Genomic DNA, 72,089 nt, shown 5'->3' on the forward strand with positions numbered 1-72,089 from the left:
AGTTAAATCCATCATCATATTTGATAAAAAATAAAAATTCATCTTCCTTATACTTAACTTTGACACTTCTGATACATCTGAATAATTAAATCATCAGTTCTTCTCAGATAAAAAGTTACATTTTAGCACCTTATTAATAAAGAATTATTGGTTCTATGTTAATGGGATAGTACGTATGCTAAAATAAAGAAGCCAATGGCGAGTTCAAGCTCTTGTATGGCAGTGTTTGAGAAAAATGCCAAGAGCACTGATAAAGAAGAGCAATGGCCACTGAAAAGTTACAAGCGTTACCAACGTAAACACGTTGCTAATGCTGCAACACACCATGCCTCAGGGAAAGTCTTAACCCTGCTTATTGGGGATGATATTTAAAACATACAGGAATGTAGATAGAAATAAGTGTTCTCTTTCAAATAAGTAATTTTATTCTTCTTACTTGAATTAAGTGAACTGAGAGAAGAATGTTGTGTTCTCAAAGGCCTCATTTTTACTAGGAATCATAGAATCATAGAATCATTTTGGTTGGAAGAGATCTTTAAGATCATCAAATCCAACCAAAAATCTAACACTGCCAAGTCTAACACTACTTAATATCTCCAGGGATGGTGACTCAACCACTTTCCTGGACAGCCTGTTCCAGAGCTTGACAACCCTTTCAGTGAAGAAATTTTTCCTCATATCCAATCTAAACCTCCCCTGGTGCAACTTGAGGCCTTTTCCTCTTGTCCTATCACTTGTTGCCTGGAAGAAGAGACTGACCCCCACCTCACTACAACCTCCTTTCAATGAGCCCTGCTAACTCCTATACAAAGATACTTTTCTCCCTTTGAGACAAATGTACCCCGTTTGTTACCAGCAGGCCTGGTGTCATGTAGACTGAACCAGAATGAAAAAAAAACCAAATTCTGCCAGTGACACCAGGCTCAGAGCCAGGTATTGATCTGCTGGTTCTTCCTGTTTCTTCCCTCATCATTGCCTGCAACAGAAGGGATGTAGGAGAATGCTACTGGTGCTCCTGATCCCTTAACTAGTCTTTCCAAAGCCCTAAAGTCCTCTTGATTGCCCTCATCGACTTTTTGTTGCAACTTCAAGGAAAAAGAGAGATTCATTACCCGAATTTGCTAACACGTTGCAACTAATTTGAGATGAATTTATGAAGAGAAAGGCTGTTCATCCATCTCCATGCAAGTTAGAAGACTGACATGTTCAGTGTGAAAATCACTGGCTACCTTGTCTCCTCTGAGGTTTTTGCTTTGTTTTAGCTAATGTAAAGTAAAACCACTTCTTCTCCCCTAATATTAACATAATGAAAGTAACTTATTTTCATTGTGAAGAAATATTTTATTAACTTCATTCTGGACTGACGAAACACTTCTTTTCAGATGGAGTGTGAAAAGAAATGTGTGATTTGTTCTAGAATTTGTAGGTTTCTCTTCACAGAAGCAGGTCTAGCATATATATAGTTGGCACTCTTTCCTCTAGAGGAAAAAAAACCAAACCACATTTCTTTAGAAACTTTCTGTTTAATTAAAAAAAAACAACAAACAGGCAGAAAGATAGAAAAACAGAAAGTCAGTTAATGAAAAGAATAGAGAAAGAAAAAAAAAGCTTCAAAGTACAACAATCTGATGTATTTGAAAACTCATTAGCAAGAACAAAGTTTAAAAAACTGTATCTAGGGAAATATCACCCCCTGTATATGTGCTATTAGTCCATTCAAATGCAATGTGAAAAGATCTGAAAATCTTAGAAGAAAACTTATGATCTTACTCCAGATGGTGAATGAAGCATAGTCATGTCTATTCCACTTACTAAAAATCCACTTAAAGTGAAAAATATAGCCACGCAGCAAAAGCTTTCATAAATATATAAAGAGATTTTCACCTATAAAGTATATTCTGAAATTGATTCTTACAAAATCCCTTGAAGGGAATTCATATGTAGAAAATCAACAGAGGAATTTTTTTATTGTGATTATTTTTTTATACCTGTGACAGAGTGGGATGGTCAAGAGAGGACTAGGACTCTTAGTCATCTGTTCTTGACACTTGACCTGTGGATAAAAGTGGTCTGCAGAGGTCAAGCATGTTCACAAGACAGAGTTAACATCTCTGTTGACGACTCTCCTGACTCGGACTTCTTCTTAGATCACTACACTGGAATGGTTGTTTTCTCTAGCTATTTTTAATGTGGATTCCCTTTTCAAAATCAAAAAAGATTTAACTTCTTGTTTATCATTATTCCCTTTCTTGACATTCTTCAGAAGAGATTTGTATCTTTTTCAGTAAATTGCATTATAAGCTTCAGTGGGTTTTGTAGAGATTTGTAAAGAATTTGTAAAATGTCTTCTCGAAAACTAAGCCGAGGTTGTGGTGTTAAGTTTCAGACTAATCCTGAAATCACTAAACTCTGTTTTATCAGATCAAAATGCAGTCAGTTTTTAAACACTTTGGGGAAAGGCCCTACACCAGTACAGATGGCAAAGCATTCAACTAGCTCTGGAGTCTATAAAAATAATTCCTTTTTATTACTCAGCTGTTTCACGAGTAATATGAAAATAGATCTGTTTCTTGATGATTATATTAAGGATAATTGGGAGAAAGTAATAGGGCATCTTCTCATTATTGTCTATGAATTGATGTTCCTCAATTATATCCTTTTTATGTGAATGTCCTGTACTTTTTTTTTCTTTTTTTTTTTTTTAAGGGACCAATTTTCTCTTCCAAGAGTCTTTTCCGAAGGAAATTAGCACATATCACGCTTTTAGACAAAGTACTGTAGCGTAATTCGTCTCTGCACTGTCCTTTCCTAGCAACCCAAAGTAGGAAATACATGCAGCCAAAGTGTAAAGCTAAACAGCTAGCAGGTTTCTATATTTACAAGAATCAAAGCAGTTAAATGACTCAGCTGCCTCCTAATGTGGGTTATATTTGAATTTGGGGAGGGTGGAGGGAAGAATGGGACATTATTGCTTTAACAAGGTTTACTGCTAAACTGAACATATGTTGCTCATAATGTCACTTTCTAAATCAATGAAATTATCATTATAGAACATGTCGACAAATTAGACATGTAAAGTGCAGGCTGTATGTGGGAGAGATGTAATTTGGCTCTATAAAAAGAAATTAAACAATAAAATATCAATGACAGATGTAGTTAGCTAAAGGTTTTGAGGTTTAAATACCAATTTGTGAAAAAAAATTATGCAGACCCAATCAGGATATGAGATAAAAATACCAGCCTTCATGCAACAAGATGATTAAGTATTTGGACCAGATGTTCAGAGACCTTAGATGTGCCCTTTATTTAACTGGCAAGCATGCTGGCAAGCCCTTAAATTTGTAAAATCCAAGTAACGAAGGTTAGCATAGATGGAAGTAATAAAACAATCAAATATCAAGAGTCATTCATGTCTGTGCACAATAGATCATGCTGCGGTTCTGAACTCCACGTTTTCGTACACCAGCAGAGGTTTTAAAGGAGTAGGCTTTTTGCATTATTTTTTAAGAAACTTACTGAAGTATTTTTTTTCTGTTCCAACTTTCAGTTCTCAAAGCAAATGCAGGAATTGAATGCATGTGATATGTTTTAGATCCTTTTCCCACAGGTTTGCAGATTTTATAGCTCTCGAGTCTCAGCTAAAACTCCGTGTCATAATTCCTGGGTTATAGCTTTGTCTCACAGCTGCTATATGGCTGTGGGTAAGGTGTTTAAGACTAAACAATAAAACGTCTGTACATTCAAAGAAGAATGTCTTGCAGGTTAAGAGATGACTGCTGTTTCAGACTCTTCTATCGACTTTGCAGGGTGATCAATCTCTTTGTGCCTCATCTTTTCCTATTCACAAGCAGCAGGGTGACATAATCTAATCTTTTAGCTCATTTTCTCTCTAGGGCATAGGCTCATTCTTAACCACACTGGAGTTGCTGTGCGCAACCGTGTTGTGGCAAACCAAAGCTGTGATCTGTAACGACATATCTTGAGGTCCTGGCTGGGCCATGCTACAGCTCCTGTCTGACCCAAGCACCAAACACTCATTCCTTTGCAAACCAGAGCAGCAAATGTGAGGAGGGGGGTTCACATATTTGGATCTTACCAAAGTATGAAATGGGGATGTATCCCGAGCTCAGCAGTAGTAGATCCTTACCTTTGATGTAGCCACTCTGCTTGGACAGTGTCTAGCAGAGACGGCCCTGATGTTGTTTAAGCCTTCAAGACATTGCCATAATATAATCAGCAGCAATTCTGAGGTCATAAATAAAAGATAACATTCATGAGGTTTTCAGGGAGATGACATAGTGTGCATAAAACATCTGAATACCACAGACACAGCAGATGAAAAGGGATTGAGCTGTAAAGAAGAAATCACTCCTTGATGGGCTGATGTAGTTTGGCGGCAGAAGGTGGGTTTCATCTGATCGATGTAGGCATCTACAGTGTAGAGAAAGCATCTCCACTGTTCACCCCAACTCTTTACCACCCTTATAGATGCAGAAAAAGATGCTTCTCAGACATAAATTTAACCCTTCTGAAAATAAATCTTTAAAAGAGATTCATTTTAGCTACAGCCTAAAAATGTCTGTTCCTCACCATTAACTCTGGAGAGAGTCTATGGTGACTACCTCAGATGTTGACATCTCCTGGATAAATACGAAAAGGTAAACTAAATGTGTGCCAACTGCAGTGACCATCGATTGGTAGCTTTTCAGCCCGCCTTGGTACTGTAACTCCACCTTAGATAGCATTACAGCCAGTTAGAATGTTAAAGAAAATAAATGCATGAAAAATACTGACATGAAAAGTTTCCCGTTTCTTATAAGAAGCTTGATTTGATATTCCCCACAACTTAGGAAAATGAATCCAGCCATATGAGTAGAAGAATATGCTCTTGTGTACTCTGTTGCTCTTGTGTAACGTTCTTTGAAATATGGGTTTCAGCACTTCTGTTACCATGGTGTCACTTGCAAAACACTTGTAAGCCTGCTAGGGACATCAGAACCTGCTTAATTAACATCTACAAAAGGCTTTCAGTATCTCTGGGTGAAAGATACTCAGGGTTAGTTTCTTTGGCCTTCTCTCGTGACAAGCAGTACCTTCAAAAGATGAGCAAAGGCACGTGAAAATTGTTGTTTGCCAGGAGACAGATAAACTAGTGCCGAAAAATGAGGTTTTGTAAATTCATTTTGACCATTCTTTTCTCCCCACTGCCCTTTAAAGGGCAGATCCCAGTTCTGTTCAAATAACTGCTCTCAGTGCACTGACTACTCTAAGTGTAAACTCTTACTCACTCTGGGCAAGCAGGGAACATAGCTTTCGTTATTCAAAAGCACTTAAATGAAGTGAAATACCTTCTTTTAAGCGATTGTCTAAGCGTAGAAGAGAGACAGGATCTGTAGGTAGAAGTAATATCTTTTCTGAGACAAACTGAAGTGAAAAGAAACAGACAAGTTTTAATGGGCTTTTGTCCTGCAAAGATTGGGTTTTTTCCAACACTATCTGTTATTCTAATAAAAGATATTACCTCTCCCTATAAACTTTGCTTCTCATCTCTTAATGTTTCTTATACTGATACTTCTTTCTATTCCTGTTTTTGAAGCCATATGGATTTAGAAAGAGTCCATACCCATCTTCTGCAGTTTCCAAGTGCTTAAAACACTCTGCCTGTAGAATTTATACTGTATATGGAGTGCTCTCAAACAGCTGCCCTTACATAACAGTGCTTGATTGAATGTCTTGTTTTCCACGTGCAAGTCCAACAGGCTGGAAATGAGGACTGCTGAGAAATACCTGCATTCTGAAAATCATTAGTCTTTTTTCCTTTCCCTAATTAGTTTCTTCATACTGCTAGAGAGTTGCACTAGACGTACCAAGTTGACTGAATCTGGATCGCGCTCCCATGTAACCTGGGTTTGCGCAGGGGTCCGTTTAGATCTCCTGCTTGCTGCTAGTGGGACTATTTGTGAGCTTGACATAACATTATTCCCAGAATCACGTTGGAGTTATATTTAATTGCTTTTGCTCTTCTCTGAACCTGATTAGAAGGATGTTCACTTTGTCTCTAAGATGCCTTAAAAAGGAGAAAGCTTCTGGGTATTCATACTGAACTTTCCAATCACTCCTTTTATCTGCACAAACTGCAAATTATTTACAGTTCTCTGGACGAAGGCAAAATTACCTCGTCTGCTGAACTGATCAAAAATAACATCCCTCCTGTGTTAGCCAGCTTGGACTACTTTTTGTAACTGCTAATTGGGGTTAGTTCCCCTGTGCCCTTTCCCAAACTGTCAGGGTACTGCTTCAACAAACTGAGACGAAACACTTCTCTAAGAGCTATGACCCCTGTTTTGACCAATCTCCTAGGCCTAGCAGGGAAACTCCCTCAAAATTGAGAGTCTGATAGTCCTGATTTAGAGAAAAAATAAGCAGAGAGATTATCTGTTGGAGGGACAACATGATAGACATAAGCAATCCAGGAGGTTTCTGAAGTGCATTGACGATAACTTCCTTCTACAAGTGATAGAGAAGCCAATGAGGAGAGGTGTTCTGCTGGACCTCATATGCAGCAACGAGGGACTTGTTGGGGATGTGAATGTCAAAGGCAGCCTTGGCTGCAGTGGCCACAAGATGGTGGAGTTCAGGATCCTGAGGGCAGGAAGAAGGGTGAAAAGCAAATTCACAATCCTAGACTTCAGGGGAGCAGATTTTGGCATCTTCAAAGATGTGCTCAGAAACGTTGCATGAGATAAGGCCCTGGAGGGAAAGAGAGCCCAAGAAAGTTGGTTAATATTCAAGGATCACCTCTTTCAAGCTCAAGAGAGTTCCATTCCAACAAACACAAAGTCAGGCAAAAATGCCAGGGAGCCTGCATGGATGAGCAAGGAGCTCCTGGCCAAACTCAAACACAAAAAGGAGGCATATGGAGGGTGGAAAGCAACCCGCTCTCGGTGGCCTGCTTGAGCAGGGTGATTGGACTAGGTGACCTCCAGAGATCTCTTCCAACATCAACCATTCTGTGATTTTGTGATTATATCATATCTGCCATCATGTCTTGAAAGACATCCAATTAGAGACAAAACATATTTTTCAAGCTATATAAGATATCAAGACATCACATCCGGCTCACTGAAACACTAAATGCTGGAGTCTGGGTGGTGTTCCGGCATTGTATCATCTCTTGTTTTCATCTCAGGGCACTGGCTGTTGGGCACTGGCTGCTGGAGACCAAGTTGACCATTAGTTGGAGCCAGAATGTTTTTAACATCTGGTCAAAGAAGTCCAGCAACTAGCACCAATTTCTAACTGCATTTCCCTGGCATTTCTTCACTGTCAGAGAATGAGTTCTGTAGACATAAATGGCACAAATGACAGAATGCAAACTTCATCTCATTTCACTGAGGGTATATGAGAGTGTTTGAGAAGGACTACAGCATCCAAGTGTTCATTAATCTAGTTTCTGCAGCTATAAGACATGCTTTTTAGAACAATTCCTGGTGGATTTTAATTAAAGCAGTTAAAACTTTTTGAAAACGTCTTTCAATGGAAAGCTATTTTCAGTTAAAAAGAATGTCCCTATTTGGTAAAATTTGCAGGTCTGGGCTGAGGGGAAGAAAATATGACAACAAATTTTTAGGTTTGCAGTCATAATCCGGAAAAAAAATTGAAAACTTTAAAAAAAAAAATATTAATACTTACTAAATAATCATTTCTGTGATTCTTTTTCCCTCAAGGTAAAAGAAAATATTTTCTGACTAGCTCTTTTTATACTACACATTTTGCATAACAGGTTGTATCAGCTCTTCCTCCCATAAGCAATATAAGCAAATGTAAATTGTTGGCACAAATCCAGACAGCTGGCCTCAGTGGGACATCTTCCTTGGTCATGCCTTTGAATCTAAACACTGCAGACAAAAGGCGGCAGTGAATAAGTCACCCTTTTCACACTAGGCTCCAATTACATCTGTTGCTTTTTTAGGAAGGGCATTTGAATTTTGCAGACAGTCCTTGGGCAGCTGTTGAGTTTGTAGCCATATCTGAGCCTGAATTCTCACGAATTGGAAGTACTTAAGCTCCACTATGATTCCCATATCCCACAACCATGGGAACCCTGAGAAAACTTAGACTGATTGATTATATTCTCTGAGTAACCTAACTTCTGTAAGGGATGTGAATCTGGAAAGCCAAAATAAGCTTACTTCAGACAGAGGTTCACTGGAGATTTCTCTATGGTGTTTAAGAATATGACTATGCCCAAAGAAAATCAAGAAATTGTATGCTTCCTCTCATCGGACATTAATAAAATTAATTTTCCTTCAGAGCAATATAATGAAATGTTTCTCAAAGAAAACTTATTTTACATGTATTTTTATTTCTTATTTTGAATAAAGTATCTTCTGCATATTCTGCTGACTATATTTATAAATGCTACACAATTTTGAAATCTGAAATTAGAAGGTTTTCAAGCACAAAAATGCAAAATCTGATAATAGCTTCCTGGCCCATTTTTCTCTCCTTCAGCTTTAGTCCCATGAAACCAGAATGTTAGGAGATATTAATTCCCTGTTATTTATTGGTTATCTAAGGACTTCATCCTTCTTGTGATATCTTAATATATTAAGTGTTTTCTATGGAAGTGATTAAGTTATTACAGGAAGAAGATTGTGATACTGCCTGAGCGGTTCCAAAGCATGTGATCTCCAAGGAAACAGAGATCCTGTTACCAGTCAGTCTCTTTCCTACAGAAGTTATCAATGGTACAAGATGCTGTGAGACGTGCCGTTGACTTCAGCAGGACTATTCCTAACGTGTGAAGTTCAGTATGTGAAATATGCCTAATTGGGTTATTTTTAAAATAAATTAAACTGTACACAAATTTACGTCAATGACATGCTCCCCAGGCTTTTGAACTTCTCTCGTACTCTTTTGAGTGGATTATCGGTATGAGAAAAATAAAACCTTACATCAGAAGTTCAGCCTTTGGTGCAAAAAAACCCCTATGGACTCTGAATGTGATCTGTCCAGGCATTGCAGGGATCCGTCGGCTTTAGTTACCCTCACAATTCGGGTCTATCTTTATCCCAAAGAAACATCAGAGCCTCTCCAGAGGTGTAAGACAGTTAACATATTTCAGCAAATATTTTTACTACAATGAGGAGGAAAATGCAAAATAAATTGTGAGTTTTACAACTCTGGGTATTACCAGCCTTCCTAGTTAAATAGAATCATAGAATCATAGAATGGTTTCAGTTGGAAGGGACCTTAAAGATCATCTAGTTCCAACCCCCCTGCCATGGGCAGGGACACCTTCCACTAGACCAGGTTGCTTAAAGCCTCATCCAACCTGGCCTTGAACACTTCCAGGGATGGGGCACCCACAACTTCTCTGGACAACCTGCTCCATTGTTTAATCACCCTCATTGTAAAAAATTTCTTCCTTATATCTAATCTAAATCTCCCCTCTTTCAGTTTAAAGCCATTGTCCCTTGTCCTATCACTACACACCCTTGTAAAAAGTCCCTCTCCAGCTTTCCTGTAGGTCTCCTTTAGGTACTGAAAGGCTGCTGTAAGATCTCTCCAGAGCTTTTTCTTCTCCAGGCTGAACAGCTGTAACTGTCTCAGCCTGTCTTCATAGGAGAGGTGCTCCAGCCCTTGGATCATTCTTGTGGCCCTCCTCTGGACTCGCTCCATACGTTAAGTATGTGAGTTGTTGGCCGTGTTTCCACTGGAGTACACACAAGCTTCATTGTTGCTGTATCAGGGCGGCTCATCCCTTCACAGAGGAGGTCTGGGACAGCACAAGGATGTGCAGGCAGGTCCTGAAAGGCTAAAGCATTGTTACAAACATAGGACAGCCTTGCAAATTTATTGGAAGGAGCTGGGGGGGCATGAATTTCCAGTGCTTTGCTGAACTGGGATCTGTATAAGCTTGTTTCCAGATGGTTTTTTTCTTAGTTTCTTTCACACACTACTTTATATTGGTTTCACAAAATCCTGGTGTATTAGATGTATTGCAAATGATGTCTTAAATATCACTGATGGCTCCCTGAAGTATATTTTCTGTTAAAATGTTCAGTCTGATTTAAATGACCAAAGCTACAGAGCTCCCACCAGCTCCCTGAGGAAGCTCTTGAGACTGTAGCAGATCTCACCTTCCAGTCAGCAAGACTCTCTTATTTAATTTTGCTTGCCTGTTACCTGCAGACACTTCTTGCACCCTAAGCATGCCATTTGCACTTTCACTATGATGTGTTAGAGCTTAGGATACAAATTATTTAACTTTCTGTTGGTTATGTCTAGCTTTTTTTTCAGAAAAGATGTGGGTAAGAAAACATATAGCAGAAAACTGTTGGCCATTCTATAGTTAAGCCTAAGAGGTTATTCTCTGAGTCTTCTACCTTACTCTATTTTTACTGTATCATGTTTTAATTGTCTTAATGAGGATAGCTAGAGAGAAGGACTAATCCCATCAATTGCACTCTCTAAATCCCAGTCCCTTTGTTCAGGTCGAACTGGAAGTCTTCTTTAGAGAGTGCTTTTGATGACCTTTTCATGAACTGTAACAAAGAGTAGAAGATTTTAATTTTGGAAAGTTGAATTGGAAATGGAAAAAAAAATCTAAATGCTGCTGTTGCTTGGTTTTTTTAAGGTAATTCATCCGGCACTGAGATTTTAAAAGCAGACTGGGAGCAACTCTATTTTCTATAAGTTTATAAAGGTATTCAATGAAGGTAGCTTTACATTAAAATGGGCCTGTTTTTTTCTGGAACAAAAATGCAAGCCATACATCTCTTCTATGATATCTCAAGTGAAGCCGGTCAGATACTGTAGACTTTGGATAGATTGGCACTAAAATGTAAGAAAGAGAATATGAAAAATAGGACTGTGGGTCTCAAGAAGCCTGGGTGTGGATTTCTAGGCTGTCTTAATATTGCACAGGGCATTTGCAGGGACAACTATGTGTGCAATAAGATTCTAATTGTCCCTGCAAGTGCAACACATCTTCCTTATGTGCAGTTTAGTTACCTAAGATAATGTTCAAGTTTGTCTCAAGCCACATTAAGATAAGGAACAAGGGATGGTCTTGTTTGACTGAAGACAATCTCCATCCAAAGATCTGCCATCAGCATAAAGTGGAATTCATCCAATATTGAATTTATACATTTTTCTCCTACCTCTGATCTGTCTTTCCTACGTCAGTTGTAAACTTCAACGAAAGGGCTCTATTTTAATGTGTGTGTCTGGCATGAGGGATTTCTCATCTTGGACAGCACTTTTGGATGCTAACATAATGCAGTCATGACTCACCTTCAAATGCAAAATGTTCTGCTCAAGAAATCACAGTTGATTATGACTTGTACTGTACCGATCCAGGATGAGTCTTGTGTCTCACTAAGTAGAGTTCAGAGAAAGATGAAAAACCTCACTGGCAGAGGAAGAAACAGCATTTCAGGGAGAATATAAGGCTATATGCTCCTCCTGTACAGTGCCAACAATACAATGATGCCAACAGCATTTTTTCTTTAGCATCTCTCAGCCCTAAGAGCTAATCCTGTAGGAGGTTAACACCTCCTCTAATGTCCTTCAGTCTCATTGATTTTAATGGTGCTCAGTGCTTTGAAAGATAAGGTAAGACATTTGAATAAAATGTAGATAGTCCTCTGAAAACAGGGTAAATATAATAATTGAACGTGACAATCAGTCATGATAAATTTAAATGGAAGTAAATTTTTCCTGTTACGTTCAGCTTTCATTCATTCAGCCGATATTTCCACTTCAAGTCTTTGTACCTTTAATTATTTCAGATATGAAACAGTTGATGTTTCAAGAACATGCGCTTCAGCAGAACATACAATCAGAATAACTTTCATGAACTAAAACCAATTTCACTTGTGTGGAACTGAAATGCAAATAGGCAGCGGTAGCATTAGTCAGAAGGTTTATCTATGCATGTCAGTTGCTTCATAGCCCCTGTGAGGAAGTGAAAGAGCATGGCATTGTCACCTGCCTGTCTCTTCATCCATCACTAGTTAGGCTAGAATTGGTTAAGGTGTCATATATGCTGACTGATGTAGAGGGATGCTGTTCAACATTGGTTGCTATGGGTCCTGGAGTCACTAAATCCGTTTTTGTTCCTATTCAGACTATTATTCCAATACAATAATCTAATATGTATGTGATTAGTGCTTATAGGAAAATCAGGTTGTTGTTTTTTGACGCAGAGACAACATTGTTTGTTTGCTCCAGCTTCTCATAGCATCTAAATGTGATCCATTTTTTGATGTGATGCAATTTTTAAAAATTTTTTTTCTGTTTTCTTTGTTTCTGAAATTTGAGGTGGAGAGCATATGTACATTTTTAGAAAGTAAAGAGCAGGAAGGCTTATTTATTTTGTTTCTGTTGAGCCATTTTTACCATTCCTATTGCATGCTCTTGATTAAGATCAGCATTTTCAAGTATCATTGAAATCAATACATACTTATACAGAACATAGTGCATGTATTAAAAAATCAGAGCAAATGTTGCTATGCTAGCCACTGTAAAGGCGATATCAACATCAGGAATAGCAAAGATTTCTTATTAAAGAGCTGCATTCCATCACAAGCGCTTTACCACCTCACTTTCACACTATAACTTGCCCTGTGCAACAATCATATTTCAATACTCTTCACAATCACCACACTCAAATGATAAAAGTTCATTTGACTTGCCATAGAGTGACATGGAACCAAAGGGACAGGCAAAAACCCACCGACACAAGAAACTATTTGGTATTCTTTCCATATTGAGAACATTTTCAATATTGTTACTGTTTGTATTGTTTTCATTACTATCTCCACACGTTCTGCGGGGCATTACAGCTGATAATTTCATTGCATGTATAACACAGGATCTGAAGTATTGCAGGTAAGAGTTATATCACATCAAACAATTCTGAGTCTATTTCTTACAGGCAGCATTTTAAATTTATAGTTCCATTACTTCCAACTGGGTTTGCAGATTGAGTACTGGTTTATGAAGTATTAATTCTTGTTTTATTTTAAAAAATACTGCTTTCTTGGTTTAAAAAAAATCAATATATACAATAGCAAACATTTTCCCACTGGGTTACAAGCAATTAGAACCCACCAAGAGAAAAGTCATCTGTCAATTGCAAACATTGTACCTAAAAACAAATCCTCAGTGCCGTCTGACTTAGCCAATGTTTAAGCAAACAAATATATTCAAATATTCAAAGATATAGTTGATGTAGTAACACTTTTTGCTTAGCTTAATTCAAAAATCATTGCAGTGTAATAAACAGAACACCCCCTAAAACAGAGATTAAAACAAGCGATGATAGAACTGCATATAAATGACAAAATAACCACAGGTATATGAATCTTTATTGCTGAAAGAGACCACATTTCACAGTAAACAAAAGAGGTGGAAGTGGGGTGATAGAAAAAATAACCATTTAAATAAAAAACAACAGGATGTTATCTATCTGTGCATGGTCACAGTGTTTGGCAATACTCACCTCATGCACCAGACCAACAATGCCTCATCCTTATGGACATATATTATATTATAAATATATATTATATATAGACATAATATTATAGATTCATAGATTCATAGATTTCTAGGTTGGAAAAGACCTTAGAGATCATCGAGTCCAACCGTCCCTAATCCCCATTAAACCATATCCCTAAGCAGTTCATCCACCCTATTCTTAAACACATCTGGGGATGGGGACTCAACCACCTCCCTGGGCAGCCTATTCCAGTGGCTGACAACCCTTTCAGAGAAGAAATACTTCCTAACATCCAACCTGAATCTCCCCTGACTAAGCTTATGCCCATTTCCTCTTGTTCTATCACCCAACACTAATGTAAAGAGCCCTTCCCCTACCTTCCCACCATCTTTTCTCAAGTATTTGTAGGCTGTAATCAGGTCTCCCCTCAGCCTCCTCTTCTCCAGGCTAAACAGCCCCAACTCCCTCAGCCGCTCCTCATAAGTTTTATTTTCCAGCCCCTTGACCAGTTTAGTCGCCCTTCTTTGGACTCGCTCCAGGAGCTCAATATCTCTCTTAAAGCGAGGGGCCCAAAACTGGACACAATATTCCAGGTGCGGCCTCACCAGTGCCGAGTACAGGGGGAGGATCACTTCCCTGCTCCTGCTGGTCACACTATTCTTGATACACGCCAGTATCCCATTGGCCTTTTTGGCCACCTGGGCACACTGCTGGCTCATATCAAGCCGGTAGTCAACCAACACCCCCAGGTCCTTCTCCGCCAGGCAGCTCTCCAGCCACTCTTCCCCGAGCCTATAGCGATGCTTGGGGTTTTTATACCCCAAGTGAAGGACTCTGCACTTGGCCTTATTAAAGCTCATGCCATTGGCCTCAGCCCAACGATCCAGTCTGTTCAAATCCCTCTGAAGGGCCTCCCTACCCTCGAGCAGATCGACACAGCCTCCCAGCTTGGTGTCGTCCGCAAATTTACTGAGGGTACATTCAATCCCCTCATCCAGGTCATTGATAAAGATGTTAAACAGAACTGGACCCAGCACTGAGCCCTGGGGAACCCCACTGGTGACCGGCCTCCAGCCGGATTTAGCCCCATTTACCACCACTCTTTGGGCCCGGCCGTCCAGCCAGTTTTTAACCCAAAGGAGGGTGTGCCTATCCAGGCCAGCAGTTATCAGTTTCTCAACCAGAACACTATGAGAAACTGTATCAAAGGCTTTACTGAGGTCAAGGAAAACTACATCCACAGCCCTTCCCTCGTCAGCCAGGCGGGTCACCCTGTCATAGAAGGTGATCAGGTTTGATTGGCAAGACCTGCCTTTCATAAACCCATTTGACTGGGCCTGATCACCCGGTTAACCTGTATGTGCTCATTAATAGCACTCAAGATAACCTGTTCCATGACTTTGCCTGTCACTGAGGTCAGACTGACAGGCCTGTAGTTCCCCGGATCCTCCTTCCGCCCTTTTTTGTAAATGGGGGTAACATGCGCCAGCCTCCAGTCCAGCGGAACTTCCCCAGTTATGTATTTGGCTGAATATTATTGATCATAAGACTTAAATACAAATCATAACATTTACTTTTCATTGTTTTTTGAGTCTATAGGGCATGCTTGAGTCACATTTTCATGCTTTTCTTCAAGGTCTTATGGACCTGAAAATTCATAGTTTTAATAAAAGATGAGTTTTTTTCTGTTTGTATATGACTCACATTAAATCACAGGACTTGATAATATTGCTGTAAATTTATAGGCATGTATAAAAAAGATTAGAAGACTCTGAATTTGTTGGTTTTGAACACATCTTTGACTTTCAAGGTACACATCTTTATTTAGGGATTTCTACAATAAGCTTTAACTCTGTTTCTTTTTTTTTTCTTTTTTTTTTTTCTTTTCTTTTTTTTTTTCATCAAACTGTAAAGCTCAAGGATCCTAGTCTCTGAATTGGTGTTAAGTGTCCAGCACTAAAGACTGTACTGAACGATCAGCAGCAAACCTGCCTCCCATAATTTGTATGCGATGCTGCAGCTCGTTCAGCAACACCAACAAGAGGTTACATTGCCCACTGCTTGGTTTAATTGGAGTTAAGTAGATCTATTATGTCGGTGTGCCCCATACACTAGCTGTTTATTTTGATTAATGCATGCATTCCTGTGAGTGAATGTGTGTGAGAGAGAAAAACTTCCACAAGAAATAAGTGAACAGTAAGAAGATGTTATATAGGCTGATTTTCCCAAGAGTTACGTGTATTTTTAATTCTTCCCCTGGCTGGGGTATCCAATTTCAGACTCTTTGACAAATTTCCTGCTCAGGATGAGAAGTACTCAGCAATTATTATATTCCACAAGTTGGGACCCTAATAATTTAGACACTCAAAATCACCAGCATTGCTTAAATTTTATTACTTCTAATTTGTGACAAAAATCATAGTGAGTAAACTATGAGTGGGGATCTTGCCAAAAAGGATGTAGAGACTTGAAATGGGAAGTTTAAAAGAATGAGATTTTAAATAAAGCAGGAAAAAAAGCAGCTGGGAAGAAACTTCTTAAATTTGCTCATAAGCAAAAGGATATACAGCCTGCAAGGGTGTTGTGATGGGGGAAAGAACAAAGGTTAAGGCATTAACTAGAGAAAGGAGAAGACAGACTGGCAGATAATAATGTAGTTTCAAGGCTGTCGTCTTCCTGGACTGTAGGCAAAAAAATCCAGCTTTAGTCTGATAGGCTCACAGGAGAGGAGATGACTCGCCTAGAGAACACAAGGGTTGGATGAACCTAATTGAAAAGAAAAGGTGAGAACCAGGACAAAAACTTTCCAGACAAAGTCTATCAAGGTCAGGAAAACTCAAGTCCCTTCCAGCATCAGCTGGATCTTCCTGGTGGTTACAAAGGGAACCTAATCCACTTGTTTATGCTAAATGCCTAAAACGAAGGCATCAGCCTTGTGCCATCTGTGAATGTTACCAGCCATGTGTGCTGCAGGAACGGCTGTACTGCCGCCCCGGACTGAAGGTTATTTAGAGAAAGTCCTTTTGTGATCTTATTTATTGCACGGAAATGTAGTGCCCTCAGGAGCTAGAACCTGCTCAGGTCGTCATAGAGCAACACCAACCACATCTTCTTCCAGGAAACGGGGACAGAGAGGTTACCTGGGGGAAATTTTTAGGGGGCTTAGGACCAAAATAGACAAGTGCTTAGTAGAAAATTAGAATAACAACCAGAGCTGGGATAATAGCTGATAAGCTTTCAAAGTTTCTAGATGCTCGTCCTAATGAAAATTGAACCTCTGAACCTTCTGAGCTTAACTTGTCCTCACTTACAACATCATTAGGAGACAATGCCAATGAAATGGAACAATGTCACAGGACAGCAGCTTCCCACTGCTAAATAAATGCTGAGCCAAAGCCAAGATATTTATTTTCAAAGTGGGAGATATTTACCCTGTAAACATGTTCTGTTCCAGTGACTTTATGTCTGTTACACCAAACTGCTAATGAGGTAGATGCTGACTGATGCATGTGGTTAGACTAATAAGAGTTTCTCCATGGCCTCCTATCAAAAATATATATTTTTATTGGATTAGAGAACAGATTAGATCAGCATTCCAACTAATCTGGAAAACAGTTGATTCATTCCAGTGCAGTTTCTGATAGGCACCATATTTCAGTGGGTCCTCAATGTAACAGGCAGGAAAGCCCTGTTGTCCAGGGCTGTATCCAACAGCTATAGAGCTGTAAATTAACTCTCTCACTAGGTTAACAACTTGACATATATGATGTGGCACTAGCACCGTAGATATCATAGGAACCAAAATTGCAGAATCCCAGTAATGAATGATGCCAGAGGAATATCAACAGTTTCTGGAGATAAGTAGAAGTAGGAGGATGTCTGGGCCAAGAAGCTGCTCTTTGCATGTACCCAAGAATTTCCAGGTCCAAACCCAAGCAGAATCAGGAATTTGGAGGAAAGCACATCTGCTTAATCAGGCGTGGGTGGTATGGGTCCCAGGAGAAGGGAGTGGATACAGAAGCAAGAAGTACAGACAGTTTTAACAGCCGTGTCTATTAAACCAAATCTGTATCAGACCTACAGGCTGATTTCTCTCCTGCTTTGAAAATCTCAGTCATTGATTGTTGAGCACCTAAGGGAAGCAGAAAAACTATTTGCAAAAAAGATCTTTATTGTTCATTATTGCTTATATTAAAAAAAATCAAAGCTTAAATTAGAAGCTCTAAAATTCAAAAAATTCTTCCTTTCTGGCCACATATATTGAGCAAAGGTCTAATAGCATGACTTGAAAAATAATTTATAGAGAGAAAAAAATCCCGTTAAAGACACTCCCTTTCCCAAGGGCACTGAGTTCCTGAGTCACATTGATGTTAATAGGATATTTTTTACTTCAGGCTTTAAGGCTCCTTAGTGCTTCTGTGGATCTGGACCCTTACACCTTAAATTTATCACAGTTTCTTCAATAGTGAGAGCTGAATTTTGCATATTGCATAGACCTGAACTGGAATTTGATAGAAGTCTTAAAAAGCATTGACTGTTAAGGAATACTTATGTAATGCAATGAAGCATCTCTTTATTATTTACACCTATCACCCTTATTATTTTTACCACATGAGCTTTTCCTTAGGCAAGAAATTTGGGTAGAAACACCTAATAAAACTACTAATCCGTTGCCTAGTGGTTTGTAGCAAGATATTCCCAGTGCTTCCACTGAGAACTTTCTCTGGTCTTTGGTGAGGCCAGGATATTTCAGTGCTTCAGAAATAAACCAGCCTCAGAGCGCTAACCACAAGGGCACACCTTTATGACTTGCTGTATTCCATTTTCTTGCTTTTCTTATGAATTCTTTCAGTGCTTTATTCTATTCTGAAAATGATTTTTTTAAAAAGGAATGTCCTTTCCAGGAGCAGTCCTAGGCAACGCAGGCATGGTTTCGAGTTGACATTTTGAAAAATCTTGCTTTTCAGCATATATCCATACCTCCATGACTGTCCTTTCTTGGACCACATATGTCAATGATTAGCTCCACAGCTTCTTCCAAATTCAAGTTACCTCAGCATGCTTTTTCTGTAGGTTTATTTCAATTCATTTTAATATAGCCTCAGAGCAGATGTCATCAGGATCCAATAATCACAGTTTATTGGGTGGACAGAAAGCAGGCAGTGAAGACTCTACTGAGATCTTCAGCATCAATTTATGAGGTGCATTGCAAAACTAAAATCCATCTGATTTCCGTCAGCTTAGCTATAAATGTCGGCATAATGATCCTGTCCACTTATTTTCAAATCAATTTAGCATAACTATCTCCCAGAATTAGGAGACATGGATCACTGCACAGTTTAGGCACTAATATACTGGTTTCTGCTCACCAATGTCTAATAGCACTGATTATTTTAGTGTCCCACTCCTGTATTCACTCCACATCATTAACAGCTATTGGAAACAGTAGATTTGTGTTGTTTGGGCTTTCCTACACAATCCATGTAATTTAGAGAGCAGAAAATGCTAAAAGTTTTAATATCAACTGTTGCAATTGACAAGCGCTTAGTGCATCAGAACGCTTAAATGATTTGGTGCTTTGGGGATAAAAATGTCAATAACTTAAAATTTGGAAATTTGGACTGACATGTTCATGGAAAACTCGGACTGAATAAAAATGTCCATTTTAGAAGCAAAATTGAACTCTGTTTCATTTATGTTTTCTTCCAGTTTTCAGCTGTCTCATCAGCTTTGCAAGAATACAAGTGGTTTACATCAGTGTAGTTACGCTGACGGCTGAAATGGGGCAAATCCCGTTAGGCAACATATTAGTGGAATTTATATGAGTATATAAATATGCATAGCAACATTTCAGCGTTCACATTATTCCAGAGAAAAATTCAATTCACAACATGTAAAGAAAGAATTGAGACATTAAGTTAGATGCATTTTAACGTGGAAGTTTAATTTGTGTTTTCTATGTTTATTTATAGGGTAGGCTTTATTAAGAACAGGGTGTTCATCTGATCAAATGCAATGATGCAATTAAATTGCTGCTTGTTGAAACAGGTTTTATGGTGCTTATTAAAAGTAAATATAAATAAATGTTTGAAGATCTGTGCGATCAGAAATGCCTTTTGATATTAGACGGAAATATATCAGTGCATGAAATGCCTTAACTCTTTAAGTGTGGCAAATGAGCGTTTTTAACATCACCACACCAGATTACTATAAAAACAACTGACACAACTCATTTGGTTTTTTCAAAAGCTTTTGTCAGAGACCTCATGGGAGGTTATTAAATAAACAACACAAAGTAATCATGGGCTATATCAGAAATATCCAGGTCAAAGACAGAACCCAGTACGAGAGTATACTGTTAGAAAGTCAGGCAATTCAAGAAGAATAAGAAAAGACTTGTTCTCCTACCAAATGGAGTGGGAAATCTATGGACAGAAATACCCAAACAAGCCACAGTGTCTACTGCTTCTTTTGCTTCTGCCCTCACAGTAGAGACTGATGCAATGAAATGGCTAAAGCAATTAAAGGCATGAACAAATGAGAAAAACTGAGACCAGGTAAGATAAGTGTTTATATTAGTTATATACTTCCATGGTCACTGAGCCTCAGGAAATCCACCCCAAGGTGAGGACTATCAGAAAAAAAGAGCTGTCAGAACAATCTCAGAGCTGTCACTGGTTATCTTGGGGAGCTTATGGGGGGATTCCAGAATACTGGAAAAGTGCAATTATTGAGCCTATCTTTAAAAAAGGGGGAAAGGAGGATAGATTTGTCAGCTTAACTTCAATTCCTAGAAAAATCCTGGAGCAAATAACCAAGCAAACAATTTGTAAGCCCCTAGAAGATAACAAAAAGATGAGTGACAGCCAACATGGATTTGTCAGAAACAAATCTTGTCAAGCCAACTTCATTTCCTCCCATGACAGTGTAACAGGCTTTGCAGATAGGGCAGAAGCAGTAGATGCTATGTGTCTTGACTTCAGTGAGGTTTCTGACAATGTTTCACCTGACACTGTCACAGCAAGGAAGAGCAACCTTGGCTAGATTAAACCACTGTAAGATGGGCAGAGAAATGGCTGGAAACTTGTATCAAGGCATACAGAGGAAAATAAAGTGTATTTATTAGAACAGAAGATGTCAAGTAACTGAAAAGAGGTCCAACCACTTGGGAAGATGAGAATTCAGAATGAGCTTGACAATTTGTAGAAACAGTCTGAAACATCTAAGATGACTTCAGGGAACAACTGGCTAATCAGAAGCTCTGCAGAAAAAGAACAATGCTAGAGAAAAAGATACGAGGATCCCTGAAATTAATATTATCAGCAAATTGACACTTTTGCAGAAAAGCCAAATACAGTTATGGGATGTACAAGCAGGAATAATCTCTCTAAGATGCATGACATAATCTTTCTGCTCTATTTGGTATAAATGAGGCCATCGTTGAAGCACGGTGTTCCCCTTGCAGTTTGCATTTCAAGAAATATTTGGGTCAGCTGAAGGCAGAGCAATGTGATCAGACATGTAGAAACGTGACCTATTAGAAATCAAAGAGCTGACATTGCTTCCTCAGGAGAAAAGACCAAACAGAGACAGGATTAATAGTCTTCAAATAAATAAAATGTTGCTGAAAAGGGGAAAAGATTGAATTGTTCTCAATATCTGTTTTGTATGTGACAAGAAATAATGTGCTCTAAATTGCAGAAAGTGATATTTGTGTTAGACACTGGAAGAACTTCTTAATGGCAAGAATGATTAAGCAGAGAAATATATTGTCTGAGAAGATTGTGAATCTCTGTCCCTGGAAACCTTACGAGCAGTTTAGATAAACATGTGTTAGGAAAAACATAACTGAGAGCGAGCTGATCCTGCCTGGGGTAAAAGCATGACCCCTTGATGTTCCCTCCACCTATTCTTTCTTTACTTCTCCAAAACATTAACACGATGGCACACAAAGGTTCACCATTCGGAGTTGCAGAGCTGAATGCATTTGCTAATGATGTTCACAATGGATAAGCAGGACAGTGGCAGATGACAGAATATTTTATCTAGTTAAAGTTCACTCAGAGGAACTTTTGACAGCACTAAATGGGAAGAATGATAGAAAATATAGCTTGAAACACTTATTCCAGAGCTGGCTAGGCTAGCTAGCAAGCCAGGAGATCTGGGTGACTTTGTGCATAAGACACAGGAAGGGCCTGTTCAGCTCTCCCTGACGGTGAAACTGAGCATGAAAGAAAGGAGTCCATACTGACACTCACACTGCTGTTATGTAAAGTCAAAGGATTTGGCATTTATGTAAAGTCAAAGCTAGAAGGTTGAGGGAAGTAATTCTGCCCCTCTACTCTGCTCTCGTGAGATCCCACCTGCAGTACTGCGTTCAGCTCTGAGGCCTCCAACATAACAAGAACATAGAACTGTTGGAGTCAGTCCAGAGGAGGGCCACAAAGATGCTGGAGCACCTCTCCTATGAGGACAGGCTGAAAGAGTTTGGGCTGTTCAGCCTGGAGAAGAGAAAGCTCCGGGAACATCTTAGAGCAGCCTTCCAATACTTAAAGGGGGCCTACAAAAAAGCTGGAGAGAGACTTTTTACAAGGATGTATAATGGTAAGACAAGGGGCAACGGATTTAATCTGAAAAAGGGTAAATTGGTGAAACACTGGACCAGGTTGCCCAGAGAAGTCGTGGCTGTCCCATTCCTGGAAGTGTTCAAGGCCAGGCCGGATGAGGCATTGAGCAACCTGGCGTAGTGGAAGGTAGCCCTGCCCATGGCAGGGCAGGTTGGTAACAGATGATCTTTAAGATCCCTTCCAACCCAAACCGTTCCATGATTCTGTGATTTTACTGTTTTTTAACTTGGATTATTATATGAATTTGGGTCATTCTTCAATAGAAATACAGAAGTTCAAATTTGTGTTGTTTCCTTATTACAGAGGTAGAATCATAGAATCATAGAATGGTTAGGGCTGGAAGGGACCTTCAAAGGTCATCTAGTCCAACCCCCTGCAAGGAACACGGATAAGGTACTGAATGAATAGATTGATTGGAGATCAGTGGGGAATATTAAAAAGCCAACAAAAATAATTATATACTAGAGTATATTTAATCTTATAATTCAAGATCACATAAGAACGCAACATCATTGTACCATTCCACGTGATGAGGGAAATGAAACCCTAGAATAACCCTAACTAGAAAATTTTAGAATTACCTGTCATTTAGAGTAGTCTGGCTTGGACACAGGAGTCTATTCATCAGAAGAGCAAGAGAGCAACACTACTAAATAGTCAGCATGTTTTGAACTCCATGAGGCCTCTTCAGCTCTCTTTACAATAGAGTTTTGTGTTCCGGTAAAGGGTTTCCTCCTCAGTTAGTAACTGTGCACCATTATTAGCCATCAGAGTCTACACTGGGCCATTCTTTCCTTGTAGACATGTAATCTATTTTAATTTGCAACTGGCAACTATTTCTTGAAGCATGCTTGGATAGGTAGGCTTTACCTAATTGCAGTGCATTCCACTTCTCAGGGAAATGCATAGCATCAGATATGAGTCTACCATATCTTTTGAATTAACCAAGATGTTACCTCGAACCTTTACCATAATAACAAGCCAAAGAAAATCTATGTGCACCAAGATGCAGCCTTCCAGTACTTAAAGGGGGCCTACAGGAAAGCTGGAGAGGGACTTTTTACAAGGGTATGTAGTGATAGGACAAGGGGCAATGGATTCAAACTGAAAGAGGGGAGATTTAGATTAGATATAAGGAAGAAATTTTTCACTCTGAGGGTGGTGAGGCAATGGAACAGGTTGCCTAGAGAAGTTGTGGATGCCCCATCCCTGGAAGTGTTCAAGGCCAGGTTGGATGAGGCTTTGAGCAACCTGGTGCAGTAGAGGGTGTCCCTGCCCATGGCAGGGAGTTTGGAACTACGTGATCTTTGAGGTCCCTTCCAACTCAAACCATTCTATGATTCTATGATTCCTTGTAAGGAATGTTGTCTTCTAATTCATTGAAGAATACATCCATTCTCCTAAATTCACAAAACACAACACTGCTAGGTTTTCTTGATATTTTTAAGATAAAGAGGCAAGACTTTCCTCCCTGCCTAGAGTGTCAAGGAGATGAACCTCAGTGTTTGTATTTTCTATCTAAATATATTTGTCTCATATCAATATAAAACGATTGTTGTGTTTCCCCCTGCTGCAGTTGTCTTCACAAAGTGGATAATTGTACCTCAGAGTATCTAAACTGTGTTGCTGTTCTTCAGGATATAAACTGCTATACAGATAACTAAAAAATCATCTACTTTCATGGTTTAGGTTTCATGATAAAGGAAAGACAGTTGCTTGCACAACGTTTCGAGGAGCAAAAGTTATTAGCAGAGTTTAAAGGTGTTACTTGTTGGAATACAGTAATACAGACTTGACAATTTGAAATTACTGTAAGTGTCACTAAATAAAATAATGGGGTCAAATCTCATGAGTCTCTAAACTAGTACAGGTCCATGGAGTTTAATAATACTGTGCTAATTACATCAGCAGAGAATTTGCCCTCTCATTTCTTAAGGCCTGCACAGACAAAAACGCTTTGCACGGGCATTTATTCTCAATTTGATATCCTTGAATGTGCTTGTTTGTGTTTATATAGATGCAGAGACTGATGCAGGGACAGATCTGTGCAGTTCTCTGGCTTTGACATGGCTACCAGCAATCTGTACGTTTTCATTTTGAACTCTGGCACCTCAGAATAAGCTAGAGAAGAACTAATAACTCTGCCTGGTGTCTCCGGGTCTAGAGAGAACTGAAATGCTTTTATTGATAGACGATGAACTCTGCTTGTGACTGAGCAGTATGTAGAGAGTTGCAGGAGAGGTTCTGCTTCTGAAAAAATATGACTATTGAACTACTTTTACTGAGGAAGGGAAAAAAGCGAGCAAACAAAACAACTCAATGTTCTGTGTATTAAGACTGAATTCACCTTAGGCCCTTTATCTACTTTTTTCATCCTTTTTTTCTCTCTGCTTTGTTCCCTGCTCCAGCCTATAAGGATTTGACAGCACTGCTGCCCTTTAGCAATGCTTGCTCTACATGGGAGGGCAGCAAAATATTAGCTAGTTTAATGACACTCTCTGGCTCCCTAGAAGAGCAGCATTCATCATCATCACTTAAGAAAACACCTTATCTCAAGCAGGTTATTGCATCCACATCCATTATAAGGTTGCAACATCTACACTGAGGTTACCAAGAGTCAACATACGTTTTACTACTACTTCAGAGAAAATTAATGTATTGAACCACAGTGCTAGCTAATTATCCATGTCATTGACCCCGACACCTTAATGGAAAATATTGTTCGCCCATTGAACAGCAGCTCACACAGAATTAGTGTTGCATTGAACATATTATAATTAAGGCCTGAAAGCATATGCAGGGTTAGAAAGAGGAAAAGAGGCCACTCTGGGTCTACCTTACTTCTTCGTTCCTGTTCTTCAAGTGCAAATTCAAGTGCATCTTCAAGTCCAACTTTAGGTGGAATTTCAGTTCATTTATGTGTGTTGCAATCTTTTGTCATAGAGTGATGTCCAAGTTGATTTCATCTTGGGATCCTAAGATCATAGGCTCATAGGTTAATGCAGAGTAGAAGGGACCTCATCTAGTCCAATCTTCTGCTCACAGCAGGGTCAGCAACAAGGTCAGACCAGGCTCCTCAGGCTTTGAGGTGTGAGCACAATGCTCCAGCTCTCAGCTGGATTGCTCCTGCTGATCACCACACTGACATCACCACACTGCTCTGAGTACCGCAGCTATCTCTGCTTCCCTATGTAGTGCTAACTCCACCATGGAATGCACTTAACTAGCTGTATTTATTTCCTTTTAATTGTCCTTCTTACTAAAGCCCCATTGCTTTGTCACCACACTTGTAACACTGAGGTAATAACTCCCAGAAAGGAGTTCTAAATATATAATTATTTGCGGTTTCCCACTCATCATCTATTTTCTAGTTTATTTTTCATTTACTTCATCTTTGCTTACTAGTCAATTGTCTTAAATATTATTAAGTCTCCATAGTGTCCGATGGAAAGGAATTAGGTTTCTGAGTGTGTTCTCATACTTAATCTTGCAATTATCTACCTCATACTGTTCATCACTCTGTCCAGGCTCTCTCTTTAGGAAGGTTATATGGCCTGAATAAATACCTTTGAGGTTTGCAGACTCAGTTTCAATAAAGTTTACAGAGTCTTTCATCTTTATTCACATTATGAAAGTCTGCAGTGTGATTTTTAAATTTAGTAGCATAGTGTCTTCCTTGGGCTCATAACAAAACTCTTGCCCAAGAGTTAAGAAAACTGTAGTAACCATCTTTTCAGTATTTTGATTCTTCTCTTCCTTACTGGACTCAGAAACTGGATTATAAGGTATAAAGATATGGAAAATGTTAAGAACAGGTGAAGATCAATGAGTAAGACTGAATAGCAGAGATCCAAGGATTATAGAGCACGTTTCAGATGGCTACAGATCACTCACAAAATATTTATTGCCCTGGCTTTAAGATTTTTGTGTATTAACTGTGGTAGCATCTCAGTCTTTACGCAAAGTAATTTCAGGCAACTATCAAACTTTTAGAAGTGCTCACGATTTTTAAATCTTTAAAAATTGAGTTCCTCTGAAATGAGCAAAACAACACAGTCTCACGACAAAATTTTCATGAAGTAGGCAGAGACATAACATTGGCTTCAGAAAGTGAGATCCCTAAGGAAACATTTCAACCGTCATTTCAAAGCACCAATGCACAGATTTGCTCAGGATGCCGCTGGCTGTCGAGAGCAAGAGCATCTTTGTAGTTTTGAACCTTTAACTAAATATCAGTATGAAGATTTAGATACCAAATCCAAGACATCGTCCATGGAAAAGTAAGCCTGACCTTGACTGAGCGGGAAGTTGAACTAAACAACCTTCTGTGGTCCCTTCCAATATAAATCATGAATAAGAATATTTTGGTTTTTAAGATATATACTGATGTATTTTATTGCCACTTTTATCACTGTTGGTTTAAACCTAGGAATTTTCTGAAGAAATTAACTAAAGAAAAACCCCAACAACAGCAAAGAAGCTGTAAAATTAAATTAAACATCACTCTTCAGTATCCAGGCCAGAAAATATGAAGTTTGTAAGGCAAATACAGTAAATCTATGTACATATTTTAGTGGATTAGATGTATAATACACGTGGATAACTGTCCTATGCTATGTTTTATTTGCTACACTAAATGCATCATATCTTACAGACCACAGAGAGTTGTGCTGCTGTATTAATTACATTTTTAAGTGATTTTCTAATCTTTGGACCATTTTAATATCTGACTGTTGCAGGGAGAGTGTATTAGAATTTCATACAGCACTGCTATTTGAAAGAATTTAAATAGTAAGCAAAAGCTCTCAATATTTTGTGTTCTTTCAGCCATTTATTTCTATTAGTATCAAAGTGGCTGTTTTACATTATGCAAACATTCATCGCAAAAGCAAGTAAGTTGACTCTTAGAGAAGAAATATATGCTCTGATAACATTACCCAGTGTGGATATGTTACACTTAAAACATTAACTTCGGTATAAATCATTCTTCATATGAAATAAAAGTGTTTTATTACATTACAGCAAGATCCTAAAACAGAGTAGATGGATGTTGTAGGATGTATTCTGGGTGTTGCCAGTCAATTGCTGCTCTTTTTAAAGTAAAGGATGGAATTGTAGACAATGATATCCAGAAGAACATAAAAATCTGATGTATACCCACAAAATCAATGGCTATTTAGAATGAAGCTTGAAAACTTGGTATAAAACACTATCTTTATCTCATCAAGCTAGGCCTACATCTTGTCCCATTGAGGGGATTTATGGAGGCAGTATTGCAGTATCTTTAAATGAATGTGAATTCCCTTGCTCCTTCAGGTCTAAGACACACAGTGGAACATTATGACCTGTTGAGATTTTTCTCAGCAGCAGCAACGCCAATAACAGCTTCACTTACAGGGATATAAGAAATCAACCAGTCTTCCCTTTTAAGATTCTCTTTGCTTGTGAATAATATAAAAGTATGTTTAGCAAAACAAGGAATTAATTTGTTTTCAGAGCTTGCTGGAAATTTTCCACCCATGTTCTTTCAGTAGATGAAAAAAAAAAAAAAATGTTGTGAAAATGAAAAGTTCTTCTGGAAATGTCATTTTTTTGAGTAAGGCTTTTTTCCTGCCTTAAAAACATATAGTATACATTTGGACTAAAAAGCATATTTACTGTTCTTTTTTTTTTCCCCAAGAATTTCCTCTCTACTTTACTAACTAATCCTTAAGTAGTCGTTTTCATCAGTAGCTTTCAAATCAGTACAAAGGAGAAAAATGCCATTGTTCCTCCTGAACCCAAGGCACAGCAAGGGGGAGGAAGGAGATGCTAAGTGGCTTGCATTAATCACCCAGCATGCCAGTGCCACAAAACCCACCTCTCAAACCCTAGGGCAGTTTTCTACTTACTTTTGCACAACCAGTCAGCACTCCGTGTATGTCCGCCCTTTTGGCAAGAATCCCACTGAAATCCTCAGCCCAAAGTACCTTTAAGTATGGTGGAATATGGATTTAACCTTCATCTGCTGAAGAAGGAACTCAAGGCTTAATTAGAAAAAAATCTTTCCTCCCTTCTCAGTTCATCATCTTCTGAGTATTGGGAGCCAAACCACATAAATTTTTGTGCCTTGAATGTTTATTGTTTTACTCTGTAGCTCAGCAGACAAAGAAGAAGAGAGCAGGTGTGGAAGGCAGGGAAGAACAGTGGGACTCCTTCAAGACAGGAAAAAATACTCTCAGGCATGGGGAGGAAAAGAAAGAATAAGTTGCTTCGCGCTACCAGTGCCTACAGTGGAGGAGCTAAAAGACATTCCCAACAGCAGTTCCGCCTCTTTCTCCATGCACCTCATATTTTGCATAATAAGAGAAAATGATACTTTGTCATGCTATATTAAAGATAATTATCTCCTGCAGTCCTTGTGGTTTTCTATGGTTCTATAGTTAACCCAGTTACAGTCCTTGATATTTGCACAGCAACTGGTTGTTACTGCCTCAAAACAGAGATTTTTTGTTCCTGAAAAACTTATCAATCCAGATGTTGACCTTAATTGCTGGTCACTCAGTCAGAAAGAGCGTGGCCAAATTCAAGGAGAGCTGTGGTTGACCCTTGGATTATTTTGCATTCTTGAGAGTCTCTGAAAAAGGTCGACATAGTTGTGACACATCTGGGGCCTACATCCCTATTAGAGAAGATGGTAGTGACCTACACCACGAGCTATCAGGGCGCAAGAGGAAGCAAACATCCATGGAAGTTTTACTGATTTCCGCGTAGCTGTGAGGATGGCAAAAAAAGTTTGGATCTGGTGGGGCTTGATTTACTGATGGTAGCTGTTCTTCTAGTGCAGCGCTCTTTGTAGGAAAACCAGTCCCCGAAGGAGATATCCAGGTCTGTACATTTATGAAGTCTTGAAATCTGCTGATGTCATTGAGAAAAGCATGGTGCTCTTCATGTTCTCTGATACAGCTTAATGGATGGCTAACAGACAGATGTGAGTCACAACTGTGACCAGAGTCCAAACAGATGAAAACCAGACCAATAAAAGAGATTTCCTGAATGGTGAGAGATAGCTATACACTTATCACTGAACACAGGGAATTCCCTACCAGGGAACATCTTCAGAAAGCCTACAGGATGCAGTCAGTATTGGAATACCTGAGACACATCGATGTATTAAAGGGATTTCAGATTGGGAAATACAAAACCTTATGCTCCAGTGTTTAAGCACACAAAGGCTTGGCTTTGCCTGCAAGCCAGCACTGGAGTCCTCTGTGTCCCAAGGCTCTCTTTCTCGGACTTGCAGGAGGGCAGAGTGACACGCTAGGGCAGCACACTTAGGTCCATAATGTGATACCTAAAAGCATCAGCTGAAAGAACTGCACCGTACCATACACTGTACCAGCACTATAAAAGACAGTAGGATTCTCAAGCCACCTATCATTTAAATAGACAAAAGAATGGGAGAATGTAAATATTATCATTCCTGTTGAGCAAACAGAGAGCTGGTATCACTCAGGGGGGTCAGGCGGATGAAGGAAGAAAACCCAGATCTCAACGACTCCCAGGCCAGTGTCTGAACCACACGACAACAGTCCCGCTCTCAACAGAGCTGCTGTCTCTGGGTTTTGATCAGCACATATTGCTTCCAGCAGTTACCCTGTCTGATTTCCATATCCCTAGTAAATTTTCTATAGATGATGTAAAAGGTCAGGGGAGGAAAAAAAAAAAAAGCACATGCAAACATATCGAGAAAAATGCTATTGCTTTTCTGAAAGCTTATTGTAAAATAAATAAATAAAGTAGTGTTAAAGAATGGAAAAATTACCAAGGGAGTCATAAAAAGTTAGCTTTAGGCCAGAGAAATGTTGCTTTTCATTTCTATATAGTACATGAGAATATTTTGTGGACTAACAGTGCATGAATAATGTTTTATTAAAATGTATATCTTTACAGCTTTATTTTATCAGGTCCTTCAAGGCTTGGCATAAAAAAGGTTTAACAAGTTTGACACATGCTGATTTAGCATTTATACCACAAACTGAATCTGCTGCTTTGTGAGGGAAAATAGGCCAGCTTTCAAAACACAAACACTGTGAAGTATTCAAAGTGAAACAAAACAAAAGTGAGAAGTGGGAAGAACAAAACAAAAGAAAAGAAAAACAGAAGGAGAAAAATGCAAACCATGATCATTCCAAACCTGCTGTGGAAAGGTTTTGGACTAACTCAGAAAAATATATTGCATTAAATGTTGCACCACTGATGGCTTCAGCATCCAAGTTTCTTAATATAATACGCAAGTCTGCTATGTAGAATTCAACTAAAAGTAGTCAGTGAGGTTTTTTTCTCTTATTCCAAATGAGAATTTGATCAGGCCTTTCCTGAGAAATCTTCACACTTTCAGCTACTAAACATATTAGCCAAAAGAAATCATTTTTTGAGAATGTAAGAGAGGTTTAAAATTTTAAGTTAATGTCACATCATGAGTTGCAGAAGGAGGTATTTTAGAAATCTCTTTGTTCAGCCTTAGTCTCCAAGCCAGAAGAAAGGCACCCTAATGTTCATTAGAGCTGTTCTTTGCAAGTTGGTTTACAAGGCAATAATTATGTGTTGCTTAAACCCCAACATTTAAGAGAAAAAGGCCTTTTCCTGTGCTTTACCAAACCGTGACCCAGATTCCTGTGATGCTGAAGTTAGCCTAACCTCAGCTAAATTCTTAACTAGCCTTTCTTGTACAGGAATTTTTTAAAGGTTTTTAATTACAATTTTTCTTTTTGTACAAACCCTAGATAGTTGGCATGTTTTGTAGCTTTGCATTTCCATTATTAAAATTGCCAGATGGAGACCAGTTAAAATTATTTTTATTTCTGTTACTTTGATATTTTTGTACTTCTGCTTTTAAAGTAACCAGATGGGGGTTAGCTAAATCCTCTGAGCTACTTGTTTGTACAAATGGACTGTAGAGACAAGTATATAAATCTATACACTAAGCTTGCTGGAATTACTACAGCACTGCAAGAGGCAGAGGATGGGTAACGTATCCTTTCTGTTAACAGGGCATCATCTTTATAGAGCTAATCAATAAACTAATTAAGATTTGGAGTTGTATCATTGCCCAACTTTACGGTGAGGCTTTTATGTTCTGTCCACATCTCTTCTACATTTCCTATATTTCTGCCAAATTAGAGACGACAGAAATCTGCCTCTATGGTGACATATATCTGAACTTTTATTTCCTGATATATTGAACAGCAGGAATGCACTGTACATCATAACTCAACATGTATGTTAGAAGAAAAGTTAGTTATATATGAAGCCCCTAATATTTTCTGTGATAAATATATTTTTATGACATTTGTTCAATCTAAAAATAATTTTCCTAACTTATTCTCTTTGTTTTAAAACTCCCAAGCTTTCTAGTACTATAAAATCCTTTTAGTAATGATCATTCCAGAGGTAATTAATCGTTTTTTTTGTACAGCAATTTTCTTACCATTATTTTTTGATCAAGAGATTCCAAAGTTACTCGTATGTGTTACTTCATTTTCCAGCAGTATAAGTGGACACAGTCACTTTCTGCAGCAATCCAGGAGAAGGAAACAGTGATAGTTGTCACATTCCATTACAATTTCTAAAAACTAGATATACATTTTATAAAGACTGAGCCTCAAAAAGCAAAATTCACAGACCTGGTCTCATTAAACATACATCATGATTTTGATGAAACTAACAGTCCTTTACTTACATGCATCTACTTGGAACAAATGCATATGGGAAGTATATATCAGGAATTCTGTAATCTATTAAGCTTTGTGAAACCATCCTTTGTTCTTTAGAAACAGAGTATTTTGTAATTTCAGCCAACAATTTTTATCTTAACTGTGTCAAATAGAATAAATCTTTCCTTAACAGTCTTCATAGGCAATACAATATGCTGTTTCTTGTGGTAATAGGTGTGGTAACTTTAACTGAAATTTTAAGCCAATTTTTGCTTTTTTAAGGTATATTTAGTATGAAACAGGCTCACACTTTCCTGAATAAATAGTATAACTCTGTACAACAATTGCCAATTTCTCTCCATTGTATGTTTTATTGCTGGGTGATTCAAAACTGAAAAAATACTGAAATCGTCCTAGGAAAAAAATCGTTAGATTGAGTAATGGGGCTAATGGAAAGTGATAATTGGGGAAGCTATAGAAGTTGAAAATTTTCTAGTCTAATAATAAAGGAACAAATGTTAGTTTTGACTGCTTTGCAGTAATCTGCACAAGAGAAGATTTGTGTAGCAACAGAAGTCTGATCAATGAAGAAATTGTCTTGGGATTTTCATACAAAGTCACAAGCTCTGCAAATCTACATTTTCTGGTGACATATTATCCTGTTTATTCCGTTGCCTCTCCTATGAATTTTCATTTCAAATTTAACTTCTAAACCCTTTGTGAGTATAGTAAGGTGGTGTGACAACAGTAGAGCACTCTGAAGCCTTATAGCACTTTCTAACCAGTGCTGCACATTCTGTGGCAAATTTCTTTTTGCTTCGATGGCAATGGCTCTGAAACACTCTCACAAATTTAATTTAATGTCACCCTCTTCATAATGTCATCTTCTCCATAGTGTTGTCTCCTTAATAATATTTTCTTCTTTAGTTTAGTCTTCTTTCCCATTTGGGGAGTAGAAATAAGGGTTAATCATTGCTCATTGATATAAAATCAGTCCATAGCTGTTGATGTGCATGTTTGAGGAAGATCTGCAGAGCAAGTTGTTTTGCTTTGTTTTCTGCTAAGCATTGCAGGCGGCCCAATTCTCTCTGCAGGCCTCTGCTCCCACAGAGTTGTCCAGATGGTCTGGCTCTGACCCTCTTTCCTTTCATGTAAGATGGGGAGGTGGTGGGGAAAGTTTTTATTTGGCTTAAATGACTCATTCCTCAGATCCCTCGGCCTCAGCTGCTATACAATTCTCAAAAGATCCCAACATGTGTCTTACACCATTGCAATTTTTTTTTTTTTTTTTTAATAATCTCATCTTGCTCATTGAGCTCTGGAAGGATATAAGGGAGCAGACGTTGTCCCTCTACCCTCTATTAGCTCTAAGTTGTAAGGCAAGCTGGAGACTGAAAGGTAGGGCACATCAGGATGGCTCTGGATGGCTATAGCAGCAGTACAGTAGAAATTTCAAAGCTTTTGGCATGTTGGCAAAAGGCCATTTTTCCAGGTTTGTGGAAGACACAACCTGACTGAGATGTATTGGAGATCAGTCTCCCCCTATTCCCCACTAGACAGCTGGTTGTGCTGTGCTCAGGGCTGGCTGAAAGATGTCTGTGCTTAGCACAGCCTGACCCGGAGACGATGAACCATACAACACAATACTGACATTTCAGTCAAATGATAGCTGGAGCAGCCAAGAGGGCTTTCAACTAGCTTGTTTAGTAGGGTACTGTGAAGGTCCAGACAGACCAAACTCAAAATTGAACCTGTGCAGCAATGAACATGAACTAAATACATTTTCTTATTCCTTACATGCAAGTGCTAGTCCTATTAACTAATTAAAATCAAGGGAACTGGGAATTTATATAGAAAAATCTGATCTAGTTATCTTGTTGAAAGACCACTGATTTGAATAAACGGATTTAGCATCTCTATCCGCAACCAGTCTAAAAAGAGTGGAGTGGGCAAAAAAAGGGTGAGTAGAGAGGATTTTAGGATCATTGGATGGCTGGGGTTGGAAGGAACCTCAGGAGATCTCGAGTCAAACATCCTGCTCAAAGCTGGGCCAGCCATGAGGTCATACCAGGTTGCCCAAAGAGAGGAGTCTGCAAAAATTAGTCTACGTAAAGCATAAAATATGCTTGCTAGAGAGAATGTACTTGAAATGGAGATCATTAGTGAAATTAATGGATGAATAGAACAGGAGATGCCCAGAGTTTAAGTGCTGTGAAGCTCTGTGCAAGTTCACAAGGTCATGGACCATAGGATTGTAGGAGAGATAGTCCTCTGCACTAAAACCACCACCTGCACTGAGAGTACACATCAATCAATGTTGTAACTAATACTTCTGTAAAGGCATCTTCACTCAACTATTTCAAACAAGAGACACAAATCAAACCTCAGAATAAGTTGTGTTATTCCATAAGCACCAGTCAGTAATGCATGGAGGGGAATCGAGGTGTGATGAGAGACTTCAGTTCCTGAGACATGGCTACTTTATAAACGCAGTCGGTAGCAAAATATCTACGATGATTTGTTTGGGTTTTTTAAGGAAAGTAGTTTAAAACATAAATGATATCGTGCTCAATGCAAACAAAGTCTGTTCTGGATTTCATTATGTTGGATAAAGATGAATTTGTCACTAGACTGGAAGTTAGCGGTTGCCTAAGGATGAACGATCATGACATAATTACATTCAGTATAGCAAACTGAGTACATCCCTGCTAGTCATACACATACTGGTGCTTTAAAAGAGATAGCTTTCCAAAGGATAAAAATTCTAAATGAAACTGATTGGAAAATAGAAAGTTCTTTATTCATGGTTTATTAGATTATTGTAATTCCACAGTGAGGAAAGAGGATACCTTTGGCTAAAAGCTTATGCCATCTCAGTGGCATGGACAGTAATTATAGATATGTAGAGATACAGCGAGAGAAAACGAGAAAAAATGGAAATAGGGGTAAATAAAAAGTTATGAAATATCAAAGGTTGCAACAGAGAAGCCAAAGGCATAGCAGGGCATGGGGGGTGGCTGTCAGAAGTAAGACCAAGTGGGAGAAGCTGAAGGTGTGCCAGGAGCAAACTGCAGTGCTACAGCTCAGGGGACTGTGAACATTTATTGCCACATACTGGCATTGTTGCTGGTGAGGCAGTAACAGTTTTTGGCTCTGGGACAGACTCTTTATTTGAAAGTGGTTCTTATATCACTCTTTAATTTGGGAATTCCTGCCTTTAGGAACCCTTTTCTTGTATTATTGAAAATGACATAATTTCTAAAAATCCAATGTATTTTTCATTCACTAGGTTATTTTCTTAATTATGTTTGCTGGAGATAGTTTCAATTGCAGTTTTGTTCACCTTCAATTTACGTTTTTATTTCTAAAGCCTTTGGCAGTCTTTCAAAGAGTATCCATACGCACTGAATTTCGTCTCTCAGCTTTAGATGATAGCTCTCAATAAATCCACAGGCAGTGCTTGCAGAGGGGAGAGCACCTTCCCCTTTCTCCTCCCCCGAGCAGAGCTCCAGAATAAATCATGATCTGCAACACTTCATTGATCTTGGTAAAGCTCTCCTTTCTGCCAAATTCAACGGCTGATGAAGTTGCAGCTACTATTTCTCCAGTCCTGTGCCAGGTTTTACAGCAGTTGGAGCAGAAATTAAAGTATCTGTAGCATATTAATGTTTAAGCGTTGTTTTTCCATTCCAGGTATCCAAAAGCTGTCCTGCTGCCCACGTCAAGACAGCTTTCCATGACAGTTATTTTGCTCAGACATGAGTTTGAACTATGACGGACACGTCAGTTCAGGTGGTTTCGCCAAAAATGTTGTCACGTCTGATGGTGGGGGAGAGTGGCCAGATGGGAGTTGGGAAGTAGGAATTTTCTTCGGCAAGAGCTGGCAAACTTTCAACATATACCAGTGGGGATAAAAAAAATGGCATTGTTCCTCTATACTGGGTTGCATACTCTTTTAAAACAGTTTCATACCACCTTCTGTATATGAACTCTTGGTATAGGTCGTTACTAGTCAGAGATAAAGTTATTAACAGCACTGCAGAAAAGACACAGGTGAGTAATAGGTTTTTCTAGATCCTGGGTGATAAATATATTTTGGTTCTGTGTTTCAAATACAGCAGGATGATTTGCTCACATCATCTAAGGATCATGAAATTTGCTTCAAATTTATAGAAAATATAGATGGCTAGATACATCTCTTGGGAATGGATCATTTTAAGTGTGTAGACTGGGTTAATCTGAACTGAAAGAGAAATTTATTTGCCATACCATGGCCACGTTAAAGTTATGTGGGTTCAACATACTGCCCCACATACCCACAGGCTGCTTAATCTGTCAATAAAGGGAAAATATCAGAAAAGATACAAAATATTTGGCTGAAAAATATTTGACTAGTAGGAATGTAACTAATGAAAAATGAGAATTCCATCAAAAATAGTCATTTAATTCCTTTATGACATTGCAATGGAAAAGTATTAGTCCTCCTAGGCTCTTTACTTTGCATCTCTTGGCAATCTAGGGAAGATCATGGCTATTCATTACCAGCAGAGCACAGGTTAACGGAATTGAACACAGGCCAGTTCACATCTCAAAGCAGCCCTCAGCTGAACGATTGCGTTTTAGGAGAAGTATTAGGCCCAGTTTTGTCATCAATAATGTCAACATGAAACCTGAACTTGCTATTGACATCATGAACATTAATTTCACATGCGGTATCCATAATTTGAAAATAAGCTTGTCTGGAAGCAACCTTTGAGTGGAGTTCAGGAACTTGAGGGCAAGGAGAAGGGTTAAAAGAAAGCTCAAAACCCTGGACTCCAGAAGAGCAGCCTTTGGCATCTTCAAAGATGAGATAAGGCCCTGGAAGGAAGGATGGCCCAAGAAAGCTGGTCCATATTCAAGGATCACCTTCTCTAATCTCTAGAAAGTTCCATTCCAACAAATTGGAAGTCAGGTAAAAATGTCAGGAGGCCTGTGTGGATGAACAAGGAGTTCTTGGCAAACCCCCCAGGCAAACCTGGGGTTCCTCGTGGACACCAAGCTGAACGTGAGCCAGCACTGTGTCCTTGTGGCAAAAAGGGTAAATAGTACCCTGGGCTGCATTAGACAAAGTATTCTCAGCAGGTCGAGGGAGGTGATCCTTCCCCTCTACTCAGCACTGGTGAGGCCACACCTGGAGTACTTTGTCCATTCCTGGGTTCCTCAGTATGAGACATAGATGTACGGCAGAGAGTTCGATGAAGGGCCACAAAGATGATTGAGGGTCTGGATCATCTGTCCTATGAGGAAAGGCTGAGAGAGCTGGGACTGTTCAGTGTGGAGAAGAGAAAGCTCTTCGCACCCTCCTGAAGATGCAAAGAGGATGGAGCCAGGCTCTTTTCAGTGATGCCCAGTGACAGGATCAGAGGCAATGGGCACAAACTGAAAAACTGAAGGTTTCCTCTCAGCATCAGGAAACTTTTCTACTGTGAAGGTGACCAAGCACTGGCACAGATTGCCCAGAGGTTGCAGAGTCTCCATCCTTGGAGATGTTTGAAAGCTATTCTATGATTCTATGTTTGGACACATTCTAGAGCAACAGACTGTAGGTGGCCCCGCTGGAGCAGGGGGTTTGGGCTGGATGACCGCAAGAGGTCAGTCCCTTCCAATCTCAACCATGCATGGCTGCAGCAGAGAGAGAACTGAGATCTGAGAGAAACGGCCACACAGACACCAGGTCAGTGAAGATGGAGTGGGAGGCAGTGTGCCGGAGCTGGGATTCCCCTGCAGCCTGTGATGAGAGGGCAGCGGTCCCCCTGCAGCAGAGATACACCTGCAGCCCGTGGGGAACCCCACGCTGGAGCAGAGATGCTGAGCCTGAAGGAGGTCATAGAAAATTCTCTTATTAGGCTGCTGGAGACTGATGACAAAGCAGATATGCATCTGAAGCCTGTGGAGAACCCCATGTCAGAGCAGGTGGCAGCGCCATTGACTCTGAGGGGAAGAAGCCCAGTGAGGGAAGGACTCATGTTGGAGAAGTCTGTGGACTGTCCCGTGAGTAGGGGATCCACTGGAGCAGGGGAAAAGGGTGTGAGGAGTCCTCCTCCTTTAAGAAAGGAACAACAGAAACAGTGTGACTAAATGACCTGCACCCCTCATTCCCTGTCCCCTGTGCCACTGGGGAGGAGGTAGAGCCAGGGCAGAAGGGACAGGTGGGGGAGGTGGTTTTTTGAGATCTGGCTTTGTTTCTTGTTATCCTTTCTCAATGAGTCGTTAACTAATGGAATTGATTTGTCCCCAGACTGAGTCTGTTTTGCCCGGGGCCATGGTTGGTGGGTGATCCCTCCCTGTTCTTATCCCGACCCGACCCTCGGGACTTTTGTTTTTCTCGTGAGTGGCTGAGCAGTGGCTGAGCCGCCGCTGGGCTGATCCACGACAGACAGGAATACAGAGTTCAGTCTGTTTGGGGCCATTTCAACCTTCTGTTTCCATTTGTGGAGCCATATAAATGTCCCATTAGAGGCAAAACCGCCCAATCTTTCAATCTTTCCTGGCAAATTTAGGCCTGTTCATGGTCAGTTCACTTTCTGTTTACTTTCCAAGGACTTAGTATTAAAAAAAAAAAAAAAAAAAAAAAAAAAAAAAGAAGGAAAAAGGAAGGTGTTGAGGTATCTAAAAGCAGCCTGGTAAGTGACTAGACACCTATTTCTAAAGAGGAAAAAATTTTCTCAAAGTACTGGTTAAGGAATAATTAGCAGGAGCTGGAACTTCTCATCTGCAGACAAGCTACAAACTAGAAGAGAGAAATCTAAATTATTTGAACAAACTATTATGAAAAGCCCCGGCATCTTCCCCTTCTGATTTCCTCAGATAAAGACTGAGCTCTTTCCTGGCTGATGAGGAACAAACATAATTCAGTCCTCTCAAAATTCTGTCAGACAGGGGGAGCAGTGAAATCTAAGGCCATACGGGATGATCAACTGGTCACTTCTTGCCAGACACACCAGGAATCTGTGAGAAGAAAGTTTCCCAAGGACACTCTATGAATTAGTAGCAATCAACTCAATCCAGGCTAGGGGGACTCAGTCCATGTTAGGTCCTGCAGCTTCCAGAGATGCACGGATTTGCTGAGGCTATAACATTTGATCATCCGAATGAGAAAACAAGGATATTTTCCTTGCTCCTCTATGGGCCAAACCATACAATATGCAATTTTCAAGACATCCAGTGACTAGAGGGCAGTGTCATGTTGTAGAAAGCTGATTGTATTAATCTAACTCTTTTTGCAGTCTTTATTGGTTGGATTTTGCCAGATGAAGCAATGAATATTTATGCCTGTGGTTTAGAAGGCAATAAAAATGTTTTATTTTCAACAAGGGGACCTGTGCTTGTCTTTATTGGAATCACAGCCTAGGCCTTGTCTGGGAGAAAAATCACTACAGTGCTTGGGCTTTTGTAAATGAGGTCAGCAAGAAAGAAAAGTGTGACATGAGATTTTGAATATTTTTGAACAGAAGGAAAGGATCTCTTGTAAACAAACTGCATGTGTGAATATGACCTGTGTATATAAATAATGTAATCTGGGCTACAGTAGCTATTAATGCTTTGAAAGGTATAAAACTTTCATGAAGACATGTAGGAAGTAATGGAATAGCCAACATGGGAATGAACTAACATTTACGTGATGCTTTTTTTGAAATGAGTATTCCTCAGAAATAGAAAGAACATGGTACTGGTTTTTCATAAATAAAAGAAGTTTCTTTAGATAATAAAGTCAAATATTTGCACTTAGTAATTAAGGGGAAAAAGAAAAAGTTTTCTCTGATTTCCCCTGAATTAGGGAAAGGATTTTTCTAGTGAACTTTTCTTATGGATAAGTTGTATTTTAGAACTGAGTGTAATTCCAGCTTTCTATTGATGAAGTAATACTGTTATGAAACTCTCTCCTGTACTGTTTCCACAGGGATAAATTCTTTTTTCCCTCAGGAGAGCAACAGATTATTTCCGTGTGCCCCACGGTGCTTTGTTTAGATGTATGCACACACCCGTATGTGGATTTGTAGATGCTTGTGCCTATGCAAGCAGATAAGCACTTTTAAACAAAGGCTCCAGGGGAATTACATGCCCAGAGTCAGGACACTTAATTGTTTTTTGTGCCTATAAAAATCTCCTGCCAGCTGTTACAGCAAAAAGTAGTCTTCCCATTTTGTCAGCTTTCCCAGCCTTTGTAATAGGAAGGAAAGATGAAACAGTGTCATTACTAGTGAGTCTAGCAAATCTTGAATCCTGACCAGCATCAGATGCAAACTCAGCCCGTGCTGGTGCAGTTCATACACAGGCTAAAAGGATGTTTCTCCATGCCTTTATATGAAATATGTATGTGATTGCTCAGGCATCTAAAGTATTTTCTCTTTCCCTACTTGCAGGTCACCGTCTTTAGGTCAATAGCAAAACACACTGTCACGAGGGACCTTGCGTCTCTCTCTCTCTGTCTAAAGGATATAAGCTCCATGTACAACATGGGCGTTTGTGGTTGGCGCTTTCAAATGCCTGAATGCAGTTTAATAAAGATGATTCTCAGAAATGGAAGATTTATTTCACCATTTTCTTAATCTCGTAATTATTCTGTTTTGCTATTTTCATCTTATTTCCCACTACGACTTCGAAGTTTTAAATTATTTTCATTTCAAAGAGTATGGTATAGATGACCATTTTATAAAGCTTTAGGGATTCCTTCCTTTGCTACAGCAACTCTTAAATTTTTGAAGTGATAGAAGCCATCTGTCTCAACAGATCATGTTCTTTTACACTGAATGATGAACCAGGATTTCAGTTGATTTAGACTTAAAACGATCTTGGAAAGGAGGGAATTTCATAAAGCAAGCTGCCAATTTTTGTGTCTTCTACCAAGTTCCTAGTGTTCTGCTATATAGATTGCTAGGGTGGTATCTGTCCCTCCCAGATGGGAAAGTAGGGCACAGATAAAAAAATAGTTTTCTCAATGTCAAGAAGAAAGACTAAGAGGAATTGACTGAATATCTTCATCTAGTCCCTCACCAATAATCATTCTATTCTCTAGACTTCTGCAATGGATAGAAAACCAGAGGTAAACACTTGAAGAGTCTATGCAAGACACATATGGATATGGAGCCACTAATTTTCCTTTGTCTCTTTGGAAATCGTGTCCTAAACATTTTACAGTATGCATTCAGCCCAATTTAATTACTCTTAGATTTATACTTCAACGCTGCATGAGATGGCGTTCAGATTGTTTAAATGCAGCTGTGGTCCATGCGAAAACATGGCCTTCATAACAAAGCACTTATTAAGGTCATTACCAAAGTTTTTATTTTCTGGGCTATGTTACGGAGGCAGCCTGAACAATAACCTTTTCATAAGGATTCATAAGGACCTCTTGGTGCTCACTGTATGACCTGACACCAAAAGAATGAAAATGAAAAGACAGACAGTGTCAGCTTTGGCTTTTCAGTCTGCTGCGGCGCTGGAACTGTTAACGGCTGCTATTTTCCTCTCTACCAAATTTGACCCATGACTCTCCCGAATGGAATGAAAGAAGCAGATTGGGGTGTGCAAGTAGCTCTTTTTGAACATGTCTGGTAAATACAAGGAGCTTTTCTTTGCTTTCATTCTTTCCTTTGGGCTAGGAAGGGCAAGCCCTGCCTTGGACTACAGCAGTGTTCTCACTCTGCCAATGCTGCAGTATGAAGAAACCCTCCTGTTAACCAATAAAGAGAAACTTAGCACAGGACATAAATGTTTGGCTCATATGCTGTTTAAAGTAAACTACAAACACCTTAAAAACAATTAGGATGATGGGAGTTTGGGGAAGGCTGTCTCTTCAGAGAGGCTGGAAAGCATTTCTCCCGTAATAAAGCATGCCGTAATAGTCATTTTCTGTTAGGTGAATAGGCACAAAACACATCTTTGTTCATGAGGCTTTTTATTGTAGCAGTTGTCATGAACAAAACCTGAAAGTACTTGAAAATCCATTAAAATCACAATCGGTGTAAAAAAAAATACCATCTCTTGAAAGTTTGTCTCTGCAGACTTTGTAAAAGTGAGAAGTCGATAAGTACGAGACACATTTATGTAATTTAAGATTAATGATTAACTGTTAAATTGCAGGCTTTGTACAATCAGGCCTGCTGTTTAGCAAAGAAACAAAACCCTTAAATCTCTGCAGCTGCTGGATGATGCCAACTTCTAAGTTGCAGTGTGTGATAAGATGCGCTGAATCCCAGACTGGTTGGCCATTGACTGGCCGTTAATCAGCGATTACTGACTGTCTCCAGGGTGTTTCAGTTACAGTACTCTTTCCCAAAGGGTAATTGTCTTTTGGATTTATGCCTGCTTGTAACTGCTTTTTCTCTGGTTGCGTTCAAGCACTGGCGCATGACTTTGTGCATTTCTTAAACTTAGGACTTCACAATTTTTTGCCTCCCAGATCATGTATTTCATTAAGAGAGAACGGACTGGCTTTAAAGATTTGTAATACTTGGATTTACTCATACCAGTTCCAGAAGTGAGATTTTTAATTATTTTTTTTTTTAACAGAATTATTGAGTTCAGCCAGAATTTTTTCACACATCCAGGCCATGAACAAGTGCCCGAGTTCCCAAGTTAAAACAGCATCTTGCCAACTTTAAAACATTTGGCTGGTCAGCAGGAAAGGAAAAGCTGCTTGTAAAGCACTGGAATGCATTTTCAATTAGTCACTCCATTGCTTAAAAGGCGAGGCGTTAGGGACTGGGAGGAGAGGCAGGGGGGTGGCAACGCTGGCAGGGAGGGACAGCATGAGACAGTATGGAGAAGAGCCTTTATCAGCCCACCACAGCAGCCCTGAAGTTGGAGCCCATTCTTTAATAGATAAGCTTTTGTTTAACAACAGGCTCCCTAGGGAGAGTGAGGTTTTCCTGGTCAAAGACCAGGGTTTCTTTCAAATAAGTTAATATTGCTTTGCATGAAAGAGTGATGGAAAATACGTGTTGGGAAGATGCTAGAAAGTTATTTATTTCTCTATTATTGCTTGATAACTAGGCTGTTGGGCATTGTGACTAAAAAGTTGTGCTTTGGCAGACCCTCCTTGGCTCCTACAATATTTTGAATGAGATAACACCCTTGAAAGAAGATTAAGTAACCAACCCAAACTCCTTGCTATACTCAGCTTATTTTCCTGCCCAACGCTATGAAGTCGTCAGTCCAATAGGTTTCTGGCCAAGAAACAACTGGGAAAAAAAAATCTCATGACATCAAATCAACTTCCTAATGCTCAGTAGCCATCATTGCTTATGCTTTTTAAAATGCTTTGTCCTGTACTTGACCTTCAAATGCTTGTAGCTAGCTGATGTGGAACTTTTTTGACTCCACAGCTGTCTAAACTAGGGTGACGACATTGCTTAGACATCCTTTTGTGTGTGTGTGTATATATGAATACTGTTTTCAAAAGTATATATATATATGTTTACTTTAACATGCCTCAAAATCTTGGAAAGCTTGTACTTCTATATCGTATTAACTGAGAACTGCTAAGCTGTCGCTGGTGGGACATGTTATAGCAAGAGAGATCCAAGTTATACAATAGGCTGGATATCAGCAGGTAGAGGAAACTTTCAGGGCTGTTGCCTTCTGGCTAACTGTAATAAATTTGCCTAAGTAATATTTCACTGATGTTCTGGATGTTTCTTGGCAAACAAGCTAGAGATCATAGGAAATTTCTTCACTTCAAGCATAAAAATAAAGGTTTTGAAGAAAAAGTCCTTAACTGCAACAGAAAAAAACATTTGGCTAAAAGATGGGCAGGAGTTCCACTATCCAAGCACAAGAGTTAAATTATTTTACAGTGGGTTTCTGTTTCTGTTTTATTTGTTTTCTCCTATTATAGCTACATGCTGTATGAAATACGTTGAGGCTGTTTTGGAAAATCCATTGCCTGTCACAAGTTTCTCTGTGCTAAACTTAATCTTCTAGTTTTATTTTTAGAAAGCTTACAGTTGCTTTCTCCAGTGTTGTAGGAAAACCTGGAAAGATTCCAGCCAGGTCCAGCAAAACTGAGACCTGGCTTTCTTTCAAGGCATGAAAAGTTTAAGATGAAAATAATAAAAATAACCATAAATGATTGCAAATAGGAAAGTAACCAGAATCTTTACTCCTACAGTATAGTTTTCATGTGGATATATTAGAAGAAATAATGGAGTGTTTTCTGTGGGAAGGCAGTGAAAAATATGTCTATGGAAAGCATAAAATATACTTGTTAGACACAAAACTCTTGAAATAGAGATAGCTTGTTGAATTTCTGGATGAACAGAGCAAGAGATGCTCAGAATCTTGGTGCAGTGAAGCTCTGAGCTGGTTTGGCATTGGCCTGGAGTGGGGGACAGGAGTTGAGTTGTTTCTCTTGGCCTTGGTTTCTCCTCATACACGAGGGAAAAACTGTGGTCCTCCACCTCGTGTGACTAGTCCTTGAAGTCTAGGGATGTAGGAATATCCAACCTTAACATAAAGTTCTCTTGTAGCTCTCACTCACTCCTGATCCACACAGAAACTGAAACCAGTTAGATCCCTAAGTGAAAGAAATAAAGGCAGAGCATCATTCTCTCTTTTTCATCTTGGTGTGCAACAGTGGATGGATAGGATGCGACAGGAACCCAAACTGGGCTCACCAAGGGGACATGATAGGACAGGGTATTTTGAATCTTTTTTGTTTGCAGACTAAGCTTGAAGTCTTTCTTATTTTGAGCCTGGTCATTGATAATGAAGCATTCAGTGAGACATTTACATAGGAAAATAAGTGACTACAGCTTTAAACCAAACAAATGTGAAAATAAAGCAGAAAGGAAAGAGAAAAGGCAGCGTACTGTAACCACGTATGTCCTCCCTAGCCTCAAGTGAGGGATTAACCTGTGTAACAGTGGTTTATAGAGTTTGAAAAGGAGGAGACACCGACCTATCTCTTTTTAGTTGCTTCCCACACTAAAAACGAAAGTTTCCTCAGCTCCACAAAGAAACATATGACAAGTGGCAAGTGAATTTCATTTTCCATGGTAAGCATTTAACCCACTGTCTCAGTTTGAAAAGTCAGGGGTCTGCTAAGGAAGGCAGGAGCCTCCCTTGAAATGGAAAATGTAAACCTCCCCTCCCTCCGAATTACTAGAATTTTGAAATTAAGGGGCTCTCAGGCAAAGATATGGGAGTAGGAACAACAGTTCTTTACTAGGAAGATTAAAGAGAAGGAAAAAAAAAATACAAATGCAATAGTACACAAAGAAACCCCCTGACAGAGTCGGAACACGACCCGACACCCTGCTGGTCAGGGCGCTGGCAGCAGTCGGATCCAATGGTGGCTGCAGCCCGACCCCATGGTGGCTGCAGCCCGATCCCATGGTGGCTGCCGCCCTCCTGGAACGGCGGACGCGGCTCCGCTGAAGCCGCGATCCCGCCGAAGGGCGCGGGCCCCTCCGCAGGGCCGGCGGTGCTGCGGGCGGGCCCGGCCTTCCCCCGGGAACCCGGCGGGGAAGGAAAAGCTGCGGCTCTGCAGTGCCAGTGCGGCCGGCTCAGCCCCCCGGCCCCCGAGGCAGGCACACGGCGGGCCGCGGGCGGCCGCTCCGCTCTAACCAGCCACCCGGCACCGAGCGGCGCCCGCCCGCCCCGGTGACCGCCCGAGCCCGACCGCCCGCCGCCGCCGCGAGGCGCCGCCTCCCCTCCCGGCTGGAGCATCTCCCGTGGGGCCGGTGTTGTTCCGGGAGGCTGGCGGTGGGTCCTTGATCGCCCATCAAACAGAGATGGCTCCTGGGGGGAGTTATCCGTGAGTCAGGCGGCAAGGCGTTGATGGGCCCATTAACAGGAGATAGTCTGGAAGGAGGAGGCAAGGAAAACGTTGCCCCACCTGGTCTCAACAGCTCATGAAGATGGTGATAGAATACATACTTTTGGGCACATCTTACACTGTAACATAGGACACCCACCTCCTTTGGTAAATAAATATATGGCCCCAAATTTTCCAGAGGTGGACACAACCCTTATCTCTGAAGAAGTGCTCAGAGATATGTGTCTAGCAGGTGAGAAACACCCTGTGCCATACTGGTGGTAAGAGGGAGGTGGACCATCTGTAACTCCCCAGCTGTTCTCCATCCTCCTCCCCCAGATCTGCACCTGCAATCTCACCATCAGCAGTCTCTGGTGTGTTTATCCTTGTGACACTCCTTAGAGATAAAGCCCTCCACCGGGCTGAGGGGTGGGAAAAGAGGCAGGAGAGGACTCAATGTACATTTCTCCTAAATGGGGGGTCAATGATGCGCTGGCTTTTGAAGGTAGTTTGTATCTAGGTAATTTAACACTGGTTGTTTCTATCCGAGCACTATCTCCTGGCTGCTGTCTGGCAGACAAATCACAAAACCTTTTTGGGGCAGTGGGAAGGTTCAGTGTCACCTTCTGGCAAGTGCAAGACTGTGCTGCCTTTGTGCTATAGGGACACCAGCAAGAGGAGGCTCAGGCTGCCTCAAACCAGTCCACAGCATACATGGGAGCTCTGAAAACAGATTAGACATTGCTCAAGTTTTATCTCACTAGAGGAGGTGGTAGTGGAAGATTTAAAGCAGCCTCAAAAGTTTATTATGCCTTATTACAGCCTTTATTATATTTCAATGAGTGATGTCACACACTACCAGATCTCTATGTGACCATCATATTGCTGCTTCTTTTTAACTTACAAGGGTTGATCTTAACTTTTTTTTTTTTTTTTTTTCCGCGAACTGGTGGCAGAAAGAAACTTGGAGCATATGCTTGTGGTATAAATAGCAAAGTGGAAGTATCTGTTGTTTGAGTAGTTTGGTTCTGACTGAACACTTCATGAGGTACAGTTTTGCTTTTCCCCCCCCCCCAGAATTTTAATTTGGGAGTTTCCAGAAATCCCAATGAATTGGTGGAGCTCAAGGAGAGGGTACAGTCATTCACAGGATGAATGGAAAACATTTGGGGGAGGAGGGAATGCACAAAAGAAATATTTAAACGCAAGGAAATCAATGTCAAAAAATGTTATAAAAACACAGAAGCAGCCAATCATCTAGATTTTCCTAAATAAACACACACTAGCATAGCAGTTACACAACTTTTCAGATCACCATAGCGATCTGGAGGATGCTTTACTATTTGTTTTTTAAGTAGTAACAAAAAGAAGAAATTGATTTAATGGAATTCTATAGACACTTTTTCCAAAGGGTTACACCTGTCTTTGTGTTATTAGGCTTTTTATTATTCTATCGTAATAGCAGTCTTGCTATAAATCAGACTGCTTTCAGTCACAGCTTCAGCTTACGAGTCTACCAAGTCTAATAGATTTTAAAAAACAAAGGAGGGAGAAAAATGATTCTGTATTCAAAAGCTGCAAACGGTTTTTAATGTGTGTATCCGTCTGTCTAGATGGGGCTGAGGGTCAGGGGAGGAGGGAAGGGTGGGAGAGGAGTTGCATTAGGAAATCCCTCCTTTAAAAGTGTCAAACTCCAACCTGCACAGAATAGGGAAAAGGAGACCCCCAACAACCTTCAGAAAATAATATAAAAGCAAACCCCAGAGGTGGAAGAAAATACCCGAAAGTAGAAGACTGCAGCTTGCGGTAATCTGTAAATGATTGCTGGCAAAGACTAGAGGCTTCAAGCTTGAGCTGTGTTTGTTCCAAAAGAAAGCCAAGAAGGACAGTGTTAATAAAGAGAGATTTAACTGAGGGCTGTGCTTGGAATAAAGTGGGCTACAAAAAGGTCAAATTTGATCAGTTGAAGCAGATTACAAGGGCTTTAAAAGGTAGTGGTGAAGAAATGAAACTGGGACTGTGAAGCAATATAGCACAAGATTGATTTTGGGGGTGGAGAGAAGCTGGGACAAGTGCTTATCAGCTTGAGAAGGAGGAAGAGCTGTGCTGGGTTTGTTGTCATTCCCACACTGAGTAGAGTACTTGCTGCTTTTGTGGTTAGCCTTCCCTGCCTGGCTTTTTAAATATATATATATTGGTTATTATTACTACAATGGTATCTATAATCTCTGAATTGGATCCTCTGAAAAGCTGGAAAGTTTTAAGGTAGGCCTATGTTTTCTTCTGTTTGGTTACAGGCGTTTTTGGTTTAGCCCTAAATTAACTGGTGCTTGAGTTATAATCGAAATGTGAGCCCTGGGCTTAAGTAAGAGAGGAGTTTCTGGTAATTAGAGCCCTTTTAAGATATAGCAAACCTTTAAGCAGATGTTTAGAGAGACCCAAGGGAGATTTTTTAAATATACTTCTCGATGTTACAGTGCAGTGAGGAATTTCTTTTTTCTTTCTTTCTTCTTTTTTAAGGAGAGTTTGCTCCGTAAATTCAAGTTAATGGTAAAGGCTCGCACCAGTTGAAACTGCAGGATTAACTCTCTGCTCTCCTGGCTGTGCTTTGCAGGAGAATGGGTGGGAAACTTCAGAGGAGCAAAAAAAAAAAAAACAGCGTGAAAGTTGATCGAGAAGGGGAAAATAGTCTCAGAGGGAGAAAGGGGGACAAACGTGCTTGTTTTGTTTTGTTGTTGAAACTTCCACAGTCTGTTGTCCCTCTAAGGCATGTGTTTGATACTTAAAAGTTGCTACTGATTTTTACCTTCTGCACCGCTATTTTTTTTCTTTGAATAGTGAAAAATGGTAACTCAAATTGCTAAAAAAGAGAGGGAAAAAAAATCACCGTTAATGCCTACTGCAGATATTAAAACTCCACAGTGTTAAATGTCCATGTTTAATGCTGCTGTAAGTGCCTGGTTTTGCGTGTTGAGAATCCAGACATGTAAAAAGTTTGCAGATGGTTTGCAGAAACTTAACTAAAATATTGGAACCATCTGGGAATGTAAATGGTGAAATTATACGATTAGTTACTATAAAGTTTATTTCCCTCAGCTCTTAAGAAAAACATGAAGCTGCACTTAATACAGTATTTTTTTTTAAGAGAGTAAATTACAGGGATTTTGAGGGTGTGTGTGAATTGTGATATTATTATATATATTATAATAATATTTTAAAGTATACTTGAGCTTCTTTCTAGAATGCTTTAAAGAACTTAATGTGCCCTGAGCTGAAAAAGGAAACCAACCCTTCAAAACTCAGACTATAAACTCTACTTACATTACTTTTTTTCCCTCATATTTGCAAAGCATCGAACTTTCTTTTTTCAGATGTTTAAACTTCTCTGACCATCTTCCAAGCCTGTGTGTAGGAATGTGGACTAAGATCCTTTATCCTTGTCTGTGATATGAGACTTGGCATAACAGTCTTATTGCAAGTTTATTTTATCCTTTTTTTTTTTTTTTTTTAAAGTCATTTAGGACTGTCAGCACAGAATGATGAGTTTCTTTTTGACTTCCAAAACTGCAGTGTGGAAGTTAGTTCACGTGTGGTGGAGTGCAGGGCTGCGATTGGCATCTGGGGTGGGTGGACACGCTATGGACCAGAGCCGGGGTGACTTCTGTGAGTCATCACCAATGAACGCCAGTAAAGTGCTTTTGCAGAGCTCCGTATGTGTTAACAGCCGGTGTGCTCCAGAAAAGCTATTCTAGGAATTATTTTAAAAGTTTATGTAGCTCTGTGAGACTACTGATTCCTCTCCTAATCGAGTCAGGTGATACCTGGGTTTTGCTGAGTTGAGGGATGACACAGAGGACTTGAAAGTCGAGAAGATTTAAGGAGGAGAGACTGTTGACCTCTTGAAGAACCCTGTTTTCTTAGAAAAATGTCATGTTTACATGACTGTAGGAGAAATATCTCCCTGGCACTTTTTCCCTACAGCATGACAGAAGTTTCCCAAGTTTGTGTGTGAATCTGGAGAGTGCAGCTGTATGGACACGGAGTAGGTCAGAGATGTGATTAAGTCAATCTTACTGGACGTTTCTTTGTGTAGTGGTTACTGTGTGTGATTACAGCAGTGACTCTGTACGAACATGACATTGTGCAGATCAGCTGCAGGATGCAGAGGGTTAAGAGGTGGGGAAAGGCAGTGTGTAATATAACTGAAATGATCACTGACAGTCTGAAAAACAAAACAGAAAAAAGAGCTAGAAGTCAACACACAGCCCGTATGGCTTGTGACTTATTAAATTGTAATGCCACTTCTGCCTTTTCTTATAAATTTTAGTTCCTCTTCTGCAGGGCAATTTCCAGCCTGTTTGATGCTTCTGAGCTTACTGGTTTTAGTGTCTCCCCTCCATGTATCAAAGGAGCCCGTAACTAATATTTATGAGAACCAGAGGAGTGTTTCTGTGTGTTTGTCCTAGGTGGCACAAAGCAATTCTTTAAGACCCAGATGAAATGCTGTAGCAAATGCTACGATCAGCTCTACAGTAGTGTCCTATGGTGGCAAATTCTGAATTTTGTTTTCCTTGTGCATCCCTTGTAATTTATTCTGTGACTCACTCACAGCTTGAGACCTGCTTAGCTAGGAAATGAAGGATGCAGATCTCATGGAGGACAGGGAATAATTGCATTGGAGCTTATTAATTCCCAGGGCCCTGAAGCAGCTATGAGCTGCCTTGGTGCTTGTTACCCTCATATCAACTGAGCTCTGGCTCCTCTGCCCTGCTCCCTAAATCCCCTGGAAGCACATCCTCTGCCCTCTGAATAAAGGTAATAATAAAGGAAAAGGGACAATATAACAACAGACAAGGTGATGGAGCCTGATGAGTGGGGGAGATGGTGCTGGAGGATGGCAGGGGATTTTGCTGAACTTCTGCTAGCTCTCCCAGCCCTGCTAGGTGAGGTATTAAAATAAATAAATGGCAATATGATGCATGTATAGATAATATTACATCAGGCCTCCCTCTTTCATTGTGGAGTAGGACAGGGAGAGTCGCAATCCTTTCTGGCAAGTCTCAGCACTCGCTGGCCTCACGTTACAGCAAAGGGGGGTGAAACTCACAGGCTCTAAACACAGTTTAATGTGCAGAACAAAAAGCACTTCAGAAAACATTTTCTGTCACTGGATTTCTTGATAGCGATCTGAATATTAAAGTTATTGGAAAGTAAATCTGTGAGAGCTCCTGGATTTATTTTTTTCTTCCCCTCCTGTTGTCTCTTTTCAGATAAGCTCCCAGCGCAAGATCTATGCTTTGACATTACCACACTGGTGCCTGATCTTCCCTTATAAATGCCTTCTCACTTTTCATAGTGTGACTAGAATAAGTGCCATGTCTGTTGTACTCCTTGGAGCCAGGAGAGATTGGCAAAACTTCAGGCCTTTTTAAAATCCTTCAGAGCCTTACCAGCAAATGGTGTGTGCTTGCCCAACCCTCCGCCAACACAGAAATCCCATTTACCCCGCTCCAGAATTATATGGGAGTTGGGATCTCACCCTGCTAGTACATAAGAGAGACCGAGAACAGCTACTGTGACTCCAGAGATGTCTCTAATCCCTGTTTAAAACTTTCCTTATACTTCTGGGACGTGGTTTTATTCCTCATACGTGACAGAGACAGCTTTGGTGACTGTTTCTGGAGCCAGAGATTGTGCTCTGGGCCCCTACAACAGCAAAAGCAGAGCAGTAGCCTGGCAAGCAGAGGCACAAAAAGGAGGAAAAAAAAAAAAAATCCCTTGAGGCCATGTCTTCTCTGTTGCTTTTCTTCCTTAATTTGGCTTCAACAAAGCTAAATGCAGCACTATAAATCACATGAGTTACCTATACAGAGAAGACCTTGTACCCCTTTGCATTCCTGTCTGAAGAAGTATGTGACCTTTCTGTGGTTTATTGCTAGCAAAAAAAAAAGTCAGTTTTAACTTGACTTCACAACCTCAAGGTGAAATCCAAGCAAAGAGTAGGAGTTTTCACTCAGATGAGCGGTCAATTTACAGTCTGTGAAGCAGTGAATATTGCTGTCCTGCTCTGCATGCAGATGATCTGAATTTCACAAGTCCTATTGAACTGGCCCTTACAACTTGGCTGGTGGAGTTCAGAATATCTTGTTTGGAACACGTCATCTGTCAGGCGGGTGTACCAATTCAAATGTTCTCTTCAAAATACCTTTTCCCACCACACACACTGTACACCGTCCAAACTGCCTGTAAATGCTTTGGCTTTTCAGGAAAAAAGTGGTTTTTGTGCTTGGCAAGTCAGTCCAGGAGGAGCAGTTTCAGCCTTGTTGGTGTTTGTATTATGAGCTGTTTTGGGCAAATAGTCCTATTCCCACAGCCCGCTCCTGTGATTGCCTGTGAAATAAGATGGGTTAAATAGCTTCAGGGTCTACAAACTGGGGAAGTGGGGAGGAAAGTGCACACAACAACTCAAATTCAAACTGAAACAACTGTAGTGATGCATGTCTTGTTCCTGATTTGGCTTTTGTCTTTTCATCTTAGCAAAGCTTTAAATAGGGTATCCTGTGTTGTATTCTATCTGAACAGATCAGTTTAGTACATGGACCCCCAATACAGAATTACGGTTCAGAAAAGGGGCTGTGGATGTAGTTTTCCTTGACCTCAGTAAAGCCTTTGATACAGTTTCTCATAGTGTTCTGGTTGAGAAACTGATAACTGCTGGCCTGGATAGGCACACCCTCCTTTGGGTTAAAAACTGGCTGGATGGCCGGGCCCAAAGAGTGGTGGTAAATGGGGCTAAATCTGGCTGGAGGCCGGTCACCAGTGGGGTTCCCCAGGGCTCAGTGCTGGGTCCAGTTCTGTTTAACATCTTTATCAATGACCTGGATGAGGGGATTGAATGTACCCTCAGTAAATTTGCGGACGACACCAAGCTGGGAGGCTGTGTCGATCTGCTCGAGGGTAGGGAGGCCCTTCAGAGGGATTTGAACAGACTGGATCGTTGGGCTGAGGCCAATGGCATGAGCTTTAATAAGGCCAAGTGCAGAGTCCTTCACTTGGGGTATAAAAACCCCAAGCATCGCTATAGGCTCGGGGAAGAGTGGCTGGAGAGCTGCCTGGCGGAGAAGGACCTGGGGGTGTTGGTTGACTACCGGCTTGATATGAGCCAGCAGTGTGCCCAGGTGGCCAAAAAGGCCAATGGGATACTGGCGTGTATCAAGAATAGTGTGACCAGCAGGAGCAGGGAAGTGATCCTGCCACTGTACTCGGCACTGGTGAGGCCGCACCTGGAATATTGTGTCCAGTTTTGGGCCCCTCGCTTTAAGAGAGATATTGAGCTCCTGGAGCGAGTCCAAAGAAGGGCGACTAAACTGGTCAAGGGGCTGGAAAATAAAACTTATGAGGAGCGGCTGAGGGTGTTGGGGCTGTTTAGCCTGGAGAAGAGGAGGCTGAGGGGAGACCTGATTACAGCCTACAAATACTTGAGAAAAGATGGTGGGGAGGTAGGGGAAGGGCTCTTTACATTAGTGTTGGGTGATAGAACAAGAGGAAATGGGTATAAGCTTAGTCAGGGGAGATTCAGGTTGGATGTTAGGAAGTATTTCTTCTCTGAAAGGGTTGTCAGCCACTGGAATAGGCTGCCCAGGGAGGTGGTTGAGTCCCCATCCCTGGATGTGTTTAAGAATAGGGTGGATGAACTGCTTAGGGATATGGTTTAATGGGGATTAGGGATGGTTGGACTCGATGATCTCTAAGGTCTTTTCCAACCTAGAAATCTATGAAATCTATTAAATCTATGAAAAAAATTATTTCACATGTGCTTTACTCTGAGGACCTGAACCATGTTGTCTCCACCCACTCCTCAAAAGCAAAACAAATAAAACCCTGAAAGTTTGGCCTAGGGACATACTGCTGGACTCCATTGCCACCATGAAATACAGATAATGGAATTTTGGATGTCAGTGGAGAATACAAATTCCCCCATAATTGTCACAATATGCTTACTTAAAAAAAAAAAAAGCAAGAAAAGAGGGGGTGTGTATCTTGTAATAACTAAAAACATGTTTGAGAAATGGTTTTCCAGTTAACCCCTTCAAAAATACAGATTCTGTCAGAGATAGCATTGAAAGGGATGTTAGTAAGGACCACATATGTCCCAAGTCGTGACACAAAAAAGTATCACCAGGGAGATGATGGTTGTTACTAAGCTCTGATATAATAAAATACGAGCAGCAAAGCATAGTCTGGATTCCTTTGCATTCAGTTTGAATGTGTAACTCTGTAATCACTCAAGTGAGTAATATTGGGATGAAAAATTAGGACTAGCCATGTTGGAGTATGAGTCTTTAATCAATTTTTCATCTTTTCTATCCGTGTTTCCTCTGCACTTTGTAGATGACAACACTGGCAGTTTTTCTTGGTTTGGCTGGTTTTCTTAAAAAGGCAGAATATATGGGGTGATTGAAAGAGTAAAGATAACGGAAAATAGCAGCTTAGGATGTAACACTGCTGCATCCATTGTTGATGGCTGAGAAAGTCATCTAGTCCTTCTCTAAGCTTTTGCAGATTTATTCTTGCATCTTTATTTCCCCCTGATTAAAATTCAATATCACTCTTTTCAACAAGAGGCTATTCTCCACTGTTTTACTAAAAACAATCCACTTTTCATATCAAGCCTGTATACAAGCTTATTACATCTTGTTCATTTGGACATGAGCTGTTAAATCTTCCAGGTGCTTTATGGGGGATTTAACCATCCAATTCAAATGAATGCTCTCTCACAAAGAGGTTTACTTACTATTGCTGCTATGTTCCTTTGCCTAATTGTTTAAATTGCCCTAAACCCTCAAACATAATAGAAAATTACTGCACCAGCAGCACAGATGCCTAGCAAGAGTCTATGATGGTAAGTGTGTAGTAACAGTCTCCCAGCCACTAGTGAATTGCAGTTCAGGGACCTCCTATGCCAGCAGTGATGTCTTTTTCTTGACAAATGCTTCCTCCATGGATTTATCTGACTGTTTTTGCAGTTCTAACTTTGAGCCCACAACGGGTTGCATCTGTCCTAAGAAAGCAAAGCACTGGAAGGTCTCATTTGACGTGTAAATTTGTCTTGCATCCATGTTTTGGGACATGCGGTAGATGTTTGGAGTGGTTTCCCTGCTAAGGCCTTTAGATGTTGAGTTCAGCTTTCTTTCTTTTGAGAGGAGGGGGAGGTTGTGTTGTTTCTGCCTCTATTATACCCCAAAATAACATTCCTGACTGGTGATTAGTGACGTGCAGTTACACGGATGAACGCGTTTACAGGTGAAAACAGGATCATTGTTTCCTACAGGCATCAATCATACTGACTTTCATCTATCATTTTGTCTTCATCTCTTAAATCAATGAGAGTCCTAATGTACTTCTGCAGATCTTTGCAGCTCTTTCACAACTAACCCATTGCAAATTTTAAGCTTTGTCTAGTTCTGCGCTCAGTGGAACTGAAATAAGGAGGAAATTGCCTGTAGAAAGGAAGGTAACCGGGCAGTGGCAGAGTTGCATTGTGCCTTGAGAGATAAGGTTATAATTTTAAGCTTTTCCCAGGCTTTCTGTGTCAGTCTGGATGAGTTACTTAATCTCTGTGTGCCTCAGTTCCCACCAGTAAAATGGAGTTGTTAATACCTGTCTTAGCTACTTTGGCTCTAAACTTTTCATGGCTATAGAGATGTAGGGCTCTGCCCGTGTAGAGCCCACAGCAGTGAGGGCTCAGTCTTGGGCTGGGCTTTTCACCACCTGCCCTCATAAAAATAATTTACTTAAATGAAACTAGAATGTAACTCTCTTAAGAACAAGTAATTCCTTGCTCGTTTACTAAAACACTTTCTTCAGTATTTCTGCCTTTGCAAGGCAGCTCCACAGATGAGTTATTCAAATTTCTTGCACGCACCAGCTTTTTTTCCAAGAAATTGTTAGGCTGAAGCTGGTTGAAGCCCAGAATCCAGAGCTGAACGATCTCACTGAGCTTTGCCTAATGGCAAATTACTTAGCTTGGGGGTTTGGGTTTCTTTTTCTCCCTTTTGGGTTTTGTTTTGGGTTTTTTTTGTGTGCGTGTGATGCTTCTGTTCAGTAACCCTTTACAAAAATTTGTGAGCTCTGTTACTGTTCTGCTTTATTAAACCCCCCTCCAAGCTTAATCTCCCCTTTGGTATGCAGTTTCTTTTCTGCATAGCTGCTCTTTTCATGTCTCACAGCTACACATGTGAATAATTCTTTTCATAGGCTGATTTCTTGCTCTCCTTCATTTTTCTAATCCCCTCCTAGCTGACATGCAATTTTACTCACCTGTGTTTCATCACCTGCATTCAGAGATACCTGTGCCACGTGGGATTTTCCCAGCCTTCACATACCCTGTTGTCCCCATGGAGGGGTGTCATTAGAGCAATGAAACTCTTTTAGTAGTTGTTATATTATTAGTAGTTGTCATTATTATAGCGTTGCCAGTATAACAGGCTTTGTTTTGATCAAGAGAGATTCTTTAAGGCATCAAGTATGGAACAAAGGAAGGTGAAACCAGGGAGATTTGCAGTCTCTCTTTCTGGGTAAGATCCAGAGGATTTTCTTTTGCTTGACCTGAACAGGAGTTGAATGCTTTATCTGTAAGGAAAACACTTCCCGATGAGTGTTGTCTGGTGGGTATCCCTCTCTCCCAAGGAACCTGTTCAGACTTCAGGAGCTCTAATACTCCTGAAAAATGCTCTGTGGCACTAAAAAAATTCTTAGCATAACCTGAATGTTACCATCCAACCTCTTTTGTATGAGCAGTTGAACATGCTTCTACTAATTATACTCTAATTTCCTTAATAGAAAAACAAAACCAAAACAAAACCAAAAAACTCGTATGAATTACTGTTCTACACAACTTTCTCTGATGCTTTTTCTTTGATTGTGTATATTTCCCCATGTTTCATCACAAGTGGAAGAGGTTCCTCAGTTTTTTGTTCCTCATCTGGGAAAGTCCATGTATCCTTTGCATACAGAGTTCGTTGTGATAATTCATTGCAGAATGCTTGCTCTTGAATTGGTCCCAAGCTGATATTAATGGACCACTTTGTTTACTGGACTCCTGTTGATCTGCAGATACTGACTTTTTGTTGTCGTTTGTTTTTTTCCAAACAAGATTTAAAACTGAAGATTTTCTAAAGGTAGAACTATTGGGAGGCTCCAGCGACTGTAACAATAATTGTACTGTCTCTCTCTTTTGTTGAATGTGTGAATTTTGGATTTTCGGAAAAATCTGTTGTGTCAGTTGTGCTGGATTTTTTCTTTTCTTTTTCAGATGTCAAGTTGAATTGTCTGTAACTGGTTATCTTCAAAAAATGCTTTATATAGATAATTTGTATCTGATAAAAAATTAATTTACTAGTTCTGGTAACTTTGCCTTCAGGAGTGGAAGACTGATTCTCAACACACCTGAACTGCAGACTACATTATGCATTAAATTAGTAGATCAGTGGAGCCAGAACTTAGTTGGGGTTGGAAATCTTGGCATGACTTTTGAGTGGTTTGATTAAGCATATTCCATCCAAGAATTTGTAAGACACTATGGAAAAGAGAGGAGAGGATAATTTTTTAATTCGTTTTAAGACTCTCAGTTTTAAATAGGGTTCTTGGTTTAAAGAGCCCAAAGAAAACAGTGATGTATTATAGAAAGGACTTCAAGTGGGTGTTTGAAGCTGTGGGCATTCCAGGTCTGAAAAACATGTGGACTTAATAATCTTTCTTCACACAGAATTATCTATATGTAAAACCCCAGCACTGCTTCTCCCATTGCGCTCATCCTGAACCGGGAGGCACTGGCAGATTTCAAGCTGATGCTACCTAATTCTGCAAATAGTAACTAAATCCATCTTAGAATGTTTGTAGGATGAATTTCACTTCTCAATCTGTTATGCTGTAATTAGGCTTTGCTTTAAGCAAGCAAGGGGTTACTGCATATTAATCAGAGGTGATTTCTAGTCCCTGGCAGGTTTGCACAACTTCTTCCTTCAAGAAGTGCTGGAACCATGATCCATGTTACGTATTTGAGCCTTAATTTTCACGTGCTGTTGAGCATGTTTGCTAACTTGGCACTTCTGCTGGACAGCCCTTCTGCTCTGGTGTTACCTTAGGGAAGAATTTTAGTCCTGCCAGTAGCTGGCACTGCTGAGGGTGGTGGGTGTCCCTGTAGCCCTTGGACTTCCTCCTTGTTGGAAAAACTGACCTTGACAAGAGTTGCGAAGTGTTGTTGACTGGTGTAAATTTCGGCTGGACATGCCAAAATAAAGGATTTATGTAGCCTGGGAAGAATTACAGGCTTGGAAGAGAGAGATAAGTATTAAAGATCTCAAATGGGGTGATGGGGAGAAAAGTATTTAAACACTGATGTAAACTTTCGTTGACTCCAAGAGGAATTAACTGGCAGGGACTTTTATGTGACTTTTGGGGTTAGATTTCCAGCTGACACAAACTGACAAAGCTCCACTGAGCGAGATCTACTGACTTAGAGTAACTGAGAGTTGGGCCCCATGTGTTTTGCAGGAGACTTGACATCTTTCTTTTTATGCATGAGGTTTTTGGATCTGATAGGAGAAAAAATATTTTGGTCAGAGCACTTACTGAATGAATTACTTCCAGCCTGTTGATGCCTAGTTTTGCTCTATCTGAAATCTGGACTCTAAAAAGCTCTTGGGAATAAGCTTACATTAAGTTTTAATTTTCTAGTTATTTTTTCCTGTATTTAAAAGAAACAGATAACCTAGCTCTTTGCTCTTTAGTCAGCCTTCAAGTAAGCTCATAAATTCCGTGTAATCTATTAAGAAATCTAAATCTATAGCGTCCTAGGTTGCAGACAAGCTGTATAAGCTAACTAACTAAGTTGTGTACCACCTTTAAGTCATTGCAAAGCAGTGATAGGAGAAACCAAACTTGCTGTATTGTAAAATAACCTTTTTTTTTTTTGCTACCCGTTTGAGCAGAAAGTTTTGCAAATTTTGCAAAGAGATTTTTTTTATTATTATTATTCGTGCAAAAGTGTGTTGTATTTTTAACCCAGAACATGATTCCCACATAAAGTTCTGAGACTGCTCTTAGACTGAGTTCAGATCTCCCTGCTATTCACCGAGAGTTGCAGCTACATCTGTGGGCAGTAAGTTGCTCTATTTGCCATGAGATTCGTTAAAATCTGTGGTTAATGAGAGCTTACATCGTGCGCACTGGTCCTACAAGTGCAGCTGCAGGCTCTTGTTACATGATGCCTCAAAGCTGGCTAAATTGCTATTTTATGTGGACTTTGAGGTCTTCTCTTACATCTTTATTCTCATTCTTCCCATAATAAGAATTTAAAAGCAGTATCAGTTCTCCATCTCCACACTCCAGAGAAAAAGCAAGCTACTCTCTTATTAAGACATCCTCTAATTTAAAAGTACCCTCTCTAGCAATATTTTCTATAGTAAACTACAATCTGAATTTTTCTGTTGGTATGAGTCTGGGATGCACTTATTGCACTTTACATCCTTTCTTCTCTGTCTTATCTGTAGATACTGTACAACCACGAAAAGCAGAGTGTACAACAACAAAAATAGGTAATTAATCTTACAGTGACAAAATAGCACAAAGACTTTGATCCACTGCAAAGAAAATTCATGTTGTTCACATTGGTGTGGTTGAATAAAGGCAAAAAGAAGAATGAGCATGGATGAAGTGCAGGTCCAATTCCAGGAAGCATAACTTTATCTTATTTACATGCAGATAAGGATTTACCTTTGCTAGAATTATTTTTGCTACAGTTACAGATGTTTACTGGGCGGACATCATAGCAGAAAAATCCTCAGAAAAGACTTCAATTAATTTCTAGAGAAAAACCTCATAGTCACTGTCCAAGAAAAACAAAACACCTTAAAACCAGAATGTCCTGAAATGTGCAGAAACCTACCTTGAATGTACTGCGTACCTGTATTAATCCAACTGTACTAATCGTTGCCTTGTTTTCCTATTAAACTCTCTGCAAGTTATTACAGGGTTGATTGTACCTCGTGTATTGGCAATTCATGTTGTGGATTAAATTTAAGCAGATATTATGAAAATACAGTCTTAAAAGAACACGGGGGAAAACAAGCTCTGTGGATGAAAATGAGCCATGTATATATACTGAGTTTGTGATTTGGACATGGAGCAATGTTAGGCTCCAGGTTGCAACATCACTAAACATGACAATTTGGAGGAAAGAACAAGTTCTGCATTTAATTTTTTTGTTCTTATAATAGACAACAGCAGTCAGACCACACAGGAAAGTTGCACAAATCTACATGGGGAAAGTGGGATGGGAAAGAAGAACTAGTTCAGCAGCAAAGGGCAGTTTTTCTTTCTTCAGCAACTGGAAGCCTAGTGTGGCACTACTAAATAAAATCATCTTTGCAGGGAGGAAGCTGTATAATCAGTATGTATGACAGTTTTTTAAGATGTGATGATCTGGAACAGAGCAGTTACCTATATATGGTATCTTTCTATCTTCTCAGTAGTAGCAGCCAATTTTGAATTCCTACAGGAAGATGATAAAAAATGTGCTTTAACCGAGGGGTTCCAGCAATAGTTAGCTAATAATTTCAGACCTAGAAGGACTTCCTTATGAAGAGTGTTTAATTATAGAGGCAAAGAGTTGTACAGAATAACAAGCACTTCTCAGAAATAGTGATTTAGGCTTTTGTTGTTTGAATTTTATCATAACACAAAGAGAGGGTGGGGTGGGGAATCTTTTGAGAGATTTGAAACCAAGAACCCACATGACAGTTAACTTGCAGGATACTGTGCCAGTAGATACCATGGAGGCCAAATGCTTAGAATTGGAAAAAAAAAAAAGTTTTTATGGATGATGAGAACATCTACAGTTAGAGAGGATTAAAATGGATGGGGAAGGATACAAGTCCTCACGCTTTGGCCAACTACTGTCTGAGGTCGAGAAGCATCTTTCCTTATTTGGCAACATATCCCTACTCGTGTAGGCTTTTTGTACCTCTTAGGGATGGAAGGTCATGTAAAACAAACTGCCGTCTGATCCCGTGAGACGATTCCTGTGTTATACAAGAGTGTTAAAGTCCTGCTAATTGAATTTTCTTTCCTAATGCTGAATTCTAACACCATTTACTTTATTGATGCAATGTGTGAGTCAAAAGACAGAATAAATCTTTGCAAGCCTTGCCTTACTAAAGCGTATACTTTTATTTAACAGCATTATATATGGTATCTTAACCACTTTCTGGACCAATGAGTTCCACAGGGTAATTTTGCATTGCATTAAAATAATTATCCGTCACCGTTTGAACTTCACATACTCTCAGATAGGTAAATTGTATACTTTAGCAAGCCAGCGTGCATTCCGAAATTGTTATGGGAAAGATTTGCATTAGGAAAATGTAGACTTCCTCCCCCTCCTTCCCATGATAAAAATCTCCGTGCACAATAGCTGTACTGCCACATGTCATGGGGACATTGTGTAAATTACAGTTACAAATTTGTCAGCCTAACCAAATGTCTGAAAGAATAATGTCATATTAGTTATATTTCAGCTGTAAGCCTGGCCTGTTTTAACCTTGATTTGTGTGGCAGCTAGCCATACCAACAGCTTGTGCATGGTAGATTATAAACAACTTTGTTTTAATGTAACAAGATTCTCATTTAATTCCTGGGAGCTTGATGCAATGGTGATCAAAGATAAATGCAGATGCATCCCTGAGGAAAAAGGTTAGATCAGATCAACCAGAAAAAACAGGGTCCTGAGGATTTCAAGATCATAAGATCTTTTGTGTGTTGTAATTCAAACTTTCTGAAGTTAGCTAGTGCATCTGAAAATATATAGATGGAGAATTGTATTATGTGCATAGCAAGTCTTGATATAACTTGGACCAGTTTTGATTTTCATTTAGTTCTACTTTTGTGTGGAATGACCTATAGGTTCAACCAAGACTTATTTTTTTTTTCCCAGAAAAACTTTATTGATTTGGGATTATAAATTATTCTTTCCACATTAAGGACAAAAAAAAATTATTCTGGAATAGCTGGAACCCTTGAAATCTGTTTTCTTTCTTTGAGGTTGGTGTGTATGTCTTAGTTGGATCCTCTTGTGCTGAATCAGATGCAGATTCAGACTTGCGGCTTGGGGAGGGGGGATTCTGCTTTGGGTTTTTTTGATATTTCTGATGGTTTCAGTGTTGATAGGGTGTTTTTTTGTGTTTTGAGAGTTTTTTTTTCCTTTCTCTTTTTTTCTCTTTATTATCATGTCTTCTTTTTTGGGGTGAGTTTTATTTGGATTTGTTTTCCGAGGCTTGTTTTGTTTTGGTTTTGTTGGTGGTGAGGATTAGAAGTGTCCTTGTCTGAAGCATTATACCTGAGAGGCTCTCTGTCTTTACCTGACATCTATTTTCAGGAGGCTTAAGACAATTTAGTATTTTTGAGATTACCACCTTTTTGCCAAGCATCTCAGAAGGTGAGCAAGAAGTTCAAAAAAAAGGTGGAGGGATTGAGCTAACGTTTATATGTGATTATACTTATACATCTGCTTCCTGAAGAGGGTGGGAAGGGACTATAATATTCACTTTATTTTGAAATCAGTAATAGTCAACTTAGGTCTGTAAATGTCAAATTTGAGGGGTTTGGTTACATGAGCACCAAAATCTGAGTTGAACCTTTGAGTGGTTCTTAAGCTTGTGGTGAATTGAATCAAATTGCAGGAATGATTCTTAATTACCTCAATAAACTCCTGCTACTTTGCAGCTTTACGTTCTTTCTTTGCAAATAGCTGATTTTGAAAGTTCCCTGTTTCCTTCCTGTAGGAAAAGTACAACTCTTGGCTTCAAAAAGGATCAAACCTTTACACAAGTATGAGGGGAACGAGTAATAACCTAAGGTCCTTCCTTATGAGTTTGATGTTTGTATCACAGGGCAATATGCCGTTGCCCATCATCCTGGTATTGAGGAATCTTTAGAAGTAAAGATAATTAAGCCAGTGCTGCCAGTTTTCATGTTTACAAATTTCCTTGGCTCTGGGAAAAATGGTTGTGTGAATGGAGATTTCTAGTCTACAAACACACAGAGAAAAGACACAGATGCTCACATGTACACAGGCTTTTAAGGTCAATGACCTTTAGTTCAGTCAGAAAGTAAAATTCACAAATTTGCTAGTATATATTTTAGTATATAAAATCACATAGTGGGATTTTCTTTACCTCTATCATTGCACATCTTAGGACTTGCTTTGAGACCTACATTTCTTTTGTGGTTGTCGGTCCATGAGTTTTTGAAACAGGAACCACACAAAGATTTCTGACCTCACAAGGCAGCAGAAATTACTCTTCTAAATTCCGCCTGAACTTGTGACCAAATATTCACTTCTGCTTCAGCTGTGATATTTCCCCCTTGATCTGGAATACTTGTGATGTAAATGTTTCTTGACTCCAAATGGAAGCATCAGTCCTGTTTCTGGGCCAAATTTTCATGCTCTTTTCAAATGTGTACTGTAGAAACTTAAGTAAACCTCCTGCCCAACATCCACAGAAGACATCAGCTTGCGAAGGTTTATGACAGTATGCTTCAAGGAAAGATTTTAAGTCATTTAAAATACTTTAGTTCTTTTAAATTCTCGTGCTTATGACTTGCTGGTTTATAGACCTTTTATTTTTAAGACTTTGTACTTAGCTGCATGTCCCCAGATTATGTATGAAGACAATGTACTTACGTTTTTTTTTTTGTCAAAGATGACTCTACGCCAAACCAAAGGCTTAATAATCAGTGAGCACTGGGTGGGGATCTTTTTTGTTTAGCTGTGTTTGTCCTGGAGATTGTTAGGCTGAACTATTTGTTTAAAAGAAACAAAATGAAAATGAGAGGTCTATAGCCAAGATTTCAACTGATCCTCTTGCTCACTGGCACTTGCTGAGACAGGAAAAGTGATGGCTAGTGCTTCAAAAATCCTTTGTGCTCTCTTTTTGTGGAATTTGAGCTCTTAAGAGAGTCTGGCCTTTTGCCTGCATCCTGAGATTAGCCCAAGCACTGGATTGTTGGTGTTTTTTTTTTTCTGATTTGCACAGTCTAAAATGAAGACATTGGGAAGTTTTTAAGCCAGTTCTTGTTAAGGCATTTGCTTCAAGGTACTAGTCACCTTTAACTGGTCTTGACTTTAAAAGTGTTGATGATTGAGTTCTATACTGGCATATCCAAACAGAAACAGGCCCCCAGTTTGGGGTGGTTTCCCCTTCCATAGGGTATTGAACCTCTCCTGCCATTTCTTCTCTGTGAATCTTGATTGTTTCTAATACTGTGTTTAACTTTGCTGTGAACTTTTGTTTGGCAAAAGAAAGTATTTGCTTGTTTGGGGCAGGCTGAGTTTTACTGCTTTGCTTGAATTTCCTGGTGTTCTCCAAAATCACAGTGGCTTACTTGGGAATTTTGCCAGTGTTTTAGACTTCAAATAGTGATAGTAAGATTTGTGTGCTCATTTGAGGCTTACATAAGGCTAAAGCTAATATTTGTGGGCATGATTAAATGTGTTTGGTATTTGGGGAGGAGGAGAGGGCTGTATCTAGCTTGTGACTTATGCTTGCTGCCTTGTGAGGATTCTTATGAAATGTAGCAGCAGCTCAACAGGTTATCTAGCAGAGGGAGAGTTAATGCGTAGTGCTGATACTCATAAATCAGTAGATTAGTGCCTGCCTTGCACCTCTTAATAAAAATAGAAGAGAACAACAATCGTATCAACATACATGTAATCAGCAAACAAGTGTTGTATTCATATACAAAATAGATTTTTATCATTCTTCTGCTTCAGACCATGTGACTTTGCAGTGAAGCACTTGTAGGAGATGAGTTAATACATGTTTGAAAACAGTTGCAGCCAAAAAAAAATAATTTGTGAATGCTAACATGAGGGAGATAATTGGGATTGGGGGGAGGTGGCGGCGAATGTCCAGATTTGAACTTTTGAACTGTCAAGCATAAAAGCCTACTGCTGCCTCTCAGCAATTGGGACAGGCTCTTTACAGATTTTGTGAACATCTGGGCTAAACAGAAGTGGCATGTGCTAAGACTTCCAATTAATAGAGATGACACTGATGGATCAGTTAGCAGGCTGATCACCTGTTGTCCTTCTGCACATAGACTATTTTGATTGGTAAATGGTAAACGGGAAGTTTAGGGGCCCACAAAGAAGAGGGGGCTGAAAAGATGTGTTCCTAGGAAGAAGTGATCTTGAAGAGGAGGAGGAGAAGAAGGCTTAGAAAGAAGATGATGAAGGATCATCTTCATCATCTGGAGGAAGGATCTGGGAAGTGAAGCAAGTCCTGGAGATGAAGAAGATAGCAGAGACGAATGTTGAGGGATGTTTGAACACCTTGGCCAGTGATGCCCAAGATGGGCAACTGCAAGCAGTGACACAGTATGGACCAACAGAAGGTTCTACTTGACCCTTCCAGACCAGGGATGTTGAGACCTTGTGAATGTAGCATGAATGTACTATGTGAGCTGATCGAGTAAGGTAAAATTGAATGTCTTTGGTTCCTAAATGTCTCCCTGCACCGCCAGGAATGGTCTACTGAAACATTATACATACTGAAACATCGTCGAGGTCCCCGATGACTGGAAGAGAGGGAACATAACCCCCATTTTTAAAAAGGGGAACAAGGAGGACCCGGGCAACTACAGGCCGGTCAGCCTCACCTCTGTGCCTGGCAAGGTCATGGAGCAGATTCTCCTGGGAACCGTGCTAAGGCACATGGAGAGCAAGGAGGTGGTGGGTGACAGCCAACATGGCTTCACCAAAGGCAGATCGTGCCTGACCAACTTGGTGGCCTTTTATGATGGGTGACAGCATCAGTGGACAAGGGTCGACCAACGGATGTCATCTACCTGGACTTGTGCAAAGCTTTTGACACTGTCCCGCACAACATTCTTCTCTCTAAACTAGAGAGGCATGGGTTTGATGGATGGACCACTCGGTGGATAAGGAATTGGCTCAATGGATGCACTCAGAGAGTAGTGGTCAACGGCTCGATGTCCAAGTGGAGACCGGTCATGAGTAGCATCCCTCAGGGGTCCGTGTTGGGCCCGGCCCTCTTCAACATCTTTGTCGGTGACGTGAACAGTGGCATGGAGTGCACCCTCAGCAAGTTCGCCAATGACACCAAGCTGTGTGGTGCCGTCGACACGCTGGAAGGGAGGGATGCCATCCAGAGGGACCTCAACAGGCTGGAGAGGTGGGCCCATGTCAACCTCATGAAGTTCAACCAGGCCAAATGCAAGGTCCTACATCTGGGTCGTGGCAATCCCAGGCACAAATACAGACTGGGTGGTGAATGGATCGAGAGCAGCCCTGAGGAGAAGGACTTGGGAGTACTGGTGGACGAGAAGCTCAATATGAGCTGGCAATGTGCTCTTGCGGCCCAGAAGGCCAACCGCGTCCTGGGCTGCATCAAGAGGAGCGTGGCCAGCAGGTCGAGAGAGGTGATTCTCCCTCTCTACTCTGCCCTCGTGAGACCTCACTTGGAGTACTGCGTCCAGTTCTGGAGTCCCCAACATAAGAAGGACATGGACCAGTTGGAGAGGGTCCAGAGGAGGGCCATGAAGATGATAAGAGGGCTGGAGCACCTTTCCTATGAGGACAGGCTGAAAGAGTTGGGGCTGTTCAGCCTGGAGAAGAGGAGGCTCCGGGGTGACCTTATAGCGGTCTTCCAGTACCTCAAGGGGGCCTACAAGAAAGATGGGGAGAGGCTGTTCAGGAGGGCCAGTTGTGATAGGACAAGGGGTAATGGTTTTAAAATAGAAGGAGGTAGGTTCAGGTTGGATATTAGGAAAAAATTTTTTACCATAAGAGTTGTAGAACACTGGAACAGGTTGCCCAGAGAGGTGGTGGATGCTCCATCCCTGGAGACGTTCAAGGCCAGGTTGGATGAGGCCCTGAGCAACCTGATCTAGTTGGAGATATCCCTGTTCCTTGCACGGGGGTTGGACTAGATGACCTTTGAAGGTCCCTTCCAGCCCTAACGATTCTATGATTAAAAGATATTCAAGTTTGCATATATAAGGGCACTCCATAGGTGATGGTGGTATGTCGCACTTTTCAAAGCACAAACCAAATATTGTCTCCTAGATTTAAACATGTCGTGTACATATGCATGCACATGATATACAGGCTCAAAAATGGTGTGGAATTACAGTAATTTGATAAACGATATTTATAGTAGGTTGCGGGACTGTAAGCAGCAATGTAATTGTACATATTTTCCACAGGAGACTGTGGTTGCCATTTCAATGCCAGTCCACTTCCAAAAAGCACAAAGAAGTTTGACAAAACACAAAACACTTTGAATTAAATGGCACTCTGTGAAGAGTAGGTAGGATTCATTACACACATTCCTAATTAGGTCTTTGAATATAAATGATTTTATATGGTATTAAATAACATATTTTGCTTTGAACTCTCAAACCTCACTAATCACCTTCTAGCTTTCTTTGGTACTGTCGGGTACAAACTAACCGCCTCTCTTTTTCCTCAAATAATCTATCAAGGGTTGTTAGCTGTGGGAAGAAAGTCCTCGGAGAAGGGCATTAAGTCAGTGACGTAATTGGTTTCCTCTCAAAAATGTGTATGAATGAAGATAAGTCGCATCTGTTAGTGATAAACTTTCCATGCTTTGATTAAGAGTCTTTTGATACAAATTATTTGTATATACATTTTGCAGCTAGCCTATTTTAAGGAAAAATTTGAATAAATAGGATATCCGTACTTCCTAAAAAGCGAGGTCTTATTAAAAGTGAAGGAAATTGTAAACTATTTTAAATGGCTTAACTTTGCACAGGAAAGACATGAAAAAGTAGGTGTGAAACCCTGGTCTATATCTTGAAACTGGACTAAAGGATGACAGGCGTAGTTATTCTTTGAATATCTTCCTACATAAAGTTGATAAACCATTTTCCACCTGACTTTGTGAGGGCTTTGAAACTCCTCCTAGCATAGGTGCCTCTCCTCCAGCAGATCCTCCTTATAGCCTTCATCACCAGTGGTTCAGACATTAGAGGGGAAGTCTCTCTTCTCCTGCCTCCATCTTCTCATCATCCTTAGTTCATCTTCTTCTCCAAACATTAATTGAAATTAATGTTAAACCATGAATCTGAGCAGAATCCTGGTGTCAGACCCCTAAATGTCATCCTTTAGGGTAGCTTGAGTATATAGTAGCTGTATTAGCCCAAGCAGAGGAAAGAGATCAATCTTGTAAAAATGGCTTAGGCACTGAGCAGAACCATTTGGTCTCCAGTCATACACAAGGAGCTCTCAACCTATCGTATAAAAAGGACAGTCACAAATTGTTCACTTCAGATACTTATACTTGGAGTTGAAAAAGGTTGGATCTTCTGTAGTTAAATGGTTTGAGACTCATAGTTTAATGGTTATTGAGACTCCTAACTCCCAAACCAATGCTGCCATTAAAAGTAGACCAACGTTGGCTCTGAGCTAGTTATGATTAGGTTAGATTTTAAAATACAGAAATATGTCTGTCTATCAGTAAAGACCTTTTAAATTAGGTGAAGTGAACTACTTGGTAACCGCAAGCACGGCTCTAGTGCAATATTATTTGTTTATTGTTTTTTTCCTTTGTGCAAGTCTCTATCTTAGAGATTTGTACTCCTGTAATTGCTGGCCAAATGCCTGACTGCAATTTCTTTTTGTCAAACGAAGACACAAATACAAGAACAATTTAATTTACATGGCTTTTTTTTTTTTGATGATGATGATTTACAGTGATTTTTAGATTGGTTCCCAAGCAGACAGTGACCCCTATAAAGTTCAATGTGGCTTTCAAAATCTGCCAGAAACCCTGGCAAATACTTGAGCAGGTTGTCAAGGCTGAGTTCTTTGCTACTTTAAAAAAAAAAAAAATAAAAAAATTGAAGTATATTGGGTACATTCAACATTGTATATAAAAGAGCTAGACACAAGTCATGAAGTACTAAAGGACTGGATGTATCTTTAGTATCTGTGCTGCAGCAGTTTACCTGTAAAAGGAGTTTGATGGGATGCTGTCCAGGTAGATGCATTATTTAAACTGGGGGGGCCACCAGAATTTGCACCAAGGTACACCACTCAAGAGATGCAGATGTGAGAAACAACGTCTTGCACACAAGGATTTTTTCCACTACTGTATGAAATTGGTGGAGGCATGAAGTATTTGAAGTTTCTTGTGTTACTGCAGTGGGTGTACTGCATCTTCTTTCCACTGATTGCTGGCTGAAAAAAAAAAAAAAAATTTGCTGTCTCAACTGCTGGGTTCACAAAGCGCTTCACTCAGCCAGTCACACCAAATGCATAGTGTAGTTATCATCTGTTGCAGTTAATTGACAGAGAACTTCTCAGGAACAGAACAGACTTAACTCTTCTGCGTACTGTTTCTCCTTTGTACAGAGATGACAGGAACAGAAGAAAACCTTTATGAAGAATCTCATTGAACTGATGAGGTTATACAAAACAGTAACAAAGACAATGTATGGGTTAACAGGCACTAAACTGTGTTGGAAAACCCAACAATTTACACGTGCATATTTGGGATATCCAACATACATTCCAGAGGATACTTGTAACAAAAAACCTATTGCTTCTCTCTCTAACCCCTCTTTCCCTGGGCTCCACCCTGCTGTTGAGTTGAAGCTTTTTTTTCATTGCATCTTGATTAATACTAAGTGCTAAAAGCAAATTGGTGATAACTGCTGGTCATGAGAGCTATTTGTGCAAGATCTTGCCAATGGCAGTGCTGGTTCCTTCCTGTCCTTACCTGCAGCAGCCTTTGTATTTTAATCATGGACCCGGAGCACAAATTGTCAATTAGATTGAGCCTTGTGGTTGTCTTTGAATAAATGTTCTTTAGCAGATAGATTTAGTGCCTTGCTACTCTATTCCCCTGGTTTCTATGTGCAATATACCTTCCATATACACTAAAATGAAGTATCTTCCTGGGGAAAAAAAAAAATCTATCCAATCATACACCAGATAAAGTGGCTACTCTGCTGAACTCAAGAAAGAAATGAGAGGGCTTGATGAATGCCTTGAGGCCAAAACAATGATTCTCTTGCTGTTTTCTCTTGGAAAAAAAAAAAAAAAAAAGTGAAATGGAAAATCTGAGTTATTTCAATTTAAACAGTAGAGAGGGTTGTGGTAAAAGAGGCAGAGTCACTTCTTTTATCGCATCTACATTTGATTAATGTTTCTTGAACAGTTTTGTCCCAAGTGAGATAAGGGAAACTTGGATCTTCCGTGTAACTGGCTACAGATTATTGATAAATAGGGCAGGATCTGTGAGGATACAGGGAGGGCTGTTCCGCAGACTTGGGAGAGCTCTGGAGGACACTGGATGCAAACGCAGATCAGTTGTGTTTCAAAGAACGATTGCATAGTCAGAAACTTGCCAAAAAGAAACTTGACAAAAAGATTTTTTGTCTTAAAAATCACAGGTAATTTGCACATGATTATGTCTGTTGGACTTGAGTAGGCTGTGAAAGGAAAGATGAGAGAGTCTGGAGTTCAGTTATGTTTAAGAAAAGTCTAGTCCCAGGCAGGGAGGGACAGAATGTCATCTTCCATTGAGCTTACAATTTTATGAGTTTTTGATTCTTTTTTTTCAAAGAAGTTGTCGTGGTTTAGCCCAGCAGGCAGCTAAGCTACCACACAGCTGCTCACTCATTCCTTCCCTGCCTCCTCCCTGCCAAACGGTGTGGAAAGGAGAAAAAAAATGTAACACAAGACCTGAGAGTTGAGATAAGAACAGGGAGGGATCACCCACCGACCATGGCCCTGGGCAAAACAGACTGTCTTGGGGACAAATCAACTTAATTCGTTATCAGCCACTTCAGACAGGATAATGAGAAACAAAGCCAGATCTTAAAAACACCTCCCCCCACCCCTCCCGTCTTCCCTGGCTCTACCTCCTCCCCCAGTGGTGAAGGGGGATGAGGAATGGGGGGGTTGTGGATCAGTTCATCACGTGCTGTTTCTGCCACTCCTTTCTTAAAGGGGGAGGACTCCTTACACTCTTCTGCTGTAATGTAGGGTCCGTCCTCACAGCAAATAGTCCACAGACTTCTCCAACGTGATTCCTTCCTGCAGGATGCAATCCTTACCATCAGATTGCTCCAGCGCGGGCTTTTCCCATGGCTTGTTAGGGCACAGCTACCTGCCGGATGGGGAGTCCTTTCCCATGGACTGCAGATGCATCTCTTCTCCACCATCAGTCTTCAGCAGCGTGGGGGTCCTTCCCATGGAGACAATCCTCTATGACCTCCTTCAGGCACAGGCATCTCTGCTGCAGTGTGGGGTTCCCCACAGGCTGCAGGTGGATCTCTGCTCCACTGTTAATCTCCACCTTGGCAGTTCCAGCAGGATGAATTCCACCAGTGGGCACCCCAGGAGCAGGGTGCTTCAGAGCTCTACAAGCCACGCTGCAGATGCCATCTCCAGTCAAGTTCCCAGAGGCCAGAGGGACCAGCCCCCCACCTCCCTTTCTCTTCACTGTAGGTCCTGCCCGCTTGGGTTCCTTTGCCCCCTTCTTAAATAGGGCATTCACAGAGGTGCTCATTGGCTTGGGCTTGGTCAGAGCAGAGTGGGGTCCAAAGTGGCCAGAGACTGGTCTGACCACTTTTGGATTTCGGTGAGCTTCTCGCATCTCCTTATAGGGACCATCTCTGCAGCACCTCACTGGTTACCAAAACCCCAGCACATAAACACAGAAGTTTCTTAGTTATCTTTTCTAGTGGAATCAACTATATATATAAGATGCTTAAACACTGGGAAAACATGCCTCTTGAAGGGAGTGTGGTGAGTATCAACAGGTTATTGAGATGAGTCCAGGATCCCACAGCACTCCATGGTGCTGGGCTGGGATACGGCCTTATCAGCCATAGGAGACAGAGGGAGGACTGCCATTATCTAGCTAATAGTTGGAGTCCAGAGGTGAGACTAGTGGCTGGACACCGTGGCTGAAATTTTCACAAGAAAACTCTTTTTGCTTTTGTCTTTTTTTTGGTTGGTTAAGATTTTTTGTTTTTCTTTCTTCATTCCACCAAACTAGAAAAGAGGGGAAAAAACCCCAACAAACAAACCAATGCCTCAGAATAAAAAATAAAACAAAAAACCAAAACAACAACAACGAAAATAAAAACAGAGGAAGAAATTTATCTAGCACATATTTCAGCAGTTGTCCTGACAGGCCCTAAGTGCACACGCAGATGGGAGCTGCTGACCATAAACATGACGCTGGGGCTTGGAGGTGGACAACAGGATTCGTTGTGTTTGGCAGCGTACGTGCGTGCTCTGACACGCACTCTTCTGTGAGAACGTATGGCTGGAGGAGGCAGAAGAGAAAGGGAATAGTTGTTACCTTTATATAAATGGGTATAATTAGGTGCCTTGC

Source organism: Tauraco erythrolophus, chromosome 4 (genome assembly GCF_009769465.1).
Source record: "Tauraco erythrolophus isolate bTauEry1 chromosome 4, bTauEry1.pri, whole genome shotgun sequence".
Taxonomy (NCBI): Eukaryota; Metazoa; Chordata; class Aves; order Musophagiformes; family Musophagidae; genus Tauraco; species Tauraco erythrolophus.